The following is a 62,439-nucleotide window of genomic DNA, read 5'->3' as shown; positions in this document are numbered from 1 at the left end:
ATCATTTCCATATAATTACCAATAAAAAAAAAATGAAAAAAACTGTTTGTAGAAGGAAAGAAATCACATTTATTCTGGGTTACATCTGTGTTAATTGGGTTCCAGCTGTGATGAGTTAATGATACTGAATGTCAGCCCTTTCTAAATGAGCACATGAGTGAAAACAGAACAAGTGTTCATAGTTTTGGGAAATGGGTCAGTCTTTTGATAGATGGCATCAAGATTTTAGAGGTTTGTTAATCGGTGTGTAAAAAGGGTATAAGTGGTTGTGTGTGTGTAAGCATTAGTCTGCTTCCAAGCCCACGTTTGAGATATCATTAATGCCTGCAGATGTCAGCAACACTGCAGAAATGTCAGTTGTGCAGATGGTGCCACAGTATGTTGTGTAAGACAATAATCTAGCTCTTGGAGGTGCTGTTGTACTACACTGATCAGTATTCAAACCACTCCATGTTATGTTTTTGTTTATGCCTCACATATGGAAATCAACTTGATGACATTCATTGCAGACCTCTGCTTGAACTACATCTCCACAGATGGCATGAGGGTCTCTCTTTTCTCAAGTCAACCTGTTTCCTTACAAGCTTTGTTAATGGATCAAACCTTTTACACCTGAGGTGACCCTTTACACCTGAACCTATGCATAGTTCTTATTCATTTTCCTTCAGCATATAACACCATCCAGTCATAACTACTTTAAATGAAACTCTCCATACACTCAGAGAAATATATGTTCTTGTGTAATGTACAGCACAGTCCAATATGTCAACACTACAATCATCCTACCTTTACCTTAATTATAATCTTACCGCTCTTATTTATTATTCATTAGAATGGATCACACTGAAAGGTGTTTCCAATCTTGTCTGCTCCAATGTACTACTCCATATAAGGAACAAACTACAGACTCATGTTTATGAGTTTAAGGCTGATGTCCTCACCAGACCTCTGTTACACTGTGAAGCTCCACATTCACTAAATGTTACGTATTCAAACATTAGGCAGTAGGCCTACTGTTGATTGAATACTGCAGCTATTTTAAAACATCAGGACTTGGTTAACAGCACAGGATGCTTCATTTTAAGATAAGAGAATATAAGATTTATTAGTCCCACAATGGGGAAATTTTCATTATTACAGCAGCACATGGACAGTAAAATAGAATAGAAGAACAGCAATAACAAACACAATAAGAACAATAATAGCAAAAATATACAATAAAAATAATAGTGACATTATTTACAAGAGTAATGGTATTGAATGGTAATATACCAGAGGTGATATTCTTACTGCACAGATTAAAGTGAAATAAATATATATGTATTGTACATGTATATTGCACACAATTTAAATGATTAGTATACATGATATACTAATATTGCACAGTATTGGTCATTAAAAAGTGCAGTGTGTTCTATTTGTACAGTCTAATACTGTGCAATATTAGTTTGCAAGTGATGAGCTGAAGTTATCCAAACAAAAAATGCGGGGAAAACACTTGTCCTCTTTACAGAAAATAAAGGATTTTCACTGGATCACAAAGTAACATAATATGAAAATTATTCAACATACAATCTAATAATCCATCCATCAAGTGGTTCGTGTTCCTCCTTAGATTACATTATACGTTGTTGAAGTAATAACTAAATTTCACCACAAGAGGGAGCAATGTGTGGCTCACGGTGTGCTGCTGTGTATATTTTCAGGTAAACAAGCAGTAAATCATAAAATATACCCAATACCTTAATATACCTAATGCCTTAATGAGTGAGTGGATACGGGAAAGTTGGCCGTTCACCCCTTAGTTGTGTGTTTGTGTGTGTGTGTTAAAGTTCAGTTGTGGTTGTTACATTGTACGTTATTGAGTAATATTCACCACAAGAGGGAGTTCATGGTTTGTTCGCTCTCTCAGGAGACAGCGGTTCATGCAATATTGAGTTAACGACGACAGCAACGTGGCCCACGGTTTGCTGCTTTGCGTATATTATAAAGCAACAGTAAATCACAAGTATACCTATGTATGAGTTAATTAGTGAGTGAGTGGATAAGGGAAAGTTGGCCGTTCACCCCTTTGTTGTGTGTGTGTGTGTAAAAGTTCCGTTGTGGTTGTTAGCCATATCACGCTAGCTATCATCAAGTGGTTCTTGTGGCTCCTTAGATTACATTATACATTGTTGAAGTAATAACTAAATTTCACCACAAGAGGGAGTTCATGGTTTGTTCGCTTTCTCAGGAGACAGCGGTCCATGCAGTATTGAGTTAATGACGACAGCAACGTGGCACACGGTGTGCTGCTATGTGTATATTTTCAGGTAAGCAAGCAGTTAATCACAAAGTTCATTAGTGAGTGAGTGGATAAGGGAAAGATGGCCGTTCACCCCTTTGTTGTGTGTGTGTGTGTGTGTTAAAGTTCAGTTGTAGTTGTTACATTGTACGTTATTGAGTAATATTCACCACAGGAGGGAGTTCATGGTTTGTTCGCTCTCTCAGGAGACAGCGGTTCATGCAATATTGAGTTAACGACGACAGCAACGTGGCCCACGGTTTGCTGCTTTGCGTATATTATAAAGCAACAGTAAATCACAAGTATACCTATGTATGAGTTAATTAGTGAGTGAGTGGATAAGGGAAAGTTGGCCGTTCACCCCTTTGTTGTGTGTGTGTGTGTGTGTGTGTGTGTAAAAGTTCCGTTGTGGTTGTTAGCCATATCACGCTAGCTATCATCAAGTGGTTCTTGTGGCTCCTTAGATTACATTATACATTGTTGAAGTAATAACTAAATTTCACCACAAGAGGGAGTTCATGGTTTGTTCGCTTTCTCAGGAGACAGCGGTCCATGCAGTATTGAGTTAATGACGACAGCAACGTGGCACACGGTGTGCTGCTATGTGTATATTTTCAGGTAAGCAAGCAGTTAATCACAAAGTTCATTAGTGAGTGAGTGGATAAGGGCAAAGATGGCCGTTCACCCCTTTGTTGTGTGTGTGTGTGTGTGTGTGTGTGTGTGTGTGTGTAAAAGTTCAGTTGTGGTTGTTAGCTATATCACGCTAGCAGCTAAGCTAACATTTAACCTATGCATTTAACACTACTGAGGAGTGCGGTCCACCTTAAAAGTCATGTAACGGCGCTATTCAGTCATTTTCAAGCTAATTCATGAACAGAGCAATTGAACAAATTTTAACTGTAGCATATGCGCACGAGCCAATCACATCTCACCCATACCCACAACCACATACACATTTATACCCATAAAACGTGAAATATGGTTTAAAAATGTAGGTCGATAAATGAATAATTAGGGGCAATGAGACATGACAGTATTCACAGTCATTATTGCACTGGGTCTGGGGGGTGGTCGTTTTATGTGTGATCTCTGCAGACTGCAGAAACAGGTCTCTGCTTTTTCACATGCTCCTGCAAATTAGAAACAAGCGTGGATTAACACCTTTTGAGATGATATATGGAAGCCTTCCTCAGACAGGCATAGGGCCAGTTAGACCTGTTCTACCCCTGACAACTGCCACATGTGATGACCAGATGTTAACATAGTGTGCCAACCATTCTGCTTCCCTGTCAGCATTGCATTCACACGTAAAGGACACGCTGCCATCAGCTACTGCAGTACTCCATAACCTGAAACCAGGAGACTGATCACTCAAGATTTCAGAAGACACCAGTGGAAACAGGTGATACAGTGGTCCATTCCAAGTGCTGCTCATCACAGAGACGGCAGTTAAGGTAGATGAGAAAGCCACCTGGATTCACACCAGTTACTGAAGGAAGAACCCAGAACAAAGTCTCAAGGCAGTAAGGGGTGAAACAGTGCCCTGCTCCATCAAGAGCGTGCCAAGCTCCACCTAAGTGACGTGCGGATTGAAACTCTATGTCACCAACGAGGGATCTATGATGGAACACAGATGGCACCTCTTCAGAAGCCCAGGCTGGTGCAGCCTTAGAGGTTCATTGTGTTGCCTGACAATCTTCGCAATCATGATGTTTGATGACTCATGCTGTACAGACAACACAACTCCTGGCAACTCACTCAGTGACATAATCAAAAGATTGGGAGCCATTCGAGACCAAATGGGAGCCAATTCTGGAGCTTCTATATCCTTTAGGGACTGGATTGATAAATGGAAGACTGTGCTGATTCCACTAATAATTGGAAAAATTGTGGGTGTGCTTCTAATCTTATGTGGATGTTATATCCTTCCCCGTGTCAGAGGTTCAGCTGTGAGAGTTACTGATAACTCTGTGTCACGCCCAATGGTTTCTCTCGTCATGCAACAACCTCCCAGGAATGACCAACCTGTTCCCACTTCCTCGCTGTGTTCTGCCTTATAATGAGTACATCAATACAGACTGAGAGAATAGTAGATTGTAAATAATATGTTGCAATTCCCCACAGCTTGCTCATCACCTCAGGATGCCTCTGTCCAACAAAAACAGCTAATGTTAGTTTTTTTTTGTTTTTTTCATTTGTCAATTAATATGTCTACTTAAACCACAAAGGATTGTATTCACTGATGTATTCAGTACTTTTTCATATACTATGTGGTCATAGACTAGCAAAACGGGGAATTGTAAGAATAGAAATACCAAGCATAACTGTTACCTAAGTGACATTTTGTACAAAGCACTGCTATTCCTAAATTCAAGCTCACAAAGCTGCTAGCATGACCACAGACCTATGTTCAGTAAAGTTCAGTGAGTTCAATAGACTGATCACAAAGCTAAATATTGTGAAGAAGCATTGTTACAATTTTTCAAATGTTCTTAAGTGTGTTCTACGTGTTTTACACCTGTGATATATGCAGGCATTTGTAACTTTGAGGTGACTTAATAAATGATCAGTTGATCAAAAGCTGTCTGTAACTGCTCAACTTCTTAGCCTGCAGTGTGAATGAGAGAAGAGACATTTAATGCTTTGAAAAGAGGTCAACCTTTACTTCTGAACAGAGAACAGTAGGTTTAAAACACAAAGTGACAGATGGAGTTCAGCTGAGTCTGACATGTCAGAAATACAAAGCACAGGCAAGGATAGAAGACAGATAGCAGTTATAAGAAAGACATGGAGGGACAGTGCACCAAATAAGAAGAACCTGCCTAATGTTGAATTGAAATGATCAACATTTTAGTTGTGACACATTTAAAATACACCTATATTAGACCTACATCTAGATCTAACCTACACTTGTCTGGTGAGCATGGTTGTCCTTGGAAATTTTTTTCAACAAACATGGAGAAAAACATACAAAAAGTGATTTATGTAAGTCTGCCATAAAGTTAAATTTTGTATCATCTGCCCATTTAGATATAATGGGCATGTAATAAAGATACATCTACATCTGTTATTAGCAGGCGCACACGGAATTTGTGCCACAGAAAAGATCAGCAGATTCCATTTGGGCTTAATTATTAGATTATTATATATGGTTGTTACACCTGCCAGCCAATACAAGCAGGCAAAACTACATTACATTTCAGATGAAACCTGACAACACCTGGAAGACTCCAGTGCTGACTGAAGCTATCATAACTCACTAACTCCTACACATGTAGAGCTTGCTGATACAGAGTACAGTCTTATGTAATATAGTTTTAGACATGGTGTGAGACAGCAGGGGACACAGGTCCCTTAGGGGAAGCCGGACCAAGCAGAGGGAGCAGATGATAATTGGGTCAGTGAGCACAGATATGAGAATACTTCTATTTGACTGCCTGCTCCTGCCCAGGTAACTGCCTATATGAGTAAATAATTTTATCATCATCTATACCCCCTTTATCTCGATAAGGAAAAACACATTAATGCAAGTTGTAAATGGACTCAGAACACAGTGTGATCTCAGTGAGATTGGATCAACAAGACTACATTTGGAGGTGTAAATGCAAAGACCCATGGATTGGATGTCATTATCCAGATACAGATTACATGTTAATAAAAGGTGTAAATGGGACCTTAATGTTGTAGGGTTGCAAATGTACCCGGATGTACTTATGTGTTCTTAATGCTTTAATGTGTCCTGCTCAGAGTACGAAGTTTTTATATTATTAGAATCCATTTTAATCATGTTATCCTTGGGCCAACTTTAATAATGCTGTTTGTGATTGTTCACTGTTCTTAGTTATTGTTTTAAGAGAAGGATTTTAACTCAGTTTCTGTTTTCCTTGTAGGACTGTGGTTGACCAGTTGACCCTAATTTAAATAGTTTGGGGTCTGTCTTCTTGTCACAGATAGTATTACTTCCATATTCCATATGTCCATGGTTGGTGGACACTAGGCTACAGTACTCAGCTACCTTCTCTAGCTTTAGTTTTTAATAAAAGCCCATTGTAGCATGACCCACAATGACTGTCTTGGTTTTGTCATTGAAGCCCCTGCATTTTAATCTGTTACACATACAGTAGGATGTATGAGATGAAAGGTTCAGGAGGAGCATTGTGTATCTTAGGTGACAACGTGGTTAGTCAAGGTTGGGGTCACTTATATAAACTGGGTGAAACTGACTGATATCAAAGAGAGAAAAGAGAAAGAGAGTAAATGTGAACTATGAGTTTGTTGCCATGTATTGATTGACATGGACTGCTGTGGCAGCTGAGTCTCGGCCCAGATACAGTACAAAGGTTACTGCTATTAATACACACGAACACACCATGCGACACATTACATCTCATTTGTTGACAATTTTAATTCATGACTTTCTGTAACACTAGTTATCAGAGCTGCCCTGCTTACTCTCAACCTTTAACTGCTAGGGTTTAATACAAGATTAGTCAGAACCCCTATGATATCCATAATAATACAGCTGAATCAGTGTTATTGGCTCAACCTTTCTGTCCCTTCAACTGTCTCAGTTGGAGTAATGTGACACTTTTCAAGGCCCGGTCAACATATGACATACTCTTTATGTGTGTGTGTGTGTGTTTGTGTGTGTGTGTGTGTGTGTGTGTGTGTGTGTGTGTGTGTGTTGGAGAGGATGGGTGTCAATGACAGGGGAGCAGAGAAGCTACAGTTTGGAGACGGGAGGTATTCTGAAGCTACAACTCTCGGACCGGTGGCCACCGCTGTGTGGAATTTGGTGGCAGTCGTTGCATTTCTGCAGAAAAACCAATACAGAGGCGGCCAATGACAATTCCACAACAGAGCACAGGAAGGAGATACGTGGAAACCAGCCACACAAGGTCAGAGAAGACTTGAAACTCAACTCACCTTTCTGCAGCTGCAAGAAAAACACACTACAACCAAGCAAGTTATGTGTTTTGGAGAGTGGCTGCAGACAAGAGTGAGGCAATAATCACAACTAAACTACACTGCAGATACAGCGTACTGTAATGCGTAATATGGTTGAAGAACTTCATGATTGGATTTCAGTGTGCACATATCTGGAGTCTGTGGAATGCTAGGAGCCAGCTGTCATTTCATTCATGTTATGCATGACACACTCTACGTATGGATACCCAACTCTAGCAGCTAGCTGAGTCACAGCAGTGGATTTCTACTCTTTTTATTACACAGCCTGCAGCTTTGGATCTCTGCAGGATCTGGATCAATCTTCTATCAATGAATCAATGGATCAGTTTCTAAAATTGATTTAGTGTGTATAGATTTAATTCCAACTACTTTGGTTGTTGTGTTGGAGTTTGTTATTGCACACATGAACAGGGTCTTATGCTTTAAATTGTTCCCATGTGCAGCTGAGGTAATTCACTGTTACTAGTCTACACAGGATTCAAGCCTAATCACATGAAACAGTGCATGCTGTTTAGTCTGAGTTGGATAATCTACACAAACACACTCTTTGAGATCCAGTCAGTTTTGGTTCTGTGTCCAGATGATCCTGAACACGGTGCTGGTGGTCCTGACGGACCTGGCCGCTCACGTCCTGGGTAGCACTCTGTTCCGGCAGCACTTCCACCTGTTGCTGTCTGCGGTGGTGATGTTTGGTCCTGGACTGAGCCTCTGGGTCTCCCAGCACAGCGTCTTTGCCAAGAAAACCCACTTCCTCTATAGGTGAGGCTACTTCCTGTCTACTTCGGTATCATAAGTCTTGTTGTGTCTGTTATATCTGACACCGCAGGCCTACAATGGCCCTGCATCATGCCTGTGTGTCACTGTCCAAACAAAATGCTTCTGGCTCTTGGAAGACAGTGTTTTGATTGGTTGGTTTAGTGAAGTTTGGACAGAAGGCACTTCATAATGAATACAATCTTCCTCCTCTATGTGAAACATTTGATGTCAGAGAACACCAGAATTATTTCAGTTGGTCATTACAAAACTAAACCTACTGATGTATTTACCACTCTCTTTAGGCTTTAATGTCGGTTCCACTCCAGGCTTCCAGACCAAGCTTTTGGACATAATTATCAGTGTCTCAATTCCACACTATATATGTATTAATACCACTGTCGGTAGAAGTACTCAGATCCTTTACATATGTCTTGCATGAAAAGTTCTACCACAGTAAAAGTATTAAGTAAGCTTGATGTAGTTAACGTATTATAGTAAAGGTACATAAGTATTATGAGTATTCATCTTTTTCAGTTTCAGTTTTTTGGACTTTTTCTCTAATCTTTTATTTTTGCTGAAATATTGGATAATTTGAACATTTATTGAAATTAAACCATGTCAGAAGTTGAGACATTATTAACCTTACCCTAACACATTGAACAATGGTAAAGACAACATCTATGTTACTCCAAAGTAAGAACACATATCCTAGGAACGCAATGGGGCTTCCTTTTGAAAAAACATTCTTCTACAGGATCATTCACAGTGAGTTAGGTAGACTTTATTTAAGAATTTAAACATTTTGCTAATCTTCTTCCAGGATATTTTTACGCTCTGGTTGGGGTTGGACCTGCATCTTTGTTGGCTCTTTCCTTTTCCTCCTCTCCTTCTCCATCCGTCGCTCCCTGTCTCTCTCCATCCGGCACCTCTCCCGGCTCGGGGTAGCTGGTGGACTGTGGCTCTGTTTCTGCAAACTTCTGGACCTTCTGGAGAATACCACAGGAAGCTGCTACGAAACTTTAGCCAACAGCAAAGAGATCACCAACGGGCAACCTCTGCTGGTGTTACGGGAAGGGGAGAGCAAGTCGGAATGCCTCAAAGCTGGGATGTTGTGGAGAGGGTATGAAGTTTCAGAAGATGTCTTCCTCCTCTGTCTCTGCTGTCTGCTGCTGGCAGAGGAAACTGCTGTTTTTGGTCCTTATCTGAGCCTGGGTGGGTTTTCAGGTGCCCCTTTGAGGATCCTCTTCCTGTTCTGTGTTCTCCTGCTCTGGCTCTGGATCTTCTTGCTGCTCTGTCTTCTGGCCTACTTCCCTCAGTTCCCCACCCAGTTGTTAGGGGGCGCTCTTGGCTGTTTGAGTTGGAGGCTACTATATCAGGGCTGGTACCGTCTGGGTCCAAGCTGGTACTGCCCTGGGAGACCTGGAATGGGACTGCTCAACACTAAGACTGAAGCAAATGAGGACGGACAATTGAGCCAAAATCACAATTAAGAAAAAACAAACCTGTCAAGTTGCTTTTGTTGACCTCACATCTCACGTTGAGACATTCAACATTCTAAAAATCTCTAAGGATTTATCGCAGCAGTCATTTTTTTGCTTTAAACAAAGCACTACTACTAGGCATGGGTCTTTGCACTGCATGCTAACCAGCAATGTATGTGACATTTGTTATTTGAACTCAAATTGGAAAAGTTTGAGAAAATGTAGCTTTACAGAACCCAGTTCAGATGTCTTTGGGCTACAGAGATGAACAACTACAGAATTTGATGAGTACATGACCTGACAGTTAACAACCAAATCAACCCAATACTTCAAGTAAATGGAGAACTTGAGTAGTGAATGAACAAGACAAGCTAATTGTATGAGATCAAAAGGTCCATTTGCTTACCTGACAGACTATGTATTAAGACATTGATACAAGTTCAATATTGCTGTCAGTTGTATTCTGAAACTACAAATACAGTGATTAAAAGGCTCTAAACTTAGTTCTTGTTACTGTCCAATCAAGGCTGTAGGTAGGATTTTTCAAATACTGAGGTTGAGAACAAGACCATGTACTTTCTTGCTGTGCATTTCTGTCATGGTCACGCTTGTGGTCCAGTTCTTTCTTATCACTTCCAATTTTTCAACTTAAATCAATTCCTATTTCAGTATTCTATAACTTTCATGGTTGCATATTTAAAAAATCATAACTGCAATATATTATTTTCTTTGTTTGTTCTTAAAATGTGGAATGGAGCACGGCCTGCTGGGAAAGGGAGAAAAGGGCTCATCCAATGAATCAACAGTTTGCAAAATCGGGTCAAGTCCAATTTAGTAGACAACATATTTCTGGCGATTTTCAAGTCTCAGTTCATATCTACTGCAGCGAATATTTTTTTCTGGAAGTGAGCACTATATAACTGCGACTTAAAAAAATCTCCAGTAATATGCTGTATAGATGTGAATTTGTGACGAATCTGCTGACAGAAGCGCAACACAGCTGGAGCTGTTCGGTAAGGAAACCAGTTGGGTTGGGACATAACATCAGGGGCAGCGGTACGTGTCACGTGATAGTCCGTTGATGCTATTTTCACTTCACAATGAAACAAAACTTCAAGAAAAAAATATGGCAGCTACGGCCATGGTCACGTGACAGTCAGTTGATGCTATTTTAACTTCACAATGAAACAAATAGTCAAGAAAAAAATACAGAGGACATGACCTCGGTGTCTTCAATGGTAGCTAATTCACTCTGAGAGAAAATTAAGAGTATGCAGAGGTATAAAACATGTAAAACTCAATATAGTCAGTCAGAGGAAAAGGAAACACAAGGTCGGTCACCTGCTGTATGTCACACTGAGTGAAGCATTGACATTCTGTAGTGTCCTTACTGCAAACACAAATCATCTTATAGATCAATCATCAAGGTGCTGTAGTAAGGCTATAGCCTTACTTAGATGTAGGGGCTGTAGTAAGGCTATAGCCTTACTTAGATGTAGGGGCTGTAGTAAGGCTATAGCCTTACATAGGTGTAGACTAATCAGTTGTTGTGATTTTATGAGTCATCCACACATTGATCTCATCAAGGTAAGACTATACCCGTACTCAGATGTAGGGGCTGTGTTGCCTCACTTAGATGTAGACTAATCAGTTGTTGTGATTTTATGAGTCATCGATACATTGTCCTTTCAAAGTTCTGCGTCGAGGGAACGTGTTGCTAGCGGGGGGGGGGGGGGGGGGGGTGTGCGTGTGTGTGGTTTCAGAGGAGTCTCTATCTGTATCCTTGTTTATCTTCCGGTCACAGTAGCATTGCGCTATGTGCGCTAATAACAGAAAACACATACCTTTTGTTCATTATTAATAAATAAAGCAACTGCCGGAGGAACTGGCGCTTTGACCGGACCAATCACAGCCCTTGCGGTCTGTGTTGCTGTGACGCGTAGTTAGGATCTTTTGGAGGTGCACGTCAGGCTACGGCAGGGGCTAGGGGTCAGCGTTGACGCAGAGGGCTACATGTAGCTACGTTGTCGGTCCGACGCAGAAGCATAAATCAGCCTTTAGATATAGACTAATCAGTTGTGATTTTATGAGTCATCCACACATTGATCTCATCAAGGTAAGGCTAGACTTTACTGATGATATCACTAATCATAGAAGTTGAGGGAGGTAGAGTGGATTGGAACGAATGTCGACGATGTGTTCTATTGTGCTGAACAATGTCTCGTTATTTATATTTTTAAGCACACCTTTTGTTTGAATGGATGAAAAATAAGTTGTGATGGTGTTACTGTCTTTGTATTACATACCAAATTACTTATTAACTTCACCATGTTGATTGAAAGAACCTAATTGTTATTTTACTGTAAGGCAAGGCAAGGCAAGGCAGTTTTATTTATATAGCGCATTTCATACACAATGGCAATTCAATGTGCTTTACATAAAACAGAAAAACATGCAATTTGAGAAACTTAAAACATACAATTAACCCCACCCCCCATAATAAAAACAAAGTACAGAAAAATAGAAAGACATAAATAAAATGATTGCAGCATAAAATAATAAATTAGCTTTAAAATCATTAAAAGGACATAGAGTGCAAATGAAAGATTAAAATGTAAAGTGCTTTAAAAGAGCTCAATCGTAAGCACAGGAGAAGAGAAGTGTTTTTAACCTGGATTTAAAAATGTTCACAGTTGGGGCTGATTTCAGTTCTGCTGGTAGTTTGTTCCAGTTGTGTGCAGCATAACAGCTAAAAGCTGCTTCACCATGTTTAGTTTGAACTCTGGGCTCAACTATCTGACCTGAGTCAGTAGATCTCAGAGCTCTACTGGGTTTATATTCTACTAACATGTCATTCATGTATTCTGGACCTAAACCATTCAGTGATTTGTAGACCAGTAGCAGAACTTTAAAATCTATTCTATAGCTGACTGGGAGCCAGTGTAAAGACTTTAGAACTGGAGTAATGTGCTCTGATCTCTTTGTTCTGGTCAAAACTGGAGCTGCAGCGTTCTGAATGAGCTGCAGCTGTTTAATGCTTTTTTGTGGGAGTCCAGTCAGAAGACCGTTACAGTAGTCGAGTCTACTTGAGATGAAAGCATGAATCAACTTCTCCTGGTCTGTTTGAGACATAAAACCCTTCACTCTGGATATGTTCTTAAGCTGATAGGCTGTTTTGGTGACTGATTTGATGTGACTGCTGAAAGTCAGATCTGAGTCAATGTAATGAAGAAGACAGACCACTTTCCTCCTAAATTTGTTTTATTGATAAAACATCTCCAGAAAGAAAATATATACAAAATATCAGCCATCAAAACAGCAAAGAATAAGTGCTGCTTCAACCTCTGATACGACAAATTCAGCAGTCAACCTCACACAATCATGACGTAGAGTCTCACAGCGTCATCATACTGAACACTCCCCACACAGATAATGCTCATTAAATCCATCATGAAAATTAAAAAAAAAATGGAAGAGAAAGGTATTTACTCAAAAATTTCCTTCATACAAAAAAAAAAAAAAGAAGAACAAGACAATGATATACAAAGAATATCTAATAATCATCCTGGACTCAGAGGACGTAGATGGCGAATGACAACAAAAGGCATAGTTTTGTCTTCAGAAGACGGTCTCTTCCATCTCCTCCTAAACGATCAGGGCCATATTCAGTGGATGTGGTTCATTTTTGCTGGTGTGTCCATCTCAACATGGATCAACAGGACCAAAACTCAAGTGAAGTTTCTTCCTCAGTGACATCTTCAAATGGTGAATTATTGAAACCATACATGACATGACATTTTGAGAAGACCTTGTTCGATTTAATGCTACAGCTGCTGTGAACAGCACAGAGGGCACAAACCTCTGCACTCTTTCCCTCGACTCATAGCTCTCCCCCCTCTGTGGTGTACAGATGAGTGCATACTACACAGTATGGACAACATACTAATTTCACTGCTTATTGTCCAACTTTCTGAATATTACCAACATGGTAAACATTAAAATCAAGTGAATGTGTGTATGTACTTTGAAGATGAACAGTAAATCTATATGTACAGTCTTTCATCAGGCTGGGAGAAGTACTGAGACGCTGAAATGAAGTGGGGCTTTTTAAGGTCTCAGTGTAGCTTTAGATGATGGCAGGGGTACGAAAATCATAAAAAAAGTTATATTTAAAATTCAGGGAGGGATCCGAAGAGACTAAATTATCAAGAGAGTGAGGGGATGGGGGAGTTAACAGAGTCCAGGGGCTCCCAGTGACTGCTCATCATGGCGTCATAGAGTTCCTCGCTGCGTTGCATAAAATCTTTGTTCCACTGGTCCACATCACATTCAGGGAGGGGCTCTGTAACACAACACCAAGCAATGACTTCTACACATCCACACTGTTCAGTATTTACCTTAACAAATGGTATGGTATTTGGCAACATAACATTGTGTTGCCAAATACACTGTATGGTAAAAAAATATTTGATTACAAACAGGTCTTACCTTCCGCATTTTCCTCATCGATATCCTCAGTTTCTTCATGGCTCTGCTGGAGAAGGACATTAAACATTAAACATTAAAAAATATATTCCTTATAAAAATAAAAAAACAAGAAATCTGATAAGACACAATCATGCTACCAGAGCCTAAAAGCACATATTAACATCCAAGATAGTTGTAATACGATCTGAGCATTTGTACAAGCCTTGTGTCATACCTGCTGGTTTGTGTGAGAGAGAGTGCAACATACTCATAGGTACTATTTTTACAAACAAAGACTACTGGCATTCACTTTGGATAATCTGCTGTTAATGGTGAATGGGGGCATTTTTAGTCAACATTAGCACACAAAGAGTTATTTTAAATCCAGCTGAAGTGTCCACAGACGGGTGGAGCTGCCAGCAGCGGCTTCAGCACCAGCTGTTTGGCTGGAATGACGGGTAGAGTCACGCCGGCTGTATGGCTGGGAGTTCCCCGAATAGAGAGAGAGCATTTGCTAAGCAGCACTTAACCAAAAAGTCCAGTATGGGAGGCTTTTGCTCCAAGGGTGACAACCATAATGAAGCCACCAAGGACTTCTCAGAAGAGAAGTGAGGAGTATTAAGTGAACCAAACTCCATTGTAAAAAATGACACTTTAACATAATGATGACTGGTGATGGGTCGCTTGTTAACAAGTCATTTAAGTTACATTTTTACTGAAACACGTCTACAAAATATGTGCTGAAGTAAACAGTGGCTTATAACATTGCTTTATTTTTAAAATATCATCCACGTTCCTGTCTTACACCTACAAACAAAGCCCATTTTAAAGTATGTATTTGTATACAGGAGTTTGGTAAAAACATTGTTAACTCTTGACTGTTCACAGTTGGGTCGTGCTCTCAGGGCGTTCAGTGAACACACCACCACTATTTCAGAGCAGAGAATACTGCTTATTTTTCCATGATTTTTGAACGCTAATTTTACATTTTTCTGTGGTGTGACAAACTCAAAACATCTCATATTTTATGCTGCTCAGATATCATTTTTATCTTGTAGCTGAATAATTTGAGTATTTCATGCATTATTATGTTGTTACTTATCATTTAAGCCTGAGTGTCTTAGTGTGTCACTGACCTCTACGGCTCCTGTCATGTCAGTAGGTGGCATCCCCATGGGAGGTGGTGGCATGGCATGACCTGGTGGAGGGTATCCGTATGGCCCATAGTTGTAGTTGTAGCCAGTCCCGTATCCACTATTATATCCAGTGTTGTAGCCGCTGCTGTTGTAGCCGCTGTACTGGTCATAGCCCCCCCACTGAGAGTAGTAACCCCCCTGTCCTGCGCTGCTGTTACTGCCATAGTAATTGGACTGGGACTGGTTGTAGTTGCCATGGTAATTCTGGCCCTGGCTCCCATGATAGTTGCTCATCTTCTGACTGCAAAACAAAAAAAACACAAAAGTTTTGATGGAATTGAACTTCTTTTTAAGACACCTGTTAAACATTGGAGGGTGCAGTGTCTCACCTCTTTGCCACAGCGATACTGAGTCTGAGCGGTTTCCCCCCAAGCATCGTACCCTGGCACTCCTCGATGGCCTTCTTTTGCTCGCTCTCCTCTCCAAACTTAACAAAGCCGTAGCCTCTGCAAGTCAAACAACAGTCAGACCCCCTGTCCACACCTCCACACACTCCATACTTGGCATTTAAAATCACCTTATAATGAGAAACAGAATATAATGGGTATTATTATGGTAGAACTGAAACTTGTTGTTTTACTTTTAACATGAGGTAGCATCACTTGAATTGTGAGTTGCTCTTGCTTAGCCTATATGGGGAAAACAATAGTTTTAGCATAAGACGGCAAGAAAACATTCCTTCAGCCTTTTTTTTCGAAAATAGAAGAAGATGTACTGGAGGTCAACGTCCATTGCACTGCTATGCAAATATTCATTACACCACAGAAACAATTAATATTATTGTACACTTCTTACAATAATATTCAAACCAGAATACAATACACCATATCACAGAAATAAAACATATATAGTTAAAGAAATCATCCAACGTTAAGCAGAATACATCTAACATCAATAAACCATGTTGCTGTCCGGTCCACCTGTGAGCTGACGTACCTGGAGTATCCATACTGGTCAGTGACTACTTTGGCTCCCTTGCAGGAGGGGTACTTCTTAAAAACCTGGTGCAGCTGGAAGTCGTCCACCTCAGAGGCCAAGTCGCCCACAAACACTGAGAACTCCGGCCTGAGACAAGAAAACACTTAACGTCAAATCTCTCAAGTTTTATACTGTCAAGCATTAAAAAGGTACGGCAGGCTTTTTTGTTTTTAAGCAGGGACATAACTGAGGCATGCATATTATTATCTCAGTCACATGAACATGTCCTTCAAACCTGTGTTGTCTTTCTTGATGTTTTTAAAAATACTAGACTGAAATAGGTTCAGTTATCATTTTTACTGTAGATGTTTGGCCAATACAAATTGTGAGATGGGGAACAGGCCTGTGTGATAAGACACAATGACAATACATGACTGTAAATCCACTTATGAGGGAATCCTATTGTGACAATGTGATCACACTGATTTATCATTTTACATGAGTTATTATAGTGCCTCTAAACACTACCTGAAAATCTTGTTACCTCTAGTGATGTCAAGTGTACATGCATCAGTGACTGTGTGTTACATTATTGTGTAAAATGTCGTGTTTTTATTTATTTATATATATATATATATATATATATATATATATATATATATATATATATATATATATATATATATATATATATATTGTGTAAAATTGAATGTTTGTGGGCAGAAATGCATTTTGCACTTTTATTAGACATGAAGGATACAAATAATATAAGTTAGTCAGTAAACACTCAATGTAAACATAACTTTTGTTTATGTACAGGAAACATCACCCAAGTCCTGCTCATCCACACAGGTGTTTTCACTCAGTCTCACTGATAACAAGTATGGCTACTTGGGTGGAGCTATAGTACGCTGGGAATAATATGATGTCATCACAGTGTGTGTGCCAATAATAATCATAACAGTGTAGATTGTACTGCCATAACATGGGAGAGTGAGGGAGCTGTAAAAAAGCACAGTCCACACAGTCTTAAGCTGCATTTACACCAAATCACACGATTTGGAGCATGTTGTCTGAGGTACCAGAGAGACAATGCAGGAAGTGGAGTTGGAGTTAAAGATTAATATTGAGTTATACTTTTGCTGTGACCGCTGCACTTTTCCCCCTTTTTTTCCTCCAGCAAGCCGCCTGCGGTTGTCCCCCCTGCTGCATAAACACACTGCCAACCCCAATTCCCCAATTCAGATGAATGGGAGGGCTGTGTTTTCATATCTGAGCTGGCGTCAGTATAACACCCTCTAACCAGGCGACATAAGTGAAAACACCTGTGTGGATGGACTATTGGTGTGTCAGGGCTTTACACTGCTTGTATTCCAGGTGTGAAGAGTTTTGGGACATTATACACTGCAATGGATATCATTTAGACTATTTTATATGTGGGTTTACCAAATATATACAAAACCTAACAAAAAAAAGTGTGTAGCATCTCTTAAAGCAAGATGGAAAAGTTAAATGTAAAATCATATCTTACCCTGCTTCTGGCCGTTTCCCATAGGTGGCATAGTTTAGTTTAAACTTCCGGGGCTGCACAGGTGGGGGGGGAGAGAAAACACACACACTGAGCACAACCTCACAAACCAAAGACGTGTAGTATAGCACTGATATTGCTGAAAATAGAGAGTGGGAGTTATTATGGTTGTTATTTGGGTTTTACATACCTCCACCACCCAGACCAGCCTTTAGCCCATTCCTCAGTTAGTTCCTACCAGAGACTCTATTCCCCAGCTTCAAACAAAGTACATTCATGTACAAGCAGCCTCTCAGCCACCTTCAGCAGCAGGTTACAGGCTGGTGGACAGGGGAGCCCACTAGCTTGGCCCGCTCACAGGGGCCAACAGCATTTTTTCAGATTCACTAGCAAGCAGCTGCAGGTCACAACGTTACACGCCGCTTAAAACTCGCAACTTTAGACTTTTTAAAAGGGTTTTTTTTAACATCACCAGATTTGCTGTCACTGCGGCCAACACAGGTCATACTTAATAATATCTGTAGGTGCTTCTTTGTTTAAATTGGAGTGGGAAAGCATAATAGTGGATGTGAAAGCAACACAAACAGCAAATCCAACAAATGTGCCACATTTCACCAAAGCGTTAACAGGAATCTTGTGTTTTTAATGCAAACCTCATATCACATGGACTTTCTAAACATCAAATACTACTGTGTCTCTGTTGTAACAAAAAAAAAAGGAGGACCAAGACTAGTAGAGCTCCACTATCCACAGTCAGATCAACAATTAAATACTGCTTGATATCATAATGTCTAATACTGGAAAAAAGAGGAAGGCAGTATTAAATTGTCAAAAGAATTTATTTGTGGAGAAACAGTAATTATAAATAGATATATATATATAAAATATGGAAAGTATTACATTTTTTAAAAAGACATATGAGGAGGTATTTTGCAATTACACCATAGAACTGACCGGGTTTGATCCAGGGACCAGTTTCCCGTTGAGTCTTTGGACGCAGCGGTCGACACTTGCTTCATCTGCCAGCTCCACGAAGCAGTATCCTGCTGAACCCCTGCACAGGAGGACAGCATGTTAGACACAGACAGACAGGGAGAAGCTACGGTTTATAAATAGCTTTTTTAAAATAAAGCCACACATGAATTTATAACAAGCACATTTTATTTATAGAGCGCTTTTCAATATACTCAAAGCAGGTCATCGAGTTAAAAAAAAAAGCTTGTACACTAAAGAAAGAACTCTTTAAAAAAGATAACCAACATTGTCAGTAGAGCTATTGCACTGAGCTGAAAGAGTGTGGATGCTCCATTAATGGGAATGTGGATAAAAGAGTTATCTACCTGTTTTGGACAGGAGAGACTAACTTATATCGCTATGGGCAAGTGGAAAGACTTTATTCAGCCTTGGGAACCATACATGAACATTATTACACATGGTAATATTTAATTGAAAAAGGAATTGTAAAGGGAGAAAAAAAAAAGATATACATTTGTTTTATTTGAAGATGATGCAGGTTATGTATGTTTATGTGAGTGCATACGTGTGTAGTGTACAAAATATGATGTATGTAACCTTGGTCAAAATGTTGTATTATCACTGTTTTACTGTATGTGTCTTATGGGGAGAAAATAAGAAAATGACAATAAACATATTGTGAAAAACAACTTTGTCAGTGAGTAAATGAAGTGGAGTTATTGTAAGGAATATAAGACAGGTGCTTTTCTCACACTTTGGTTAAGGGTGAGCAGGAGGCTGGTTTTAAAACAAGACTTACACAGTTTCCTGTAGTTGTTTATAATGGATGTGAGCCAATACTCAGCTTTCCAGCCCTGCTAAAGCAACAGCAGATCTAATATCACAGCAGTTGCCTTCAAAGCTGTCACACACAGGTTGGTGCTGTGTATATCCTACCCTGTTATCCTGTGAGTGATGATCTTGACTCCAAACGGTGATTCTCCCATAGCGCTGAAAGCCTGTTTAATGAAGTTCTCATCCATGTATGGGTCCAACTAAAAAATTCAAAAATTAAATGAAAAACACACACACACAAAAAGACATTTTTACATTTGCCACAGTCAATAGTAACCATAACATTCATAATAGTGCAGGGGTATGTACATGACTTTGTAATGTACTACATACTTGGGACATCTTTAGAAGACTGTGTATGGAATAAAACAACATTAAATGATTCATTGAGATGTCCCATCAAACACATGCAAGAGAGGCAGAATGTGCAGTACATAAAAACAATGTAAACGCAAAAACTGTGAAATTGTCCTTTTTTCATAAGCAAAATAAAGGTTTCACATATCTAACAGTGGGTTTAAGCAGGGTTAAGGCTTTTACTACAATGATTAACACTTGTTTAATAAGTTTCAGTAGTGAAAAATACTTATTAACCTTAACCCTGAATCAGAAGCTCGTTTTTTTACTCTCTCATATTGTAGTTTTAAGATTTCAGTTTATGCCTCCACATGCTAATTGTTTGTTATAGCTTTATTCACACCTTTTATCTTCCAAAAGTTACGACTATAACTGGCTGTTGTTAATATTAGCATAGTACTTAGTTCATTCTAACCACTTGTTAGCTTGATAACATCGACACAATGTTAGAAAGCAATGTTTACACACAAAGCTAGTCCGAAAAATGTATGACGCCATGATTCAGACCTGTTAACGTTACTACAACTACGTACAACTAACGCAGTAACGTCAACTACAAGCTGTCAGTTTGTTTCTGTTTATTCCATTCAGTTATAATGTTAAGAGTCCTGAAAATATCCTCCACACTCAACTCAACCGTCTGCCCATATTAGGTTTCAGAGACTTCACATGATACACATTAACTGTGAACTTCACCAACATTAGCTCATGCTAGCATGGCGAAGAGCTAGGAGAAAAGCGTTCGTATTTAGAGTATAAATGGACCGTCAATGTTTACGCCGTGTTTCACTTAAGCACGTTACGCCAATTTCTACCAATTAAGCACTTTAAAGCAGAGTTCAGTGTAACCTTTTAAAACAAGGGTCACGCATCGTTGCGAACATAACGCAAACCGAGCTAGCATAGCAGCACGCATTGCTAACAAGCTGAGCTGACCACCCACACTGCAAGAAGTGAGACTTTCAACATACATCACCCATCCACAGGCTCGTCTGTCTGTTGAACATATTGAAGGCGAGGCTCTGAACCAAACTGTTTTTTACAACGTTAAAAGTTCCCCCAAACGTTCACGCTACACTAGTCTACCTGCAGTTCCTCTTCCTGGGTTCTATCTAGACGGTAACCCTAGCTCTGCGAAACTCTCGCGAGATTTGAAATGGAACTGTAATTTTAAGCCACACCTTCATTTTAACCTAATTTCTTATACAGTCTATGATTTTAACCCAAACAACGAGTTTCTCTAACCATAACCAAGTGGCTTATGTGTCTAATAGTAAGCAGCCCTTAACCACCGCTAGACAAGAATATCAAGGGTATCACAATATCGCAAGTCTAGGATTCCCATCCGGACACGACGTTCTATTTGTTCTTATTAAAACTTTAATACTTCAATATTACCATGCAAATATAGGTACAGGGAGTATTAGATAATTCAAACAAAACAAAAATCAGTGTTGATGCCATTCATGATTATCATCACTGAAGATGACCGCCACTACAACCTCTCAAAACGAGAAAGACGTCTTTAAAGTATTTTTGACCTAATTAAAAGACGAGTTAAGAGGAATGACTGATGCGTGTCTCCTCCATACAGATATGTTTACGTAACTTTTCCCCCTACTGTGATTAAACCTTTTAATATATGTTGATGACTGAATTGCTTTTGGGAATGGGGTATGTCTTATAATAGATGGTTGTTGTTACACAAACCTAGAAGGAATACTAGTGCCCCCCGAAAAGTTAGGTCCCACCGAGATTTGAACTCGGATCGCTGGATTCAGAGTCCAGAGTGCTAACCATTACACCATGGAACCGACACGACGCTAGTCTAATGGTGTACGTCACCTGGAAATTAAGTGGTGTGGTACCCTTGGAGGATTTTAATTGACATAAAGTTGCAAAAATGAATTACAAAAAATCAGTCAACAATCGATCATTGTTGAGTATGGAAGCGTATGTTTGAGATACATTGATTTAGTATTATATGCTAACTGACCATCTTTAATTAAGGCTATAGAATTTGAAGCACAGTTAGTGTAGTGTTATGATCAAGTTAATGCATTAAAATCTTATAGTAATGTGTACAGCACTTTTCATTCATAGTGTTAGGCTACTCAAAGTTCTGCAATATTAATAATATAGAACACACAACATACAATACTACTACCTCTACTACTGCTACTACTACCACCACCACTGCTACTACTACTACTCTTCTACAGTATTACTTCTATTAGTTATTCAATGTTTTTTTTTTAATCCGTGAAAGATAAACTGGGCTTTAAGCGAGTTGACTATGTAACCATGGTAACAGTAAACTCCTGTCTATGCGGGCTAGGTTTGTTGCTACAAGTGTGTGCAAAATGACAACGATACAGGATGAAATCTTTAAATGTGTGTTGTCTGGGGACTTGGAGGCCGTTAGGCAGTGCTTAGGACATGAGACCGAGACAGAAGAGTCGCAGGAAGACTTGGATTTGTTCGGAAAGAAGGACGAAGCTGGGAGAAATGCTCTGCTAGCTGCTTGCATGCTGGGCAGGAGCTCCATCATCCCTGAACTGCTCACTAACGGAGCTCAGGTCAATGAGCAGACTGTCAGAGGTGAGTACCTGGACACTTTTAGAAACGTATTAACTAATACTGCTCATTTCAATTCAAGTTGGGTAGCAGCAAAAGAGAAAAGTGTTTTAGCTACTAAATACATTGGACTTTACAAACACTTAATAACTGAAAAACACTACTTTGAGTCCATCAGTTATGCTTAAAATAAAGTCAAATTATCTTTAAATGTCTTTTTCTTCTTAAAAAATTACAGTACAGTACTAAAATACTTGGTCTAAAGTGATGATGACCAATAAGGACTATTCATTTTTAATACAAATCAGTCTTTTTAATTCATTAAATTCCCCAATGCTCAATTTAAAAAGCTTAAATCAACAGAAAAAATAAGAACATGTGTATAAATGCACACATGGTATATGAACATATACTGTATGTATCGACATGCAGTGGTTTCACTTCTGCATACTTAATTGTGTTCTACTTTTACTTTTTAATGGATAAAATTGTCCTTTTCCCAAATGACAAAGTAAAAACGCTTCTTTAGAAATATTAGCAAATTCATTCAAAATCAAAAACTGGTATCTCTCATTCATCTAAATATTCACACCCTTAATTCAGTACTCAGCTGGGAGTCTTCTTGTGTAGGTGTCTACAAGCTTTGTACACCTGGATGTGGGCAATTCAGCCTCTTCTTCCTCACAAACCCTCTCAAACTCTGTCAGATTGGATGGGAAGCATCTGTGAAATGTCATTTTCATCGTCTCATCATTGTGCAACACAGTAACAATAACTATACCCAGCTGTTCATTTTTATTTCTGAGCTGGCAAACACTCTCAGAGTAGGATGGACATTTCTTCAACTGCTTGAATCACAGTTGTATTTATTGTCTGTATTTATTCTCTTTGTTTCCCAGGTTATTCATCCCTTCACCTTGCTGCTTGCTGGGGCCACCTGGAGACAGTGAGGACTCTGCTTGACCTAGGAGCAGACACACAGGCCAAGACCTTCAGAGGGGAGACACCTGTAGACCTGGCCAGGAAATACTCCAACATAGACTGTGTTGATTGTCTCATCCTGGAAGGTGTGTTTCCTGCTGTTATGACTTTACATTAGTAACAGAAGGATAGCAATGATGTATTTTATTCTTAACCTGTATGTGTGTTTATCCCTGTGCAGAAGCTAAAAGGGACTTGATGGCATATGTGGTCTTTGTTAAAGACATGAGTTCTGATCCAGAGAGGAGCCTCACAAAGGAGGAAAAGGTAACACCAACTGTACATCAGGATTCAACAGGTTATCAATATTTCAGTCCAAATCTATTATTTAATAATATATCCCTTTACATAAATGAATATTGTCATGATTATACATGTTATACTTTGCTGTCATAGGCTATTCACAGCAGGGAAGAACATTCACTCCATTGGTGTTACTTCAAGTTTCAGTCCAACATAAAATAAGTGATTTGAGTCTTCCTAAACTGACAACTGTTTAGGAAGTTTACTGCAAGTTTTGATGTTTAAGGAGAAAAATAAGAGATAATATCCCTCTTGAATTTGTCATTGCTGCATGGAGAGAAATACACCATCAACCACTGATCCAACATTCTGTTAAAATACATTTCTATGTCCCAACATGCATCAAATTTTCATTATCCATAGTTTTCAGTGGTGACACCTACACTGTGTGTAAACTTTCTTCAAAGTCTTAGCATCTAATGTAAATGTATTTTTTATTCTACATGTGATATTAGTGATTTAGTGTTGTATTTGTCAGCTACTAAGTCCAAATCACTAATGGTTTAGAGTTAAAGGATACAGATGTGTCTTTTCTTCTTTGCACATGTAGAACATCTGTACGCGTGCATGCTCCACCACATCAGACTGGATCCAAAGCGTCAAAAACCCAACAGTGTCAGATTTCATAGCTCAGAGGAAAGACATGGAGGAAACTCTGCAGCCTGTTCTCAGCAAACTATCAGCTCAGTGTAAGTAATGATAGTGTTACTGAACATCTCAGTGTGGGTTATTACATTTGTTTAATTGCATGGTTTAATTTTTTGTGTGACTTGTGGATTGTCTTATTCATCTTTGCAGCTGCTGAACTGCCCGTCAACGCAGCAGGGAAGCTCTAAGAAGGCAAAAAAAGATGTATGTGTAAAATTGTTCTCTGATTATAATAATTTGGATATCAAAATGTATATGTAAATTATTTTAAAAGGTCTCAAATGCTGCATCATTGCAACAGTCCAGTAATATATTATCTACATAGTTTTTCTTTCTTACACTCTGTTGTCTACTGTAAGTACTTATTATAACTGAATTTACATTGCACCTTTCTTAATAAAAAAAACATGAAGACAATATAGATGAGTTTGAATGAATCATATATCTTTATCAGAATATGTTAAAGGTTCAGTTCACGCAAATTCAAAGAACATTTTTGCTACCCAGCTCTAATAAAGCAGTATATAGCCAAGCAGATAGTTTTGGTTTTATTCATTTAAGGCTTAAAATCTGCTGCTGCTGACACCATTGTGATACATTCATTGTTTATTGTTCACGGTGTTGAAAAAAAACCCAAACATGTCCTCACAGAAATCATGTTAGCTTTACTCACTCATGCTGCTTGTATTTTTTTATTATTATTATTTGGTCTATTGAAGAAACTTATCCTTCTTTTGAAAATTAGCATTTATTTCCCTTATCAATGCAGTTAAAACAGTGATAATAAAAATAATCATGAATCTAAATAATACATCTTCTCATTAAGAATGAGAAATAAAAGTATTTCATCTAATCGTATTAAAGGACCAGTGTATGGGATTTAGTGACAGCTACTGGTGAGGTTGTAGAATGCAACAACCCACCGTCAAAGCATGTAGGAGATCCTGTGGTGGCCACGAAACGCCTGGCCCTTTCTAGAGTCAGTGTTTGGTTTGTCCATTCTGGGCTACTGTAGAAATAGGGCAGTATAGCATCACAGGCTCCATAGAAGAGGACTCACTCCCACTGTAGATATAAAGGACTCATTCAAAAGGTAACAAAAATAAATTATTCTTATACACTAATTAAAAGTCACTTAACATAACATAATATAATCTTATGCTCAATTTCTACTTAGGACATTCCGCTAGATGCCACTAAAATTCTACACACTGAAACACTCATTTTACCTCCACAATATGAGCTGTGATCAGTTCCCTTGAACGAACCAACATAATTACATATCTTACTGAATGTTCTAAAAACATTTTACCTCCACTCACTGATTTCTCACTCTATCTCCATCCGAATATAATAAAAGAGGACACAGCCTGTTCATACCATCATGCACACTGATGTTTTATTGTAAATTCACAGCAGAAGCAGGATGACAGAGACTCACAGAGCAGCTGTACAACAACCTGTTCATCAGAGCAACTGGCAGACACAACCCACACATAACAGCCTTTTAACAAACTGATACACGGCAGTACAACCTCTATTACCATCTACCACACTGTATTATCATATCTGTAAGAACACTAAACTAGCTGTTTGGCCAAATGAAAGTGTTTGGATTAAGGTTTAATTGAAGAGAATATTGTGCTGCCATGTATCAGCGGTTAGAGGCAGATACACTGGTGTTTTTATCTTATCTGTGTCACTTTCAGTATCACAACTCTCTACACATACAGAGACCAACAGACGACAACTGACACTTAATTAAAAACTTGGACTGAAGTAGCTACAGAAACTGCTTCCACTTCATTTTCTTCTATCACTTCTCATTAGTTTACAGACCTACCAAACCTACTCCTGCATTAAGAGGTCTGGGGGCTCTAAAAAAGGCTCATTCTCTGTAAGTTGTAAGAACCATACAACACAGAAAAAAACATGGGTATAAAAGAGACAATATCTTCAAATATTTCTAATTTCAAGTCACATTAGGGAGAATTCACACTTTCAATTTAGTGACTGACTCAGTTTTGCTGCTGATATCTGGTTTTTCAGGCGTGTAGAGCAGAACACATGGTGCCCACTTGTACTATCTGACTATAATCTGTGGTTATGCCCTCCCCCCGCCCCCAAGGCTGACATATGCATGCATGTCTCATTATTAATTACTCATCATCTCTTAAAGATCTCTTTCATACAGTCAGTCACATCCAAACTGAACAATATGATGTCCATGTCTCTGTAACACCATCTCCCTTTGCTATTGCAGCATTACCCTTGCATATTAAGCACTGTTACCATAGTGACTTACATAATAAAACAATGCTGAGTGCTCATCCCAGGATAGTGTCATCTTGTGCATTTCAAAAGGCACTCAAATCATAAAAAGGACATTTAGCACATGAAGGCCAAACCTGGAATAGCTGCGATAGCGACTGAAAACTCGTTTTTCTGTTTCTCAGTTTCACCACACCATCCAGATCAGGCCTTTTAACCCGCTAACAGCTTCTGCAAAGCCATTATCATCTATCATTACCTTCAGTCTGTGGCAGAACACGTTGTATGAACACTGAACTCTTAAACTCTATACACTTTTTTTTTTAGCTATACAAGGTTATCAACAACACAAAGGGTGCTGAGACAACGTTAATGTAAGACAGGTCACTTGTAAGTGGATCTTCTCCAAGACACTGACATGAGTTCACATTTTGCTGGTGCCTTTTTTGTCTTCTTCTACCATTCAACATGGTTTCACAGCAAAAATAAAGTCCAAACTTCATGTGAGTGTTGTTGAATTCGACGCAGAGATTGGCTGTAGACTGACACATGTATGGCAGACAGTACAATAAAAGACCTGCAGTAGCTATAATGACAAAGACCTCAGGAACAGGCTGATTGAGCAGGTGGTGTTTTCAGTACAGTGAAGTGTCAAGAGGAACAAAGGCTAGTCTGACAAAATACAAAACCATGCAAGCAAATGTCTAAACTGTTTAAACACTGTACTGTTCAATCTGCAATGGAGACAGATTATTAATAAAACCTTGACATGTACCAGGGTGTCGTTTTTGTAGGGATGCAAAGAATTGGTTTATCTGCTGATTGTTTTCTCAATTAACTGATTAACTATGGGTCTATAAAATGTTAGAAAATGGTGACAAAATCTTGCATTCAAATACTTTGTTTAGTCCATCCAACAGACCAAAGTTAGATATTTAATTTACAACTACACAAGACAAGCAGCAGATGGGGAAAATTTGGCATCCCTGTTCGAAAAATGATTAAGAGATCTTAAAAATAGCTGCAGATTTTTTCCCCTCTGCCTATCAGCTAATTGCTTAATCACTGCAGCTGTGTATTTTTGCATCGCTGAATGTTTTGTAGATTTGGAGAGTGCACAGTACATTGTTCAGTTGCAGAAACAGTTTGGTAAACATGGAAGAATGCCCCGGTCCATGCACAGGATTCTTTTCTTTTTTTTAAACTCATATTTAGTTCTTGACAACGTAACACCATTCAAACACAAAGTCATTCTTCTGTAATGCCCGATTGGCAGACTGTTAAAATCAAGAACGAGACTGTACATAGTGGATAGAAGTTGGTTTTGTACAGAGGTTTAACAGCAGAGTGGAGAGCTCACTGTCATTCAGTCTTTAAAACAGAACGGTCGGCTCTTAATCCACTGAGAAATGCAACAGTCAGCTTGTAACAGGAGAGGAGGAGGAGGAGGTGGTGATGGCGGTGGTGGTGTGTGGAGTATCACACTGTGAAGGTGCTTTATGATTTCAATCCAGAGTTCAGCTGTGTCTTTACTGGAGTTTGATAAAGACACAGAAATGACAACTTCAAGCCCTTACACACTTGCATGTGTTCTACGTTATTGTGTCCGATTAGACCTCTGCTCAGGATTACCTTCATTCGACTATTGACTATCATCCATAAGCCTGTCCCTGCACTCACTCCCCTCCATTCTTGGTGGGCACGCTATGAGAGGAACACCAATCACAGCATGTCCACACCTGTACCTGAAAATAGGTTTAATCAGCCTAAAATCTCCATAAATTGACCTTTAATTAATAAAACTTGATTCAAATGTATTAAAACTTTTTTGTTTGTCTGTTTGGCTGCAACATATGACTAATTTACACAATTTTAGCAGTTCAACTTTTTGTAAACGCTTCTTAAACTTCTGAATAAAATTGGTAGTGTTACTTTGTTACTTTCTAAAAAATATTTAGGATCTTTTTCTCTTTCAATGTAAGTTTGACCTTTGAGTTTGAATCCCTGCTCTGTACGCTGAGGTGGGGCCGCTTTAAAAACATTTTTTAAAGTGAATTGTTATGATGCAAATGATGCTGGTGAACAGAGACTAGAACAACTGAAGCTCATCGTTTCCTGTCAGTTTCTATCCAGTCTCAAATATTCCTAGGTAGTTGTTTCACCAGCCGAGCTAAACTGTTGTTGGCATTTATGTGTGTGATTCACGGTGCTGTGTTTTCACTACAGCATCATGAGATGAGATGAGATTAGACTTAAAAACGATAAAAAGACAATGATTTCAGTCACTTTGTAGCTCTGTTGTAAAGTTTTGCGTTGTGCTCCTTATAGTTCAGCATTTCACATCATCCTGCTGTCTTCTGAAGGTGAAGCGAGGGGACTCGGGGCGGGCGACCTGCTGTCCAGTGTTCACTGTAAAGCGTGTATGTGTGTGTGTGTGTGTGTGTTCGCGCAAGTAGAGGAAGATGTACCATTTCTTAGCTGTATGCATGAAAGGGAGTGTGCATTCATTCAGAGCCATTGTGTCAGTGTATTGGTTCCACAGTCCTGCTCAGCGGTCCCTGCTAGTGACTCCAATCCATCTGATTGGTTGATCACGATCTCACTGGTTATGTTTTACAGCCAGTTCATAAGTTACAGAAAAGGACTGCCACGTGTTGCTCTTACCACAACCTGACCAGACTACCAATGGCTCTGTGTTTGTGTCTTTCAGTGCTTCTCGGGGTCCCAGTTTGGTAGTCTTTCAACAATGGTCTTGTGGTCCACATTAACACTGGCCACCAGTCCTCCTTTGTTGAGTGGTGTCCCGCTGTAGTCTATGTCCTCTCCCTTTAATGTTGTCATATAGCCTCCTATAATGATGGTGATTACATGTCATTAGTACAGTGCACTACACATATTACACATCCAGTATAGAGATAACCACATATTGTTTTAAAGTGTAAAAACACTACAGGGTTTAGTATTTCATCTCTTTTGAAGTGTCATCTGTTTATGAGTGGATCATTTTCTCAGAAACTGGACTTGAATTATAGTCCAGTAAACTATGATCAACAGAATAATCAAAACAGAATTGGAGGATAATGATAGTTGTAACATTACCTAGTGAGCTCAGTAGTGCAGCACCAGCACAGATGTCCCATTTTTTAATAAAGGTGATGTGGACGTAAGTGTCTGCCTGGTCTATAGAGCCTGTATCGCTTGAGGGCATCTCCAAGAGCGCCAGGACCTTGTATCCTGAGAGAGAGAAAGAGAGACCAAGGTTGATATGAATGTTTGATTCTTCATCACAATAGTGGTTTCTGCTTCAACCTCTCATTGCTGCCAGTTACAAAGAGGTTGTTTTCTGCTGCCCCTCGCTGATGTCTTTGTCTTTACTGATATCTGTCACCTTACATACTGTTTGCTGCTGCAGTGTGTAAAATGCACAACTGTAAAGTAAAGCTGGTGGACGCAAACAGTTCCTGGTGTTGTATTTGTTTATATTTTTTTGTTATTTTTAAAATGTTCCAAAAGCTCTTTTATAAGCTGTGATAAAGTCCTTACAGGAAAAGCACAGGCTAGATAACACTCTACCACCTATTATTATTATTATTATTATACCATTTATGTGTTCCAGTAAACAATGCCAGTGAGCCAGAATGCTCAATACAAATGTTATGAAAACAATGGAAGGCAGCATTTATTAATGTTACAATAACACCTGTGTTCTGACATGTAAAAATATACACTGTGAGAAAAGCAGTGTGATACTGTGGGCTTGTTCCATCCTTTAAAAAAACAGCCACATTTCAATAATAGGTAAAATGGGAAATACACCTAAAAACACCTAAGAAAAGTTTAAAAAAGAAAAAAGAAAGGGATGTGCCAGCTCTCAGTACAATAGAAGAAGGAAGGCTGTTTGGTTTGATCATTTTAATCCAAGATTGGGTATAAGAAGATCACTGCTTTTGTCTTGTAACTGTGTATCCTGTGGAACACATGTTTTTATCATTAGGAGGTCCATTACTCTTCCTCTGCCTTTGGCTTATATCCAAATAAGGTAGAAGCTAAGTCTTGGGTGTGGGGACCTTAGTAAGGCATCAAGAAATCATTTATAACTTGAGGCCCAGACTTCGGGGATGTATGACCTGTGTAACATGCATGTGTATGCAAATATATGTTCTCACGGCCATTTTCTATTGGGTAAAATGATATAGGCTGATACAGTTGACCAATCACAGATGATTTCTTTGTTCCTTGAGAAACTATAACAGATCAGGTTTCTTCTTTACTGTTTAGAGTAGCTGATGTCACTGTATGCTGTCTACTTGTTGTACAATAACAACTATTTAATCTTCAACCCAGCAGTGTTTGGTGTATTATTTCATATTTGCATCAATTTCCACAACATCACAGTTCAAACTGAAACTTAAGTCTACCATTTTAGCTCTGCATGGTCGGATCTCACACTCTAACAACTCTAAACCACTTGTCTTTGACGACAGAGAGAAGACAAAGAGAAAGAAAATAAAAGTGTATAATATAAAAAAGCAAAAAATTCAACAAACTATTAACTACATTTTTATCTAACATATTTAGTTTTACCCATTATAAAGTAAACACTGAAATACCTCTGTCTAAAGTCTATAGTTGCAGCCTTTGAACTCCATCTGCACATGTATAAATGTTTAAATGTCATTTTATTAAGAAGTTAAATAACCCTTCCACTCACCTGCTCCGCCTGCTTCTATGATTGTTGTGCTGTTTCCAAAAGCGTCATGAATAAAGTTTTTAACTTCCCCAGAGTGGGAACGTGATACTATCACCTTTGGAGGGTTTAAACTGTAGGATGACCGGGGGCGCATATTTGATCCCTGACCCACTACTGCCCAGGCTGGAGGGGGAGAAGAGAGAGGTTAGAGAGAGGGGAACATTCAATACATACAATCAACATATTCTGCCTGCCAACCTCTTTATTATCACAGCTCTATTAAGACTATTTTATAGTGTAATGGTAATGTAACATGAGGCGGAGGCAGAGTTGTAAAGTAGTGGAGGTGCACACACACTTACCAGTGAACCCTGTGAATGGCTGATGTATGACTCCAATGACTGGTTTACCGTCTACAGCCACACATACCATTGTGGTCACATACTTGACCAGGTTCTCTGTGGAGAGACAGAGAGAGAGAAAGATGAGCAGATAGGAAGGGTGGGGAAGGAAGATGTAAAAAGATAGCAGAGACAGACAGAGAATAAAGAGAGGGAGGAGATGAAAAAGAGTATACAGGATACGGGCGGGACCGGCAAGGAACAGAAGATACAGTGTCTCCAACATATGGAAATCCTTCTCCTTCATCATAAAAATAACACTGCACTTAGAGTCTTGTACAACCATAACTTTGCTATGTTAAGATTATTTGGATTAAATAGGATTCAGCTTTAAATGAAATGCTATATAATGTTTGAAAGAACACACTGAATTCCTTTTTCATCTGTGGATTAATTAAATAAATACAAATTAGGTGGAAAACTGTCCCACACCCTTGAACAACTACTCTGAGACAATGGTGCCCAACACTTGGGCCACAGACCAGGAACCAGACCACTGAAGCCTTACTACAGGGCTGCAAGGACATTATATTAATTAAATAGATAAAAGCAGAATATCAACTGTAGAACTTTATAGAATATTTGTGCTGTAATTACCTTTCACTTTAATCTGTCTGTGCTTCCTTTTTCGTCATCACCCCATCAAGCCCACTACAACCAGGATGATGAATCTGAACTAAAGTACGTCATCCATACACGAGGTAATCAATCTAGCTAGGGGTGGGTTCTGATAGACGGTTCAACATTGGATCCTGTTTGCAGTCTACAAAATATCCGTATCAGTTAAGCTCAAATGTCAACAAATCTGTTATTAAATACCTAACCTTCAAAGAGTAATAGAAACCATATAGTTGACATCCTTCTCATCTTCAGCCGACTAAAGACAGTTTGAGGGTTTTTTTCTTTTGAAGGACCTGGGCAAGGTTAATGCCCTTAAATATTTGTTGATATACCCAAGTGCTTCAACTTTCAACCTTACTGTCCCCAAAAAACTTCTGAAAGGACTCAGTGTCTCTGATGGGCAGTTCCCAGCTGTAAATGAGATTAACTAGATATATATCCAGAGGGTGTTGCTGTAAAGGACCGTGTGCAGGATTACAGTACAAAAAGAGGTCCCAGACTTTTGGACCCTATTGTAAGTTCAGTAAACTCTTCAAATATAGTTGTCGAACAAAGACACAATTACACCTAGGATAAACAAATAAGGCCACCACACTTCCTGTATCCATGTATGCTTTCTGAAAAATAAAAACTAAGGATGGGTCATTACAACTAAATAACGGTTTACAGGGACCAACATCAACCTTTGAGCGTCTTTCTTTCTTTTCTTTTTTTAATTCAAAAACTTGAAGTAGTATGAAGGGTTCATTAACAGCTGATGGAGAGCCCGGCTACTTTGACGACTTTCGCGAGTAAGCTAGCTAGCTTGACTGGAGCCGCACAAAAGGTCCAGCGTGGGGAACTTTAAGAATACAGGAAAATCTTGTCAGGTGTGAAATATTTGGAACAATGTTGAGCTATCGTGGTTCCACACTGACAATGCTGACTCATCTGAAGAAGCATCAATCTGCAGTAACTATTAAGGGTCAGTCATCGCCAAACCAGTATGTCAACATCTGTAATGGCCCCTTGAGTATACTATACATCAGTGACAGTTTAACACATTTAGTCCCCAGTGTGTCTTTTACAATGATCATGGAAATGAAGGTAAGTGAACATCAGTGGCGTGCACACCTGTATATTCTTGTGTAGCATCCAGAGGATCGATCCACACAGTGACGCTCTCAGGAGGGACCTCGTTGCCTGCCTTTATCTTCTCCAGTATGTCTGCTGGAATGTCCTGGCTCCAGGCTGCCGCCTTATCCACCGTGTTGTCATGTTCTTCACTGTTCACCTGAAAACACACACAGACAGGCAGATTGAATTATATGTGTCATGTGCCTTAGGGCTTTTTTTTTCTTCTAAACTTTCCAGTCGGACTACAAGTTAAATGAAGCAACTTCTGCTGCTGTCCTGGAGGTCTCTCACTAACATCAAACATTAAAGCCTTTGTTAAGTCATTTCTAGCTTTGTTTCTACTTTAAACTCTTATCTTGAAGCAATTAGTAACCATGGAGATCCTTCATCTACCCAAAAGGTATCCATTAACATGACTTAGTTCCGCTGAAAAAAGGTATTGATTGAAAGAAGAGTAATATTTTCTGTTTGAAAGCATCTCCTGTTCAAAATGGAAAAACACATATATAACAATGACATATATAACCATATTTTTTCATATATGAATTTGGGGTTTCTACCAGTGTATTGCAAGCCAAGCAGCCCATCAGCTCTAAACACTAGGGATTTTTTAAAAATATATATTTTAGGATGTTTTCTAAACTAAAATGTGTTATACATGTAGTATAGCACCTTAAAGGAATAGCTCAGTGCATAATGAGTGTGCAGTCGAGAGAGAGTGAGTGTGAATGTGAGTGTGATGTGTGTGACAGTGAGACTAGAGAACAGAGTATGAAGTTAGCAGTATAGCTGTGAACAGTGTGTGTACAGTTCAAGCTATTTTTTCGGTGAATAAATGCGACAACTCCTCAAGACCTAAGCCAAGTTCTCATGTCTTGCTTGCCAGCCAGCTGAAGTACAGGAGGTTATCCACGAAGCTGGCCACAACTTAAGGTGGACTGCTTTAAGGTGGACCAGCTATTCGCATTCTAGTGACAATCTTGAAAACTCTCATTTTGTGAAAAAAGTACATCTACAATGCTTGTGCTCACCGTGACATCAGGAAAGGTGTTCTTTAAAAGATTAAACATCTTTCTGTGTGACTGCAGGTCACCATTGGTCAGAAGCTCATTGACTCCCTCCCTCGTCTTTCCCTTTGACTTCTCCTTCAGAGCATTTTCATCACGCACTTTCTTTACCTAGGGAGGAAAAACACAGTTGACATTCCACTTTATTGTATCGAGGCACTTAACATTTGTTTGTTGAGTTGTGAGGGGGAAAGAAATTACCTCTATACCACCTAGTACTGCAGCCTCCACTGAGACAGCCAGCAGCTCCCTCAGATCCACTTTTCTAGGCTGTCTGCAAAGATAAAGAGACAGAACAAGAATGTGTTAGACTCAAAAACAGCACTTCACTTTTCTTGCACATCAAACCTGATGAAACCAGATCGGCCTTATCAGTGTCTGGAGGTTGAATGAGAAGGCAACTTTTGGACGCTGCCACTGGTGCTTTCGAAATGACGCACGTGATAGCTGATATTTTCTGCTCGTATTCACTTTTTCACAATCAAACCATTGTCGGGTCAGACACTTACAAAGGCTCTGTGATTCCACACAGATCGCTGAAACCAGATAATGCTAATATTTTACTGTCAGCATAAATTAGGTGCTGGTCAATGACACACATTGAAAAGAATTGTCCATTAGAAAGTCCATTGACATGAAACCAATGTTTCAACCATATGTTGTCATTTTCTATGTTGTCAATTCAACACGTAAGTGTAGTCAAAACATTGGTTAGATAGTAAAATCATGAATATACTGTGCTTACATCTTCATTAGTCAGTAGTAAGGGCTGAGTAGAGTTTGGATTCTTTTGAACACCCTAAATTAATAAAAAAATAAGTCAATGTTGTCAACTGTTTAATGTTGTCTCCAACTGTGCCTGAATAAATGATGAAGACTGGGAGAATATTTATTTAAATTCTGATCTAAATTTGATCAAAAGTAACAGCATTTCATATTTTGGAAATGAAGTGTGAGTTTTTGGTACCTCACAGCCTTCAATATATTTAAAGACTACTAATAAGGTATTAAGGTTCAATACACATAAATACCCCCAAGTTAGCAGCTAAGGTGACTAAGGTGACCCACTCCACATATTCAATAAGATAAGCTCTGAATCCCCTCCACTCAAGAAGACTATTATGTAACAGTGTGTCTTGCAGGAGCCTCGTTCATAATGACAGAAGAAAACAGTGGCTGGCTCATGATGAAAGCAGCAGGGCTAAACTCAGCCTGGTGTACATGTAAATGCCTTATATTGATATGACTCCACCTTTACTACTACCTACAACCTCACTACCAGTCCAACCTGTAAACCTGGCAGATACTAAGCTGCATGTACATCACTACTGTAACACACTGCCTACTTGATAAGATAACTCAGCTTTATCTTAAGGTATTTAACATATTATTACTATACTATCACTCCAACTGGCCTGATCACCCATGTGTGTAACATACATGCCAACTCTTGATACATTTAACTTCAGTGAGAGGAAATGCCACGTTGTACAAAAACAACAACACAACTAAAAACAAGCAAAACATAAATGAGAAATTAAATGAAATGAGTAGTGAGAGAAGAGTCTCACCTGAAAGCAGACAAGCGGTTGGAGATGACACCGGCATACAGGTGGTAGATAACGCCGACTCCGAGGAGGCAGAACACCGCTACACCGAGCGGTGACAGGCGGATACCCATCGGAGCCATGGCCGCTGATAAACACTGGAGGTCTTTCTTAAGTAATGACAACAGGGGGGGAAAGGAAGCAACGACGGGGTTTAAAGTAAAAGGTAAGTGACGTGGCTGTCACCCGGCGATGAGTTTAGGGATAAATGTTGTCATTTATCACACAGATACTGACTGACTGTTAAAATAAGTAGCCTAGCGCTTTAGCACCGTCCGACGTCTCTCTGAAGAAATTCACACACCGTCTTTTCTGTGTGTGACGACATTCCGTTTCTCTGGTAGTTTGACTGTCGCTGTTAATCCACTTTAAGTCGTCGAGGCGAGCCAAATGTGAACTGGTGTCGAAGGCAAAGCAGAACAATCGCGTCTCTGTTCAGTCATTTTTCCTCTACGTCCTCATAGCTCACCGAGCGACGCTTCGCTTCCGGGTCAAGACGCTGTCGTCATCAGTTAGAATTAATTAATTTCATTTCATCCAATCATTTTAAACTTTCAACTCTGCATACGGTTGTGACCTCACACATATCTATCACATATTATCTGCTACTGTAACTCAGAGAATAATACAATACACTTTTAATGTCCAATACTGTGTAATATTAGTATATCATGTCCACTTGGGACTAATAAAGGAATATCTTATCTTATCTTATCTTATCTTAATACAGCAGAATATCTTGTTAATTTCACCATTCTTTATGCCATATTATTATTATTATTTATTTATAAACAGAAGCAGAAACAGAAACTCAAAAACATCACCTAAAATTGCACCTTTACCCCTAGAATTAAACTCTTTATTAAAATCACTTAAGCTAGTAAATAATAAAAAAAGCAATACATTTATTAACCACTACGAAACCCGAAACGTCTTAACCACCAGTATTTTAAATTGTATTTATTTCCTTTTACTTTAAATATGTTTTTATTATCTTTATATATAATTTATTATTTAATATTCTTTACTTTCTCATAAATGAAACTGATGTCTGAACTGTATAGACTATATGCATGATGCTGTGTTTGCCTGGATGTGTATTTCATTGTTTCAATAATAAAATAGAATAGAAATAGAAATAAAAATAATTTATCCATTTCTTTTCATAGAAATGAAAAAAGCCTGAACATTCAAATAAGACCAAGGGAACTATAAACGATTCCTTGAAATAGACAGGGTCCTTTTTGTTTTAATTAATTAATTATTTTTAATAGCCTATATAGATTTTTTAAATGTTGCTTTGTATGTTCTTTATGTTTCTGATCTTGCCATATAGTTTAAAGATCCTCTCCAGACATGGATCAAGAAATGTCTGTTTTAGGGGAAAAAATGAAAAAAGCTTGTGTCTAATGTTTTCAATTACCTTATTAAAAGTTCTTCAAATTACATCTAGCCCATCCCCTTTTCCTTCATTGAAGCATCCAGAGTCTATTGTTCATTTCAGTTTAACTGCTGGACACATGATGTCTCCTACATTACTGTGAAGTCCATTCTGAGTGTTTGTGCACTGGAGGATTCAAGTTTCCACATCACATTTGTATAAATTTGACCAGGATTGGCTTCCAAATAAATGGTGATGTCACAACTCATGTTTAAAGATCCTCATGTTAAACTGAGATTAAAGGTCCACACACAGATGAATGAACAGCCTTCTCGTGTCAAACTCCACACAGTTGCCCCAAAATCATCACAAGTTGGTTGCTTTCTTAACAATGACTTTATTTGATGCAATGTGAACTATATACATCATGTGGTGAAATACTATTTGGGATCAACATTTTCTTGTGCTTCCCACTGTTTAAAGGCCATGATGTGATCCATACTGGTCACATCAAAGCAGCAAAGTTATCTACCATAGAAAGAGAATGCATTAAAAATTATGAATTCCCCACAGGATTCCTCCAAGTGCAGATTCTTCTCTTTATGAAATTACTGCAAAGTAAACAAGATAAATGAATCATAAACTTATTACATCACTGTCTGATGTGATTTCATTTCTCTGTGCAGTCTGGGAACATGATGAATCTTGCACAACCTGGCATTTCATCTTATCTTTTCTGTTAGTTGTTGCAGTGTTTACAGCCTTTTATCCTTCATTCTGTCCCAAATTAGTGTATAGTTTACTGATGTTTTATGTAAATTACTTTATTATTCATGTGTTTTGTTCTATTTTGGCTGGCTTACTGCAAAAACATCTTGATGACTTGTACTAAAGTGAATACTGACTGCTCATTTACATCAGCAGAAACATCACTTTTATATCACTAACGGTATCTTGAGCTTCAGGAACCACCCTTCATTGCTCAACTCAACAAACAAGCTGGAGGAAGTTGCACGATACCTCTATTGTATGACTGTAATACAATAAGTATAAAATAACAATATAATCATAACTAGGGTACAGAGTTGATAACTCACTGCAAATAATAAAAATACAGTATGACTAATCAGGTCTTAAACTACTGAAAGCCATTCCACAGTAATTCATTTATATGTTTCAGACTCTCTTACAGTGTTATTTACAATCAGACCAACATCACCCACGAAATGTCTTACTGAACTGATTAAACTAATATCTTTCTTGTGATTGCATGGACTGACTGTGTATGATCAAGGAGGGGTTGTGATTCTAATGTGGATAAGCCGATAAAGCTCATTTGTTGCTATGAGTTTCAGTCATTTCTTAGCCATTGTGAGGACATAAAAGGACAAAGGACAAAGTAGAGCGTTAAAACAAGGAGGAGCGATGTTATCAATGTCATTTAACAGGTGAAGTGTCTTATGAAATATTGTTGCTATCTAAAGATGAGGTTGTTTCCTTTAATTATGTACTGTACCTAAAACAGTAGCATCATGTTAGCTTGTTTCACGCTGCAATAAGAACTCTCAATTCAGCCTATTTACTTTTAATTACAGCATTTTGCATTATGATATTAGAAGCTCTTCATTGTTTAACAAGGAGTACTGTTACTACAAGGAATATTATGATAGTATTTACTGACCAATAAGTAACTACTGATCCTGGTCACATAACCATATAATGAAGTGAGGCAGATGTATCTAGTGAGGTTCACAGATGAAAATAGTTATGTGTATTTTTGGACATTGCCTTTTCAATCAGTTACACTAAAAACAACGACATATTGAATTCACCATATCTAAGTTAATATGAATTCAACTTTTCCCCCAGAAAAATGGTATGATTAACTCTACAGACATTCAAACATCTTAAAGCATTGTGTAAAAATATAAACTGTGTATAAATATAAAACATATGTTAAAGGAGCACTTTAAATGGGAACAATTTCTACCCACATACTCAACCAAAAATTGCATTTACTGCCATTGTATAGAGGCACCTGAAGAAATGAGTGGAGAAGTATAAGAAATGCAGATGCTTCCATGCAGCACACTATGATTCACTGAATGATTGTAGCTGCACTGGAATCTCTTGGTGGACAAACCACACCTCACTAAGTTACTTGTCATCAGTCTGTAAATGCATGGCTAGACTTATTAGAGGTAAATTAATAAATATGTCGAACCACTCTTTAAAAACATACTCAAAAATCTGGTTTTCGGTATTTCTCAAGAGTTTTATTGTTGTCGAGCTCTGAAACAACACTTGGACCATCATGTGACACAAACTTGTAATTGATTATTTCATTCACTGGTTGGGAATGAACCGCCATAATATAAATGATTCAGTAGTAATGTATAAGTCCACCACACTCACAAGTGTGTTTCACTGTCAATGAGACTAGGTAGCGAGCTTTTCTTCTTTGTTGAATCAGTCCGTTTTCTCAGGTTTCCATACTGTGGCTGTTTCCATGCACCCTTTTCTCCTCGGTTTCAAACGAACAGTACTGAGATGCAGCCACAACATCACCTCCTCCTCATTTTGTCTCTTCCTCCTCCACCTCATCTCTGCCGGCCAGCTGGCAGAGATCCTCATACACTTCAGCCTCTACACCACCTGCTGGCTGTCTGCTCATCTCTGTCTGTGGTGTAAGCTACAAAGTTCATCCCATCCTTTGACGTCTCTCCATCTCTTCCTTCTCTTCACTTGCCCTCTCCTTCTCCTACTCCTCCGTCTGTTGGCCATTTGACTGAGATGTGGTAAGACTCCAGCTCCGCCTCAGATACAAAGTCGGGGGCTCGGCTCATGACATCGTGACCCCGGAAGGACTTGGGGAAGGCTATGACATCGCGGATGCTAGGAGCCCCGACCAGGATGGAGACAAGCCGGTCCAAACCTAGAGAAGAACGTCACAGGACAAATTAATAAATAAATAACAATTTTCATATATTTTTAGGCTCTTTGTATGTGCAGGTTCAGTATTGATGGATTATAAGAGCTGATAAGGTGCCACTGCTCAGCCTTGCAGCAAAAGTTTCCCAGTGGTCATTTGTGATATTGCAGTGAAAAATGCCCCTGTGGTCCAAAAAGCATGTGTTAAATTAGCTGAGTAGTGAATAGAGCATGCAGATTACCCAGAGCAATGCCTCCATGTGGTGGCGCTCCTGAGTCCAGAGCCTCCAGCAGGTGAGACAGAAGACTGGGATCCTCCTGGAGCAGGAAAATGTCAAAACCAGTGATTTATATTCTAAAGTGAGGCTGAACAAAAATATACAAAACATACAACCACCAACAATCATCATTTATTTATTGGCTACTCTACTGAATATGCTGTCACCCACATTGAGAGACGTTAGATTCTTCATCAACACATCACTGACCTTGAGGATATTCTTCAGGACGTGAAGTTGCTCTGAGGCCTTGTGGATGCGGATGGATCCTCCTCCAATCTCACAGCCGTTCAGCACCAGGTCATAGTGTTGACCACGAACCTGAGAATGACAGAATACATCACATAGGGTTTGATAAAGCCCACATGAGGTGGTATCTCCAAATATCTAAAAATGAATACTAAATAAATGATAGTACCTTGTGTGGCTCTGTGTAGAGTAGCTGCGTGTCCTCTTGCACAGGAGCAGTAAACGGATGATGGGCTGACTCCAGCTGCTCTGGCTCATCTTCTTTAGGCAGGAAGAGAGGGAAGTCCACAACCCACAGAAAGTTGAAGGCTGACGGGTCACGGACTGAAACACCGCGTGACTCCAGGAGGTCTGCACACTGCAAGCGAAGGTTACCCAGCAGGGGGCGCTAAGAGAGGAGCAGAGACACACACAGATACATGTCAAGAGTCTTGTACTTTCTTGCACAACATTTCAACAGAAACAAACTAGTTTCACGAGTCTTACCACAGTGTGGAGGGAGCCGGCTGCTATCAGCAACAGGTCTCCTGGTTTGGCTTCAGTCTTCTTCAGCAGGTCATCTGTGGCTGAGACAGACAGCAGCTTTTTCAGGGGAGACTTCAACGTCCCGTCTGCTTTGACCTGCACCACACTGACCTCCTTTGGAAAAACACACACACAAAAAAGATACAAATGAGAAAATACTGGCAGTGAAAATGAACATTGCACCTAGATATCTGTTTCTGTTTTCCTCCTGTCATGGATGAGAAACAGCTGATTCATTTAGTTAAAATGAGAAGTAACCTATGATACCTCCTCATTTCCCTCCAAAAATGTAAATGAGGTCCCAGCTGGCTATACTGTTTGTCACTTCCATTAAAGAAACATTTAAATATCACAATATATTGTGTGTTTTTTGTTTGAAATGTACAAACGTAGGATAGTAAGTATTCTACCATCTTTTAAATGAGTTATGTCTGTAGCCTGATCTTAAGTGCATAGTTGATAGGTACGTGGTTTGTTACATGATGAAACAGAAGCTTGCAGGCTGTTAGGACACAGTATAAGAAAGGTCACACACAATTACAAGAAAGTAAAAGACATGAATGTAAGGAAAGAGGAAAAGAAGGAAGAAAAACCCACCTGACCAAACTGAGTCTTGGCCGTTTGTTTCACTTCTTCCAAATCTTTCCCACTGAAAAGTTTCTGTATTCAAACACAAGGCAGAGAATGTTATATGAGACACAGATTTCAACAAATATGTTAGTTTGTAAACATCGTTTTGTTCACTTGTTCTATTATCAGTGTCTCTTAGCATGTACTTTACACACGTTCTAAAGCATTTTCTGCCACAAGTCACAGGTTTCATTCTTACCGCTCCACTGGGGACACAGATGGCCTGAACGGAGCCTTCTGGTTGGCTGATGGCTGATCTGAGGAATTCAATTTCAGTGGACAGGAAAACCTCACTGAGGTCCATCAGCTGGACAGACAGACAGACAAAGAGGAAAGATGGATGCAGAAAGAGAGACAGAAGAAAGCCAAAAACAGACATGTTGACATCTTTTTCAACAGACATATTAACCAGAGAAGCATTTATGACCATTAACAGCAACGGTTGTTGACTTTATAGTCAACAACCAAACCAACCAAAACCCAGCAGTTTGTTTGGGTTCACACAGCCCACGTTCCTGGTGGTCTGGAGGAGGATCAACAGGCACATTCAGGACAGGTGTCATTTTAAACAGAATGTATAATATATGATTGACAGCTGCTCTGCTGTGAGACAACCACTCACTGGGATCTCATTCAATGGCTGTTTTAGAAATAATGTTACATTTCTGCAAGATTATCTACTAAACTCTGCTTGTAAATATACTTGGAGTGTGAAACAGGCAGTCACAGTAATAGTAATATCTAAAACAGCTGGTTTATTGTGGTGGATTTTGTGGCAAAATCTTGTCATTATCATAGCATTAAAGCAGATGTTGGCTGCAGGTTTCAAACAACTGAGTGGGTATTTTCCCAAACTTAAGTCTTAAGTCATCTCATCTTGAAAAAATAAGGTTAAAAGATTGAAGCTGGTGTTGTGAGACTAAAAACAGTTTGAAACTGTTTCAATTTAAAAATGTATATATATCCAAAAGTGAAGAAAGTGCTTGAAACACAATGTTTAAGATACAGTAAATAGTAATTATAGTAATTTAATTTTTTTTCAATTATACCTTTTTAGATGATTAATTGACTAGACAGTCAACCGAAAATGAGTCAACAATTTTGATGATCAATTAATTGTTAAATCATTTTTTAAAGAAGAATTCACAGGTTCCAGCTTCTCAAATGTGAATGTACGTCTTCTATTATATTTAACTGAATATCTTTGGATATCTAATGTTTAAAGGATAAAACAAATGATCTGAATATGGCAACTTAGGCTTTTGAAAATTGCAAATAATAATGAATAAAAATGAATAATAATCACAGGCCTCGCTCAGTTCTTCTGATCATCAGGCAAAAATGGTCATCTAGGACACATGAAGACACACAAACCCTCACAATCACCCACCTTCATACTGAATCTGGTATCAGGTTTGTCCACACCGTAGTCCCTCATGGCCTCCTCGTACGTCATGGTTTGGAAAGGAACCTTAACGGGACCTTTCTCTGCAGGCCAGGAGTACTGCAACAAACCCTCCACCAGGGATATGATCCCTGCCTGGTCCACAAAAGACATTTCTATGTCGACCTGGGAGAGATAATGAGGATAAAGTTCAGTTTTCTACAAAAACACTCTGATTATACAGATCAGGGCTCCTTAGTTAAGTCTGAGTCAACACCAGGACCACATCCAAATGGGCTGACTGAACCCATTAGACACATTAAATCTAAAAATCTATCTGAAACTAGACCAAAATTAAAGATGTTCTGTAGCAATCACCCTGGCACCCAGTGTTTTGTAATGCTGGAGAAAATACAGATAAAAGTGATCAAATCAATAAATACATTGATATAATAACTCGGCAAGGAGTCAGTATGTAAAAGGGATGAAGATGAGCTCACAGTGTCATAAAAATGGTCTCAAGAGTCAGACCAGACTTGAAACCGACTTTGTCCTCTGAGTCATTTGAAACTTATTAAACTTGTTTTCTATCATTTTAATGAAATTAATAAATCTTGGAAATGATTGTGGTTGTTTACCAGACTGTCTGTTGACACTTCCATCAATTAACAAGGTCCCATATGGTCTAGCGGTTAGGATTCCTGGTTTTCACCCAGGCGGCCCGGGTTCGACTCCCGGTATGGGAACTACTGTTTATTTAATTTCAAAGTCAGAAAATTAGACTATTTAAATAACAGATACAAATATTTCAGCTAGCACGAAAACTATCAAAAAAGCTCAAGTTAAACGTCCAGTGAGGTCATTAATATGTATTGTAGTGACACAGAGATTATCCGATTATACCGCGTTATAAATGTGTGAATGCTCAGCTACACCGACTATTTCTGTTCTCAAAGAGACAGTATGGTACGTTATGTTATTTATCAGTAAATAAAAGTTGTACAGTGAGGAAAATAAAACAAGACTACACAACTGTGTTAAAAGAAAATGTCCTTATATAAACGCACTAGCTTAAAACGTCGCGCTGCAACAAGCTAAGGACTCATTTTATTTATGTCTGAGGAGCTACAATATTAGCTAAAGAGAGAAGTGTTCTGGTAATGACCAAGGATGGCAGCATGTAAGTGTTATTATAGACACCAAAGCGCTTTAAACTTTTTATTTGGACACATAAAGAATGGACAGTGTTAAAGAAGACGGGTCTCCCAATTGATAAAACGTGGCGAAGATAAAACCCTTCAATATCAATATTTAGCTATACATGCTAAAGTGAAGACAGAGGAAAGCTACTTAATAACACATTAAGTTGGTAGGGAAATAAATATTAAACAGTAGTGGGGAGTTAAGAGTTTGGCTTTGAACGCAACGTAAACGGCGACAAAGCAGGAAAAGGAGCATTACACCCTACATTAAAGCTCACCAAAATTCATGTCTCATCAAATGCTTCAGCGTGATCATTACATCCTCCCATCGGTGGTATGCTGTGTAAATAATAGCATCCTGTAGACCTTCAGCATTATAACAGGGGATAACCAACCAACCTTTCATTTTTTACTTAAACTGAAAAACAAACAAATAAATAAATAATAGGATATTTTCTCGGGCTATGTGTACATTTAGATTAATTATGAAAACAGATTATTTAAAATGAATTAAAATCAATAAATGAATAAATGGATGACAGTTGATGATTAAAAACACTTCAGCGTATATTTACATTAGTAATATGTTCACCAGGGGGATTAATAATAATAATAATAATGATCATTTTAATAATAATAATAAAATGCTATATTTTAAATATTAGAAATCAAATAAGTCATTATCGTACTGTCAAATTGAAGTTCATCTTGGCATGGATTATTTATTTTCATTTTTCTTATTCATTTTCTGCCTAACACCACTCTGTTGCTGCTGCAGTTCAGCCTGATTTTGCAGAGTCCTTGGTGAAATGTGTCTTATGCTCCTTCAAAACAAAACATGCTAATGTGTTGCACTGTGAAATAAACCAATGCATAATAATTGTAAAATCCTAGAATTTTCCTCAAACTATAATCATACCATTAAAATATATAATCACTGAATCACTAATATACTGTGAGTGTAAGTTCCCCTCCTACCTGGGTGAACTCAGGCTGCCTGTCTGGTTTGGAGCCTTCGTCTCTGTAGCAACGAGCCATCTGGAAATACCTGAACAAATGAAAACAGAGGACAAGCTCATTTTATTGGGATTACCACTGTATCCATCTATAATCTATTTCAGATGTCAGGTGAAGGATATGCCAGAATGAGGACACGTTTAAACCAAATAACAACAGGATTCTATAGCAGAGACTATACAGAAAATAAAATAAAATAATAAAAATATACAAAATAATAATAATAAAATAATAAATAAAATAATAAAAAAATACAAAATATTAATTTGAGATTACAAATTCTTAATTTCTGCACACACAAAAAATGCAGTATGAAACTTCAATGAATACATTCAGTTTCTGATTTGGGTGACATAATAAATAAATCTTTCTCTTATTAATTATTCTATGTTTACCCACCTGTCTATACCAGCCACCATTAGCAGCTGTTTGAACTGCTGTGGACTCTGTGGCAGGGAGTAAAACCGACCCGGCTCTCTGGACGGAACCACAAACTCTTTAGCTCCCTGAAACACAGCACTTTAAGTTAAATCTATTATTTCTATGTGTCATCAAAAAATGTGGTAAATGTGATGCTGATTTTCTTTTACTCTGATGATTAGATGAAGGGATCTTACCCCTGGTGTTCTTTTGAACAAAGTTGGAGTTTCCACATCGACAAAACCTGTAAATCAGGAAGAAAACCTCATTGTGAGAATAAGGAAGGATCTAGTTTTGTTCCAGCTACAACAAGATGGATTTTACTAGTGGTTTCTCTATCTGTTCTGTCTATAAAGTGACAGGCTCTCTCTTCATACCATGTACATTACACAGGTGTTCCCTCATCTTCATCACCAGCTGAGACCTCAGTCTGAGGTTCTTCTGCATCTGAGAGGATCTCAGGTCCAGGTAGCGATACTGCATGCGCAAAGACTCCGATTTCTGTACAACCAAGCAACAAAAACACAATCAGTCATCTACAATATTAAAACATATTCCTTAACATCATTAGCAGGATTACCACTTACTTTGACAAAGTCTTTAATTTCAAAAGGCAGCATCCGACACGTATTAAACACTTCCACGTTCCCAGCAAGGACTTCTATTTCTCCTGTTGGCATCCTCTGACATCATAGCAGGAACACAAGATGGAGGAAATATTCAGTCAAGTTAGGAGGAAGTCACAGGAAGTAAAAATAATCACACACAGAAGTTTAGCTTGTAAAATAATCCACTGGAATATTCAGCAGTCTAATTAGACTAACTGGACTACATCCAAGTTACTTCATGGAGGCTGAATGTTTCCTTGTAACCTGAAGAAGGTCCCTCCATGCTGTCAGTGTATTCCCATATGGTCTAGCGGTTAGGATTCCTGGTTTTCACCCAGGCGGCCCGGGTTCGACTCCCGGTATGGGAACTAATATTTACCTAATTTGTCTGACTAATTACTGAAAAAGAAAGAAGTATATACTCACATACTACAATCTGACTGAGAATATGCTTAATTTACAAATGCATACACACAGCACAAGACTGAAAGCACATCTCTTACTCTTCATATAAACAGTGTAAATGAGCCTTCATAGTGTGGTTCATTACTGATATATGTACATTTGTAAAGTTGCATTTGTGAATGTGTTTTGTTATGTTTGTTATTTGCCTGTATATGAGATTGTGAAACCACAAGTCAACTGTTCAGCTCTCACATTAGTTTAATGAAGTGTAGAGGAAATAAACAGCGTTAGACCATCAGTCAAGGCTTTGCTTTATTCTGTTGGGACCGTAACAAACAGTGTTTAAAGTTACTGGACTTTGACTGTCAGACATTATACAATACAGCATGAGAACACACACATACACACACCTCGTTCTCCTGTCCTGCCGGTCGGCGTCTCACTGTTCCTGTTACTTTGACGACAGACTCAACGGTGAGGTCAGTCAGCACTGCTTTCAAATGATGCGCAGACTGAAAACATAGAAAAACTTGTCTGAGTAAAAGACAAAGTCTAGAGTCAATATTTCTGTGCAATGTGTGTATTAATATGACTATGTTTATTCATGTGTATCACATGGTATTTAAAATAATAGCAGATGTATTTTTGTAGACTTTAAATTGTTTTTATTCGTACTTTTTCCTGAGGAATTAGAACTTGCGTCAGGCCGCTGAAGTCTCTCAGTATGACAAACAGGTCTTGTCTGTTAGAAGCAGAAATCACATGTTAAAATATAACTATGTAACACAGGGAGCTGAATACTCAACCCTGGCAGTGCTGGAGCTCTGCATCACTAAATCAGGTACAATAAAATACAACTTCAGGTCCCTTATCTCATCACACATCATTGTACTAAAAACTGAGACATAATTGTTGAAATTGCACTAGTTTTACCAAGTAAATACATGTTTTATTATAGTAAAGTTATAACATATATATTATATATTATTTGTAGGTTATTATGCAATGCTTTTACTGGTCTGGCACACTTGAGATCATCTTGGGCTGTATGTGGGCCCCCCTGGTTTACTGGTATCACAGATGTCCTTTTAAATGTTGCATCTGACTGTCATCCAGAGCCAAATCACTGTTCAATGTAACTTTAAAGACTTATTTTGATGTTTCATATGTAATAGTCCCATCTCAGTGTATAAACAGCTGTATCAGAACACTACCTGAGGTATTGGACCCATCCACACAGAGTGACCTCCTCTCCCACATGCTCTGATCTCAGTTCTCCACAGGTGTGACTCCTGAACGACAGACTGCTGGGACCTGATAATAAAACACAGTATGACACTTTCAGAAACCTCAATGACTTAAAGGAGAAGGTCACCATTTTTAAAGTGTGTCTTAAACCAGCAGTCAGGTGTCCATATTAACAGTGAAAGAGGTTTACCTCTCTGTAGTCATTCCTCCTGTTCATATTGATGATTAAAAGATCTTCATATTAGCTTCAGATCAACTTTTAAATACATTTTTACACAGAAGGAGGACTGTGGATTGTCCTCTATCACTTCCATTGTGAAGGGATCTTCTAATGGACAGTATGACCAGCAGAAATGATTACAGCAATTGAAACAGGTTCCTATGTTCACTTGGGCTCCTGACTGTCATTGTAATACACACATCAAACAGTACAGTATCATGTCACATTAAGGACAGTACCTGTGGTGGGAGCTTCAGTCTTGTACAGTCTGTTTGAGCAGCTCAGGTGTCTCAGCTGAGGTTTCCACAGAAGGCGTCCTTGACTTGAGGTTGATGCTGAGTTCTGATAGCAAACATTGTGAGCTCTAAGTCCTCTGAAGACTCTCTGCAGCACTAACCTGCTTCTTGTTGCCATTTTCTATGAAGTTTAACACGGATCTGATTGACAGCAGTCACAGTCGCAGAGGTGTCCAGTCAGGCTGCTCCTCTGACACAGATCCAGACTGGAGGAGAGAGTGTGTCTGTTATTCATGCCAGTTCTTGCCCTGCAGAGCGGGTCATACATCCATGGTCATGCTGTGTATGGCTGGGTTGGATAACACTTCTTCTGTTCCCGGTTCCGCGTTATCAGTCGTCCTGAGCGGCTCTTACATGCGTTCATCGCCCCCTACTGGCTTGGAGGGATGAGCAGGTGCAATTATGTTGATATAAAGCTCAGGTGGAAGCTTTTTTTCTTCTTTAAATAAATAAATAATGAAAAATACATACTTATATTAATATCTTGGATTCATACTGTACATAAACAATATTTTATGTAGGCAATTTCTGTATGTGTGAATGTATCTATTTAATTATGTTTATATCATTTTTTGTGTGCTCCAGTTTAACATTTAGAGGTGAATAAATGTGCTTTTCAGGTTGTATTTATATGATGTTTTTAATTCAGGCTGCTGCTGTACACTCTGTCCAGCTGGTGGCGCTAATGAGCTAATTAAGAAGAAGCACGTTTTCACGGATATATTATATTATTTTATTGTAAAAAAAAAAAAAAAACATACAACGAAATTCAAGTGCACTCAAGGACCAGGCTCAAATATAGAAAAAGAATGGAAAAAAGAGGAAGAAAATACTTAAATTAATAGCTAATATGTTAAATAGATTTATAAGCAGTTGTTATGGTTTCATAAAATTCTTGCATTTTTCAGTTTCAATAAAATGCATTTAAATAATTATTTAAATAATGATCATGTTAGGCGCTATATTTGTTTTATCTTAGGTAAAATAGATGATGATATTGTGCAAAATAATCTGAAAAAACAGACATAATATTGTTGAAACTGCTCAACAGTAAATAGATGACTTATTATAGTAAAGATATTATTATTTGTAGGTTATTATGAAATGGTTTTGCTGGTTCGGCCCATTTGAGATGAACTTGCCCTTGAACTAAAATGAGTTTGACACCTCTGATGTAGACTAGAGTGTGTTTGTTTGTTTTATTTTTTTATTTCCTGCATAAACTCTTGTTCACTTCAGTCCAGCTGGTGGCGGTAAAGCTCCTTTAAAATGGTCTGCCAACCGCCAATAAACACTAAAGAAGAATAGAACAGCAGTTGAAACAAAGTCCTCCTACTTCTGTCAGTGACTCTGACTGAACTACAGCCAGTAACTAGTAGAAGTAACGCTACAAGAACAAGGTAATGTTACTATGGATGTATCATAGAGAGAGACGTTCCTTCTTACATTTGTGATTGCTGTCAGTTTATTTTATCTAAAGTGTGTGTGTGTATGTGTGTGTGTGTGTGTGTGTGTGTGTGTGTGTGTGTGTGTGTGTGTGTGTGTGTGTGTGTGTGTGTGTGTGTGTGTGTGTGTGTGTGTGTGTGTGTGTAGACATGTCCAGGTTGATGAGAGCTATCAGAGTCAGTGAGTTTGGAGGTCCGTCTGTCCTCAAACTGTGTTCCGATGTGAAAGTGCCTCAACCCGGACACAGACAGGTGAGCCTGACCGCTGACAGTCTGAACACCTGCTGGAAGTCTGTAATAGAGTATCTAAACTGACCTAACATAACCTAAACCTAAACCTAATCCCAACACCCAACATACCAGCAACTTCTGGTTCATGCTGAGTCTGACATTCAGATTCAATGCACTGTAATCCATCTGTTGTTATAGTCACAGCTTGGATTCCATACTTTTTGAGGGATACATGTGTTAAAAAGAATAATATGAAATCAAATAACTTCTACTGTAGAAATAATAAATAAACACATAAATGAACTCCAGATAAGTTTAAACATCATTTAAATTGTCAGTATGAATGCCGCTGACTTTAGTGTCTTATTTATTTATCTATTTATTTATTTGTTCATGCATTCTTGCAAAAACAACACCGGATAACTATCATTGATTTTATGTTACTGTTTGATGATGGTGAAAGGCTGATTTTGAGGTATCCAGTATGGGGTAGGTTAGGGTAACTAACGTGGGACACTTTTTGCAATTCTGACTAGTTTACCTTATTTACATATGAATCATATCCATTATATCAACACTTAATATCATTATGAAATCCCTGAGATGTATTCCCTATTGTAGATTTAGTGCTCATAGTTTTTAGGTTAAAAAATACTAGCAGTCTGTATGTTCATGTCATTTTAAACAATATAATTTACACAGTTTGCATATACTAGTTAGCTTTAAAATAAGTGTATAGAAGAAGAGATAAATGCACTGGAGCTTAGTTGTCCCACATTAGTCATTATCTCATATTACCCTAATCCACCCTAGTATAGAGCAGCCATGTACATGTTTCTGCATAAATAAACATTATTGTCCATAGCTCATAAAATGTTAAAAAAACATACTACAAATATGAATATGAAGAAGCAATACAGCAAAATGTATCCTTGTTGATTGTACCTACTGTATGTTTTAGTATGTGTGTCCTCAGTATGATATTCACACACAAAGTTAACATTTTGCATATGTACATACACTATATGTATGTTCAATATCCATAATAGTTTTCACACATTTTAGCTGTCCTCTGTGAGTCTGGGCTCTGACATGATGCACTGTCTCATCTCCTCTCTGTGTTGCAGGTGCTGATCCGTGTCCATGCCTGTGGAGTCAACCCCGTGGAGACATACATCCGCGCTGGGACTTACGCACGCAAGCCCACCCTGCCGTACACACCCGGCTCTGATGTCTCTGGAGTGGTGGAAACTGTAGGAGAGGGAGTCACAGCAGTAAAGGTCTGAAGCCATGCACATTAGAGTTAAAGATGGAGGGAGCTCATTTTAATTATTGCCCAAATACTTACTAAAGCAAGCCTAGAGGAGGAAGTTGGCACACCCAGAGTTAAGAAACATATGTGTGATGCAAAGTGTGAACTGTTCACTATTGTGTATAGTGTTGGAGTTCTGACAGAAAAACATTTAGCATCAGGTGGAGAGTCATCACTTGTACATGCATCACTTGTAAGGTTACTGGAAAACAACATTTTAGGAGAAGAGTCATGTGGCAGCACACCAAGCCACACACATCCTGACTCCAACATGTGGTCATAACTTGATTATAACTTCACTTAAAGAGCAGAAGTGATCAGGACTTATTCATTTGATTTGTTGGCATACTTAAATAGTTTATTATAAGTGCAGATCATTTGGTTTTTAAGTCAAAACAGCTTGTTTATGTCTCAGAATATTAGTTTGCTGTTTTTACACTGTTGATGTTTCCGTGTGTTTGTTTTCCAGGCTGGGGATCGAGTTTTCACCACAGCCACAGAGACTGGAGGTTATGCAGAGTACACTGTGGCGACAGACGACTGTGTCTACAAACTGCCTGATGCTTTAGACTTCACCCAGGGAGCAGCCATAGGAATCCCATACTTCACTGCCTATAGAGCTCTGGTTCACAAGTAAGACCACAGCACTTCTCTTCAACAACCATTGTGCTGGTGGATTAGGTGACACAGGTTTAAATCTGGCCCACAACTTGAATTCTTTCTAATCCAGACTTCATGTGAAACCTTTTATTTGACCCTCATGAACTTTGCTCTATCACATCCATCTTTATCCCCTGTGCTTCAAAGACTCTAGCATAAATCAAATTATATTATTTATTTCCAAAAAATGTGCACTGTAATTATGTCTACAAACCACTTTCCCTTGGGAATGTGTGTTCATCCGGAGCTAAAAATAGTCCCCAACAAATGCACCGTTTTCATCTTTTTGAGTAATATTCGTATACAGCCACAGCACCCAACTGTTTTAGTAAGTTTTATATATTTTTTATGACTATTTTTTAAGTATTTCCATTCTTTATTAATAACCAAAAATTGAGGCTGAGTAGGGAAGTTGGAACTATTAATAGACAGACTCGCAAAATGTTGGTTTTGATCTTTTCATGGGATTTGCTGGCAATAAGCACAATATAGAATAACTAGTAGTAAAACTAACTAATAGTAAAACAGGAGGAGAATATGACATAAATATGTTTTAATCTGCTGTGTTGTGTGTTGCAGAGCACACAGTAAGGCTGGAGAGACTGTCCTCATCCATGGAGCAAGTGGAGGGGTGAGAGTTTTATTCTTTTCTCTTTCTACAATGATTACATCATAAAAAACTAAATGGCTAATTGTGTGTGTAGGTTGGTGTGGCAGCATGCCAGTTAGCCCGTTCTCTGGGCCTCAGGGTGTTGGGGACAGCAGGGACACCAGAGGGAATGAAGCTGGCTCTCGGCAATGGAGCTCATCGTACTTTTAACCACAGAGAGGAGGGCTACACAAACAAAATCATGGTACACACTGGAGATCACCACTTATTGTGTTTGAAGATAAGTGTAAAAAGATATAAAGAACATGTGTGTTTTTATGTTCCAGGAAGCCACAGAGGGCCGAGGCATAGATGTGATCGTGGAGATGCTGTCAAATGTCAACCTCAGTAAAGACCTTCAGATGTTAGCCTACGGAGGACGTGTCATAGTCAGTAGGACTACAGTCCACAGTTGTATAGTACAGAACATCATCAGTATAGCTGGATCCTGCACTGTGTATGTATACACCTTCATTTGTCTGGCTGCTGCTTGTCTCTTCCTCTTTAGATCGTTGGCTCCAGAGGCCCCATAGAGATCAACCCAAGAGACACCATGGCTAAAGAGAGCAGCATCACTGGAGTGGCTCTGTTCTTCGCTACACCGGTAAGAGACAGTGACATCATACAAGCTATGTTTTACACATACACACTCACACACACACACACATACATTGGTTTTATCTGGTGTTTTTTTAAGGACAGACGCTCCTCTAGTGGACTAGGAAACAGCAACAGTCATTGTGCAGCTGAAACACATTAACAGTTACAATCATCACATGATAGCATCGAGACATTTTCAGCCAGTAAACCACTTTTGACTTGAAGCCAATATAAACAAATCCTGATAACATGTTCCAATTAATTTTTGCACCTCTCTCCCCTTCCTCGTCCTCTATCAGGAGGAGAGGAAAGAGTGTGCAGCACTGCTCTTCGCAGGGATGGAAGCTGGTTGGCTGCATCCAGTCGTCGGTTCCCAGTATCCGCTCGACAAGGCTGCCCAAGCCCACCATGACATCATCGAGTCTCCCGGGGCTGCTGGGAAGATGGTCCTGACCGTGTGATGATGTGACCAGATCACAGGTCAAAGGTCACCAAGTAGAGTTTTGGTTGGATACTCTTGAGGAGCTTCTACAAGCACACAATGGTTAACATGCTTACATGTAGACAGACAATGACTATTGAATATGATATCTTGTTATAGTTGGTACAAGATACAAAGGACAAAATATTGAGCTGATTAATGAAATACCAGTTAATTTATGTCAACTGATATATGTTTATATAACACACAGTCCAAGCCAGCATGACAGTGACCTTAAACATGACTATAGAGGGATATAACAGGGAACGATGTAAAAAAAAAAAACTTTAAACAACACTTACTGTTGTTCTCCTCTAAGTCTGTCTGGTCCCATCATGTTGCTTTTTACAGTACAGGACTAGCCACAGAAAAGTAGCCTCAATGCATTCTTTTGGCTATATTTGACATTAATGTGACCATGGTATGTTTGTGGTAGCTGCCTCTCAAGAGTATTCATAAGTTAGGTTGTGGGTTTGGTCTTTAAGAAGGAGGTAGTGTGGAGTGATGAGTTCTTAGAGTGACAGTAACTTTAATTCAGTTTAAAAGTCATTTGTTTGACTGCAGTTTGGCACTTTCACAAGAATGATAAAAAGCTGCATTATCATATTTTTGGCCATTAGGTGTCAGCAGAAACAAGCTGTACACAACATCATTATATTATCAAATATATTCACTCTCCTTTTTGCTCAATTTTGGTCTCCACCAACCAAAAATATCTCTCTTTGACTACTAAAGGGGCTCACTATTTTCTCAAACTTGTTGCTCACTTTATCTTTATTCATTTAGCGTTATGCAAGTAGGTGTTACAGTTGGTGACTCAGAGCTTTTTTCACTAAAAACAGCTGCTCTTTGATAGGACAGCTTGCTGGAGACCAAAACAAACGAGCTGAAGAATGCTAAGAAGCTCTGAATATTTATGATGGTACTGCAAAAACATAATACTGTGTTGGTCTGATACTATGTGTAACATTGTAATCTGATCCATAATTCATTTTAAAATACTCATTAATTCAGCTTTATGGGAATGTTAAAGTTGTGATGACCAAACAATACATTGCACATGCTTTTCTATTGTACATTAGGTCTTCTTTAATCATGAAGGTGCCAAAATATTTTTCAAGCTGCCATGTGTTGACACATGGCTATAACATGTAAGCTTTAATGTAAGTGGAGGGACAAAATGCTGAATGAAATTGTAGTGAGAGTATATAAATTACAATCATTGTAACGTGTATTATTGTAGATGAGATTATATATACTACTATTACTTAAAGGAAGTAATTTGTTTTTTCCTAATTTGCTCACTAGAATAATCTAGGGACTAAAATCTCAAAGCCTTGTAATTAAACTTAGTCCTCTGATAATAATCTTGAATTATTTCAGACTATGGACAATTTTGCACACACAATCCTCTTTTCTGTCATTGGTTTTACAGACAGCTGAAGATAGGTATTAGGCATACTTCTTACAATTCCCTTTGAAAAATGTGAAAATATCCTGAATTTCATTGAATATATCTAAATGAAAATAAAATGAATGAAAAAAGACAAATATTTTAAAAATGTTTCTATTGTCCGTTGTATAGTTGTGATGGGTGGGGTGTGCGACGCAGGTGAAAGAGTCAAGTTAAAGGCTCATTTGTGACCCAGGATACTGAGTCAGACACATCTGTGCCTCTCAGGTGTCAGCCGAGCATGGTACTGAGCATGCTCCAGAGAGGGCCAGGTAACCTAAGCTAGACACACTCATATAGACAGCACATGGTACCGCACTGTAGCAACCGCTAAATGATGGAGCTCCAAATCCCCAAACAGTAGACAGTCTTATTGGACTACAGATCATTCTTATGACTTAATCTGAGTGGAGTGTACCATGTCATCAGGAGGGATGGACCTCTGTGCTCTGTTTAACAGGTAAGCAGTTTGTAATGGCTCTCTAAAAATTATTTGTTGGTTTAGAAAAGATGTGTATGGATTTTTAGAAACTAAAGCCAGGCAGTTGAAATAAGGAAAATTAATGATATTGCAGAAAAATAGGCCCACACAAAAAACAAAAACTGGTGGAAAAATCTTCTTTACTTTTTAAATCTCATTCTTGATAGAGAAATGTGACATGTATGAAACACACTGTAGACCTCACAGTAATGGGACACTGAAGTGCTTCAGTGAAAGCCATACTGATGAATTAGGTGTAGATGAGCTAGTAGTTCATAAGCAGTAGTTCATTAACAACTGATGTACACCAATACTGGATTACCTAGCAGGCAGAACTGGTAACTGCTCTGTTGCTGTATACCCTCAGGGGCCCTAGTTTATCCGGGCTGCCTGTGTTGCAATTACTTTATGCTAAGTTAATTAATTTGTTTGGTATTATACACAAACAAAGTATAATTAAAATTGAGTGGTAAGGTGGGCTTTTGAGATTTTCCTGTAGTATTGATGCTTTTCTAATACTGTTTAATATTTACCTTGGTATTATGTGTACATATTGTTGAACAAATTTGTATTTAATATGCAGTAAGCCTGGGTCTGCCCCCCAATGAGTTAATCCAGCCCCGATGTCACAAAATACACACACTAACAAACCACTGACATTGAAAATTGATTTGCATGAATCAATTTTCTTGGATACCAGTAAAACCATTCAACTTAAAGATGCATTAATTCATTTTTGACCACTTGAGGGCAGGAAAATGCCAAAACACCCTGAACTACTATAAGTTTACATCTCCCGTAAACAACCTTAGCATTTATTGAAGTTGTGTCTCTGTCTACCTGATAATTGTAATTCCAACATGCTCTCTTCATTTATATCTGGTTTGGTCTCTACCAACTCCTGAGGAAAACATCTGGCTCTTTAGCTAAACATTTCACCTTCATAGCTAGTAGCTAACTTTCAATTAATTGGAGTAGGTTAGATAGTGTTCACAGGTTTAATAATGCTATTTTGTTGGGATCTGCTCATTAGAACCTTATACTAAAGGGAAATGAGATAAGTTACACTCAGCTATACAGTAGAGTGCTGATTCTCAGTTGATTCAGCACTACAAGCAGCTACTTTCACTTTACATTTCATTCATTATTATGTTAATGTGGCTTAATATTACATGTTGAAGTGCTGGTTGTATGTTACTCTTTTATTTAGTGGAGATGTCTGTGCTTTTGTAGCAATACATACACAAAATACCCATATATTTCTTTTGATTTAATGTAAAATTGCTAAAAGTCTGTTAGAGTATAACAGCAGCATATTCAGTTTCTCTGCTCTCTGCTTAGTTGTGTTCATATTCTGTTCATCCACTCTGTTTTATGGATTTTATGGAAGCATTACTGTTGTGGAGTAACTCACATTTGTTCATCAGAGAGGACAGCACAGTAGAGCAAAGTCCATTAGTAAAAGAGCTTTAGCAGAAACATGATAGGCCTCATTCTGCTACAATGTCTGGCTGTCATCCATCAGTCAGCATCCTCTAGGGACGACCTGAACCTCCCTTGATGACACCGCACACATACACCCACTCTCGTGTCAGTCCATTACTAATATGTTTATCACTGTTTGTTTGCCTAGCAACTCAGGACATACAGTGAACAAACATGACAACCAAACTTATGTCTAAGGACACGCTGAGGTCTTTGATTGGGCTCCAGAGGGCCTCAAGCAAATTGAAGAAGGCTTCAATTCACTATATTTTCATCTTTACAAACTAAATTCAAATTTTCAAATGACACTGTTAATTAACCCATGACAACACTGAGCCAAGAACACTTCAAGACCATTTATTATAATGGCCAACGATTTGATTCAGTGATTTTCTTTGCAAAACATGTACTATTTGGCAAATAAATATAATAAAGTCAGAATCAATTGCATTTTATATAAAGTATGTCATAAAATTAGAGGTTATGATATGTAATTTTATACCTAGTGTTAGTTTTGTGCACTTTTGTGGTTGGAAGGACAGAACAGAACACACACAACAAGCACTAGGTTTACTGCCCTGTAGGCGATGATGATAATGATGATGATAGTAGTAGTAGTATTGATTGTTGCTGATTATTAACGTAATAGCCAGAGCGTTCAGTCTATGAACTCAGCCTGCAATCATAGCTCAGTGCACATCAGTATTTTCCAAACTGTTCCATCCATCTATTTTCTATACCCACTTCATTCCTATTCAAGATTACAGGGGGCTGAAGTCTACATTCACCCAAGCTGAGCTGGAGAGATGAGATAGATGATTATAGTGTATTTACAGTGATGTAATGCTATGTTTTCACAGGCCAAACAGATGATGGTAGTGACAATAATAAAGCTGTATCAGGTTGCAGCCTGATGGAGGAGATGCTACCTCATCACCATGTTCCCTCTACTATAACAAAACATGACCAGTGAGTATTGTACAATGTGGATTTCTATCGTCAGTGTCATCATAAACTAATGACACCATCACTGAAATGAATTGTTTTCTGCTTACAGTCTTTTGAAATAAGATAGATGTACTATAGATCAACACAGTCCAGGATAAGAAAATAAGAATAGCTTTGCAAATTTCCACAATCAAGTCTCTCTAAACATCCAGGTATTTTGCTGATGTTGCTGCTGTCAGTCATCAGAACCCAGCGTGTGTCCACTGTCCCATCGTGTCCTGCTTCATGCGTGGTTTGTTCTGAGGATGCTGTCATCTGTCACAGACTGGCCCACATTATAGGTAACACACATGCTGTGTATGTGTGTATGTGGGGTGTATATGTGTATACACCCCACATCTCAGCCAAAAGATGTTGAATTTTCTCTAAACTATACTGCAGTAATATGGCAAACCACTATGAGTCATCATGGTTTTACACTGTTGTTCTGTATTTGTTAACCGTGTGTGTGTGTGTGTGTGTGTGTGGGCAGATGCTCCAGACACAACCCAGGCCCTACTGCTAACAGAAGGCTCCATCTCCACTGTCCAACCCGCCTCACTGTCTGACCTGAGCAACATTACAGTCATAGGTCAATCATATCTGTACTTGCTCTTTATGATATGCTGCCACTAATTCTTCATGTATAGCTGCTTTAAAATGTTGAAAGTATAACCTTCTCATATATGTCTTTCCATTCTCCAGGTCTCAGCAATAACCGTATCTCAGTTCTTGGTAAAGAGTCCTTCAGAAACCTGCCCTTCCTCCACACATTACTGCTGGATCACAACCTCCTGACCAGTCAGGCGTTACAGGGGAGAGCTCTGACCAATCTTACACAGCTAGAGGTCCTCAACCTGGGCCACAACCTCATCAGCATGGTGGGTAACTCTTCAGGGGAAAATATAGTACCTGTCAAAAGTTTGGACACACCTTCCTGTGTCCTTGAATTAGAAAGTGTGTCCAAACTTTTGGCTGGCTTTGGTTGATCCAGAAAGTGGTTTATAGACCACTATAGATTGGTTTATTACCAGCCAAGATTAGTGAAAACCACATAGTAGATTTTGCAGAACTTTCACAGTCTTTGTCTAGCACTGAGAAAGAATTTAATATATAAGTCTATGTGACAGGTCTGAGTACTCTGTGGGACTGAATAAAGCCTGTACTTTTTTCTCTGCTACTACTCTTTATGTCGATGTGCAGATCCAAGCTGGCTGGCTTAAAGGTACCAAAGCTCTGCGGAGCCTGAAACTGGAGGGAAACCTGCTCACCAGTTTGGACTCTGGTTCCTTCCCTCTTAATGGCCTCAGAGATCTGGAAAGTCTGGATGTGTCAGATAATCTGATCATTCATCTGGACAAAAACAGGTTAGTGCATTTTTCTTTCGTGCAACCTTTTTCATCAACCTTTATTACACATTTTGTATTTGCTTACTGTGCTTTTTTGCATTCTCACATATCATACATGAATGTATTATTTCAAAGAAAACACAGAAAATGTAACATGCAGCACAATCCTGTCTTGTGGTCCTAGTTTCCGTGGGCTGGTGGGCTTGCGCACTCTGGATCTGTCTAGAAACCATCTGAGTTCAGCTCCTGTTGAGGCTTTTTCTTACCTCAGCTGGCTGACCAACCTCAACCTGGACCTCAACTCATGGAATTGCTCCTGTCAGCTGCTGGAACTAGCTGCCTTCCTGTCCACATTCATACAACAACCAGACCAGGTGCAGGAGCTCTTCTTCAACCTGTACACCTCTTCAACTTCACTTGTTTCAGGAAATATGAAGCAATGATAACAGAATAGAAACATTTTTCATATGGTGACTGCAAATAATCACTCCAGCATTACTAGCATTGACCTTCCAAAAAATAACTGAATCATATCTGATGACACTAGTCTTCAGATAGTCTTGAGGATTTAATGCATTAATTAAATGTGTGACTTCTTGTTGATGACTGTTAAGAAATGATGAAGTCACTGTGATTTAATGTGACTTGTAAACTCTTAATGGATCATGATTTATTAACTCATAGTGACTTACAACATTTAGTTACATGAAGACTATTTAAAGTAACAAAGTGACTTGATCCTGATGTCTTTTCTCCTTGGCACCCTCAGACCCTTTATAATGGCCGTAGGATGGTGTGTGTGAGCGCCGACAATCCAGCTGTAACCACGGTGCTGGAGCTGACTGAAGCAAACTGTGTCCCGTCCAATCAGAACATCACAGTGCAGGTACAGGCGAGAGCCAGCGTGACGCCTCAACTCTATGCTCGAGATCTGGCCATCACTGCTGTCATCTGCTTTATTGGTGAGAATGATACACACAACACCATGAAAGAAAAGAGTTATAGCTAGACAGTTTATCTGTGTCTTTACTAACAATTAATTGGGAAACCATTGTGGATTATACATCATATAATACATGCTCTTATAGTCACCAGGTTTGTCACAATTTTAACTGGCAGATCAATTAATATCAGTTATATATAATAATTACTGTTTGAAGCTCTAATGACTGATTACTGTTATTTCCAACCTGTTTGTCTTGCATCCCTTGAATTAAGGCAATCTTTACTTTTGACCCCAAATCACAAGATATGGCCTACAAGTATTGACATGAGTAGAGCAAAAACAATTATTCAAAATGATGATGATAAATTATCAAGTTGTAGTAGTACTAAACATTGTTTGATTTCAGCATCTCAAATTTGATGATTTTCTGATTTTCTTTGTGAAAAGATAGTTACTGAATATTTGGGGCTTTTGGACTGTTGGTCAGATAAACAAAGAAAACACCACCATGAGCACAGGAAAATTATAATGTGTATTTTTCATGGATCATTTTACAGACAAAAGATAAATCAATAAATTAAAAAAAACAACCAGATTTATCAACATGAATGTCAGTTTCAACTGAAGAATGATTTGTTTTATTTGGAAGATCATTTGCAGTCTCAGAAGACAAAGTAGCTATTAAATCAGTACTGAAAAAATGACAGAAGTCAGAAAATCATAAACATCATTTTTTGAAGATGTATTTGGCTGTTTTAATCTCTTTAATCATCTTGTCACCCATCAAATAAATCTTAAAGTTCCGCCCTGCTCAAAAATGTGTTTTTCTTCTTGTTCATACAGTTAGATGTTTGAGCTCCACTGTGCAGAATGATGAATGTGCAAAGTTTGTTTTCACATTCATCTGCTGAAAGTGGAAACTTTCTTTGTGCTCGCTGATAGAAAATCTCCCTGATAGAAAATCTCTGCTGATTTACTTTTTGGCATAAGAAAATATCTGAAAACTGAAATTGATTTGATGTATTAATTTTGTTGAATTGGTCGAATTGATTGGACTTGATATGAACTCAGTTAATTTATAATGCTAGAAATGTTAGACCAGCCCCTTTACTTGGCATTTCATTTAGAATGAAACTGTGAACAACCATTAGAAACGTCACAGCTTAAAATCCTACCTGTTCTGTTTCAGGTGGCGTTGGCCTGACCCTGCTGGTTGTTCTGATCTACTATCAAGTGTCTCGCAGGAAGAAACTGAAAGAAAGTAAAGGACAGAGGGAGAAAGAGGAAGGAAACAGCACAGTGGCCAACCAACTTGTCAATCATCATGATGTTAATGAGAGGAGGAGGGACCTCTTCTTGCAAGCCAACAACAGCCAGCCATGGGACAAGGAAGCCATGATGTTGGACGCAAGGATAGAAGGCCACAATGGACAGTTTAGGTCCAGAGCTGATGAGAACAGCAGCTATTTTAGGTGCCCTGACTGCAACACTGAAGGACCAATGCTGAATCCAATGAGAAG

General features: G+C 38.7%; 6 protein-coding genes and 3 non-coding genes across 10 annotated transcripts; 5 read left to right on the top strand and 4 right to left on the bottom strand.

The window, feature by feature from the left end:
• Positions 1–6,948: 6,948 nt before the first annotated feature.
• Positions 6,949–10,212, top strand: fitm1l (fat storage inducing transmembrane protein 1, like). Its single transcript, XM_053330117.1, has 3 exons — positions 6,949–7,182; positions 7,833–8,011; positions 8,829–10,212. Exons 1-3 carry the CDS (start codon positions 6,988–6,990, stop codon positions 9,496–9,498), a joined length of 1,044 nt encoding a protein of 347 aa, XP_053186092.1. The 5' UTR covers positions 6,949–6,987; the 3' UTR covers positions 9,499–10,212.
• A 2,525-nt stretch (positions 10,213–12,737) lies between these two features.
• On the bottom strand, positions 12,738–20,870 carry trnau1apb (tRNA selenocysteine 1 associated protein 1b). Of its 2 annotated transcripts, none has more exons than XM_053330118.1 (9): positions 20,736–20,870; positions 19,510–19,607; positions 18,553–18,652; positions 17,602–17,654; positions 16,089–16,217; positions 15,482–15,598; positions 15,093–15,393; positions 13,978–14,023; positions 12,738–13,831 (listed from the first exon to the last, which is right to left on the bottom strand). In XM_053330118.1, exons 1-9 carry the CDS (start codon positions 20,769–20,771, stop codon positions 13,695–13,697), a joined length of 1,017 nt encoding a protein of 338 aa, XP_053186093.1. In that variant the 5' UTR covers positions 20,772–20,870; the 3' UTR covers positions 12,738–13,694. The 2 variants fall into 2 exon arrangements, with proteins under 2 accessions (XP_053186093.1, XP_053186094.1); XM_053330119.1 differs by having other exon boundaries at positions 13,978–14,020.
• A 636-nt stretch (positions 20,871–21,506) lies between these two features.
• trnaq-cug (transfer RNA glutamine (anticodon CUG)) lies at positions 21,507–21,578 on the bottom strand. The gene has a single exon. It is a non-coding gene; the product is annotated as a tRNA-Gln (tRNA).
• A 549-nt stretch (positions 21,579–22,127) lies between these two features.
• ankrd45 (ankyrin repeat domain 45) lies at positions 22,128–24,461 on the top strand. Its single transcript, XM_053330639.1, has 5 exons — positions 22,128–22,365; positions 23,241–23,408; positions 23,504–23,589; positions 24,176–24,314; positions 24,424–24,461. Exons 1-5 carry the CDS (start codon positions 22,128–22,130, stop codon positions 24,459–24,461), a joined length of 669 nt encoding a protein of 222 aa, XP_053186614.1.
• Positions 24,462–28,587: 4,126 nt separating this feature from the next.
• bpnt2 (3'(2'), 5'-bisphosphate nucleotidase 2) lies at positions 28,588–36,501 on the bottom strand. Its single transcript, XM_053330116.1, has 9 exons — positions 36,351–36,501; positions 36,011–36,156; positions 34,641–34,713; positions 34,404–34,550; positions 33,370–33,529; positions 31,597–31,692; positions 31,256–31,417; positions 29,644–29,778; positions 28,588–29,393 (listed from the first exon to the last, which is right to left on the bottom strand). Exons 1-9 carry the CDS (start codon positions 36,372–36,374, stop codon positions 29,251–29,253), a joined length of 1,086 nt encoding a protein of 361 aa, XP_053186091.1. The 5' UTR covers positions 36,375–36,501; the 3' UTR covers positions 28,588–29,250.
• Positions 36,502–39,687: 3,186 nt separating this feature from the next.
• Positions 39,688–49,118, bottom strand: dars2 (aspartyl-tRNA synthetase 2, mitochondrial). The gene is made up of 17 exons (XM_053330115.1): positions 48,784–49,118; positions 48,291–48,390; positions 47,752–47,818; positions 47,487–47,588; positions 46,651–46,746; positions 46,441–46,564; positions 46,261–46,307; positions 46,043–46,149; positions 45,605–45,674; positions 43,431–43,610; positions 42,240–42,347; positions 42,008–42,070; positions 41,372–41,524; positions 41,055–41,273; positions 40,847–40,957; positions 40,601–40,676; positions 39,688–40,362 (listed from the first exon to the last, which is right to left on the bottom strand). Exons 1-17 carry the CDS (start codon positions 48,956–48,958, stop codon positions 40,169–40,171), a joined length of 1,992 nt encoding a protein of 663 aa, XP_053186090.1. The 5' UTR covers positions 48,959–49,118; the 3' UTR covers positions 39,688–40,168.
• On the top strand, positions 44,099–44,170 carry trnae-uuc (transfer RNA glutamic acid (anticodon UUC)). The gene has a single exon. It is a non-coding gene; the product is annotated as a tRNA-Glu (tRNA).
• trnae-uuc (transfer RNA glutamic acid (anticodon UUC)) lies at positions 46,968–47,039 on the top strand. The gene has a single exon. It is a non-coding gene; the product is annotated as a tRNA-Glu (tRNA).
• A 1,021-nt stretch (positions 49,119–50,139) lies between the features above and the next one.
• cryz (crystallin, zeta (quinone reductase)) lies at positions 50,140–54,451 on the top strand. The gene is made up of 9 exons (XM_053330120.1): positions 50,140–50,240; positions 50,434–50,537; positions 51,644–51,796; positions 52,298–52,461; positions 53,068–53,119; positions 53,193–53,342; positions 53,425–53,526; positions 53,646–53,741; positions 54,037–54,451. The coding sequence occupies exons 2-9, from the start codon at positions 50,436–50,438 to the stop codon at positions 54,196–54,198; spliced, it is 981 nt and encodes a 326-aa protein (XP_053186095.1). The 5' UTR covers positions 50,140–50,240; positions 50,434–50,435; the 3' UTR covers positions 54,199–54,451.
• The last annotated feature ends 7,988 nt before the right edge of the window (positions 54,452–62,439 follow it).

This window comes from Scomber japonicus, chromosome 12 (genome assembly GCF_027409825.1).
Source record: "Scomber japonicus isolate fScoJap1 chromosome 12, fScoJap1.pri, whole genome shotgun sequence".
In the NCBI taxonomy this organism is placed as follows: Eukaryota; Metazoa; Chordata; class Actinopteri; order Scombriformes; family Scombridae; genus Scomber; species Scomber japonicus.
This window is presented reverse-complemented; position numbering and strand designations above follow the sequence as displayed.

Excerpts from the sequence above, each read along its gene's own strand:
- fitm1l (XM_053330117.1), top strand. The coding sequence starts at position 6,988 with ATGACAGGGGAGCAGAGAAGCTACAGTTTGGAGACGGGAGGTATTCTG. Across the intron at positions 7,183-7,832 it reads GTGGAAACCAGCCACACAAG|ATGATCCTGAACACGGTGCT; the intron begins GTCAGAGAAGAC and ends TTCTGTGTCCAG. Across the intron at positions 8,012-8,828 it reads AAAACCCACTTCCTCTATAG|GATATTTTTACGCTCTGGTT; the intron begins GTGAGGCTACTT and ends ATCTTCTTCCAG.
- trnau1apb (XM_053330118.1), bottom strand. The coding sequence starts at position 20,771 with ATGTTCAACAGACAGACGAGCCTGTGGATGGGTGAT. Across the intron at positions 18,653-19,509 it reads ATCACTCACAGGATAACAGG|GGGTTCAGCAGGATACTGCT; the intron begins GTAGGATATACA and ends CCTCCTGTGCAG. Across the intron at positions 15,394-15,481 it reads AGTATCGCTGTGGCAAAGAG|TCAGAAGATGAGCAACTATC; the intron begins GTGAGACACTGC and ends TTTGTTTTGCAG.
- ankrd45 (XM_053330639.1), top strand. The coding sequence starts at position 22,128 with ATGACAACGATACAGGATGAAATCTTTAAATGTGTGTTGTCTGGGGAC. Across the intron at positions 22,366-23,240 it reads CAATGAGCAGACTGTCAGAG|GTTATTCATCCCTTCACCTT; the intron begins GTGAGTACCTGG and ends TTTGTTTCCCAG. Across the intron at positions 23,409-23,503 it reads TGATTGTCTCATCCTGGAAG|AAGCTAAAAGGGACTTGATG; the intron begins GTGTGTTTCCTG and ends ATCCCTGTGCAG.
- bpnt2 (XM_053330116.1), bottom strand. The coding sequence starts at position 36,374 with ATGTCGTCACACACAGAAAAGACG. Across the intron at positions 34,551-34,640 it reads CAGTACTAGGTGGTATAGAG|GTAAAGAAAGTGCGTGATGA; the intron begins GTAATTTCTTTC and ends TTTCCTCCCTAG. Across the intron at positions 33,530-34,403 it reads ACACCTTTCCTGATGTCACG|GTGAACAGTGAAGAACATGA; the intron begins GTGAGCACAAGC and ends GTGTGTTTTCAG.
- dars2 (XM_053330115.1), bottom strand. The coding sequence starts at position 48,958 with ATGGCAACAAGAAGCAGGTTAGTGCTGCAGAGAGTCTTCAGAGGACTT. Across the intron at positions 47,819-48,290 it reads GGATGGGTCCAATACCTCAG|ACAAGACCTGTTTGTCATAC; the intron begins GTAGTGTTCTGA and ends TGCTTCTAACAG. Across the intron at positions 41,274-41,371 it reads CCGGCTCCCTCCACACTGTG|CGCCCCCTGCTGGGTAACCT; the intron begins GTAAGACTCGTG and ends CTCCTCTCTTAG.
- cryz (XM_053330120.1), top strand. The coding sequence starts at position 50,436 with ATGTCCAGGTTGATGAGAGCTATCAGAGTCAGTGAGTTTGGAGGTCCG. Across the intron at positions 51,797-52,297 it reads AGGGAGTCACAGCAGTAAAG|GCTGGGGATCGAGTTTTCAC; the intron begins GTCTGAAGCCAT and ends TTTGTTTTCCAG. Across the intron at positions 53,742-54,036 it reads CTCTGTTCTTCGCTACACCG|GAGGAGAGGAAAGAGTGTGC; the intron begins GTAAGAGACAGT and ends GTCCTCTATCAG.